Source organism: Neovison vison, chromosome 12 (assembly GCF_020171115.1).
Source record: "Neovison vison isolate M4711 chromosome 12, ASM_NN_V1, whole genome shotgun sequence".
Lineage (NCBI taxonomy): Eukaryota > Metazoa > Chordata > Mammalia > Carnivora > Mustelidae > Neogale > Neogale vison.
The window spans coordinates 143150002-143222090 of NC_058102.1; the positions used below are offsets into that span (position 1 = coordinate 143150002).

Here is a 72089-nt window from a genome sequence, read left to right on the forward strand (position 1 = left end):
GGTTCTCACCCATCTCGTGTGGGATCTGCTGACTCCCCGGGGAGCCGCAAGTTTCTGGGAGAGGACCTCAATTTCACAGTGAGGTCAATTTATGAAATGTGAAAGGAGACCACTGCCAAGAAATGCTTGCTCACCCTCTTTCGGCGGCGGGGGAATCTCCCTTCCCTTCTCTGGGTGAAGCTGAGGAAAGAATTCATACGTGAAGTCCAATCCTCACACACACACCCCCAGCCCACACCTCCCAGCGACTGAACTTGAAAAAAAACCTGGTTAAAACCACTTCCTATATTTGAGACTAGAGAGGGCTAGGCACAATTTCCTGACTGAACAAAGCAGCCTAATGAGAGCGACTCCAGACTGTCCTAGAGACTAGAGAGACCGCAGGGAGGGTGACGGTCCGGACCGACGGACGTCCTTTCATCCATCTCCCATCCTCCCTGCAGGGTGCAAGTCAGAGGCTGATAGGAAACTTGACCTTCTGCCAAGAAACACCTTCTCTCCTCTGCCCTCAAGAAGGCAGCTGATCCCACGTGCCAGGACGATGGAGCCAAGCTTGCTGATGTGGGGAATCTCTACCTTCATCACAGTATCTGGCCACATGACAGGTAAGAGGTCGCGGGGTGCCTTCAGAATCTGGGTAAGGCTAATGGATGTTACCTCTTCCCAGCCACAGAATCAGGAGTGGGGAGTTGCTTAAGTAGAAAATGCAAACAAAGGGGTTGAATCTTGGGGTCTACGCCTTGTCCATGGACCCCCCCCCCGAGCCCCATGCTATGCCTCCGTCATCCCCGATCTAGAAACAGAGCTTGAAGCTGGGGGACCTCCTGCCACTCAGTCTTCGTTATCTCGGAGTGAATGGAGAGGCATGAGGACGGAATGTGAACAGGGCTACTAATGAGCAGGTTCCTCAAGAAATTTCCTCTTATTTTCCAATGGATTTGGTTTTTCACGGCACCAACCAGGTGTAAGATAACAAGAAAAATCTGCTAGGAATCTCTCTAAGACCAAGGTAATGTCCTGAGATGTCAGTAATGTCAGTACCCCGATAGAGGAAATATCAGGGTAATTTTAAGTTTGGCTTCAAGGATGTATATGTTATTTTTAACTGCCTCAGGAAATAATATCGAGGATTTTCCTTACATGTGCAACATTATAGAAATTTTAGAAAGCATAAGTGTACTCACTTTAAGAACTCTACTTTTTCTTATGACTTTATGTGTATGTATCCATATGTGTATATATATATATACACACACATATGCAAATTTTGGATTTCATTCATCCTTTCAAATGGGTTTTGTCAAAGATTTTTTTTAACAAATCAGAAACCGCTAACTTCTACCTCAAACCACCTTCCCTAATTGAGTGTGAATTTTCTAATAACTTCTTCCTTTGCTTACCCAAAAGGACAGATAAGTTATCAAAGTCTACAATTTCATAGCCTTAATTTCTAGATGAATAATAATAATAACCAGCCATAGAAAGGTGTGTTAAGAAGTGAAGCGTTTTGCTTCACTGCTTTTTGCTTACTTGGTGAAGTAGCTAGGTTATGTTGAGCTGTGAGCTGACCCAGGGGTAGGAATTTCTTTATTGTGGAGTTGAAGAAGGCATGATTTCTGGAAGGTTTATGAGATGACTTCTGTTTCATTATGATCTTTGCAAAGTGGGAGGACAGTCCAAGCTAGAACAGAAAAGCCTTTACAACATATCTGGGAAACACATTTCCAGTAAACCTGTGTTATTGCTAGCCACTGGTGACTTATCTGGAGATATGAATGGTCTTGGTGGCCGTGGGGCAAGTGGGAGTATGATGAGAAATCTTCCATTCACTCAGGTCTCCAAAAGTCTATTCAGTACCTCTCAGTCCCCATCTCGACACCATAGGAAATACAAAAATGAACGAGACATAGTCTCAATCCTTGAGAGACTTATAACCTAGCAAGGGAAGGAAAGGCATGGGGATCAGAGCAGTACTGTGGGCTAGAAAGGGACGGAATCTGTGAGCAGGACAAACAGAGAAGCTGCCTGACAGCAGCGCGCAAAGAGAGCCCCGAGAGACCAGTAAAGTTGCCCAAGTGGACATTCCAGAGAGAAAGGCCCTATGACCAAAGACACATCAGACGATGAGGGAACAGCAGGGGGTTTGTTGTGGCCCCCAACACTGGATGAGCATGTGGGGACACTGGGGATCGAGTATGGAAATTTAGGATGGCGTCAAATGGACGATCCAATGACTACTAGACAATAAAAATGACCATGACCATTTACAGAGCGCCTTCCTTGTGCTAGACATGTTAAGTCTCATTTCCATCCTCATAACCACTTCGCAGTGTGGATATCACAACCTCACCGGGTGAAGAACCCAAAACTCAGAAGTCACACAGACAGGGACAGAGTTGGCGTTCCAACCCAGGGCTCCCTGACTTACGATTTTCCCATTCATTGCAGACATGTCTGTGGAGATGGTGGAGGGAGATCAGGTGCACAGAGACAAGTTGCGAGGCCCCTAAAATAGTCCAGTCAAGAGGCTAATGAAGACTTGGTGGCCAAAAAGTGAAATGGGTTGAGTTTCTTGGATTAACCTACAGTTTAGGAACCACCCCAGGATAAGAAAGAACCTCATCTCAGACCTTTTCCTCCAAGAGGAGGAACCCAGTCTTAAAATAAACAAGACTTTTTATTCCTCAGGGGGGAGAGGTCTCTAACGAAATCAAACAGTCAACAGATGCAATTTCTAGCTGATTCATAAGGCAGATTTTCATTCTGAAAATTTCCAAAGCCACCAGTTAAAATTGTAATAGGTTGCAGAGGATGTATTAGTCAACTTCGGTGTTTTTAGTCTCTGTATTACTGGGTCCTGGGATGTGGTTAAAAAGAGAATTCTCCTGATGTTACCAACATGGCACGTTAGCGAAGGCACCTTTCTCAGAATTGTGGAAATTCTGAAAGTTTATCTGTGCTTTCATCATCTTTCTTTCATTCTAGGAATTCTGTGATCAAATCTTCATCCCCTAAATTAAAAAAAAAAAAACCCAAAGTGTGGAAACCCATTAAGATGATATTTTTGTCTAATTATCCCTTCTTGTAAAGACTACTGCCCACACTGGAATTTCCCCTCTTCAAGTTTGTCATTAAAACCCAAAATGCTTCACTCTCCACATCTAATCATTCCATTTCTTCAGATCCCAAAGTGTTGTTACCATGGTTGACTCTGCTCATGTTCAAGACACACCTTGGAGAGACAGGGCTTTGGTAAGCTTAGGGAATACCTTACAGATCAGTTGCTACTTTCTTAAAATAGCATGTCTTACATAGGCAGTGCTGTATGTCACCTGTATGTACGCTCCATTTCAGATTTGACCCAAGCAAGGCACGCAAAAAAGTGACTTCACCCATGGTCAGTTAGAGGGGCTAGTAAAGAACCCTTGTTGATTCCTAGAACTCCAACACTTGGACCCACTCATCTCAAAGAGAAGTATTCTTAAATTTCTTTGGCTAAGTCTTGAGGATTCTGGATACTTCTCTGTTAGGTCTGGTGGAAGTTGTTGCCGTAATAGCTAGAGTCACCCCTGAGGCAGGCTATTCCACAACATGGTAGCTGTTCAAGTGAATTTCCTTGCTTCCCTCCTTGCCCAGGGGTCAGGAGAAACTTCAAAAAAAAAAAAAAAAACTTCGAAACTTTCCTTCAGAAAGTGGGGTCTATCACCTCAGGTCAGGGGAGAGAAGAATTGGGAGAAAATCGAACCTTGAAAGTGAGCCAAGGCCCTTCCTAACAAGCATTGCTGGAGGATAGAAGACGAGACGTGAACAGCAGGACTTTTGACAAACTGCCCCTCCCTCCCTGGGCCTCAGTTTCTCCCTATAAAATGAGAGGGATGAAAGAGAAGATTTTGAGACTCTTGTTGTTCTGTCAAAAATTCTGAAAAGGAACTAAAATAAGCTCCGCTTAAAAGGCATTTTCAAGTGAGGGTATTTTCAGACGAAAAAGTTTCCAGACTGAAGAGATACACACAAGGTCTAGGCTGAAAAGACATTTAAGTGGCAGAGTACCGAAGCCTGGCATGTCACAGCAGGTTATTTCCAACTCTTGAAAGCTACGCCACAGCGCTTAGCCGTGACCCACTGCTTCCGTACATGCCACAGTTGTGAGCGTCAAGACCAAAACACCACTGAGGGCTGCTTGTTTGCTTCCTCAGGGAATCTTCGCCTTCAAACCATTTCCTTGTTCCTCACAGGAGCGGTCCTACACGAGTGGGAATCTGTTTCTCCTCTCTTTATCCCTGGCCATTTCCTGTGAGAAAAGGATAGGTCCTCATTCAATGGACTGCTTCAAAAGTTACAAGCCCTCTGTCCCTGAAAATGTTCCAGTAGAGCTGTCTGGCCACTTCTGGGGCCATCGAGGGGTGCAAGGAAGAGGGACAGGGTGGCCTTCTGGTCTCTTTCCAACCTCCCGTGCCGGTTCTCCTCTGCCTCCTTCCCATATATCTTACCTCCCCTCCTAGAAAATGAAATTAAGGATATGTGATTTTCACATTTTGCAAAGCCAAGATCACAAACAAGTACAGGTTTTCGGCTCTAGGAGAGAAAGCACAATCCAGTCCATTGCCTGCGCCCTGCCCCAAACTCTGGACAGTGGTGAGAAACAGAAAGGCAATGGGCAAGGGGAAGTCTCTGAAAGGGTACAACTTGAACCATAGCTTTATTTGTGTTGGGCAAATTTCCAGTTGGCCAAACATTTGGAGTAAAAATTCCTCTGCTCCTTTCCTCTCCACAAAGGGCTCTCTTTCTCTGGAGGTGGCTGAGCGAAGCTCCAATCAGAGGTTATCAAATAAGGTGGAGAGATTTCCCAAACCAGGCAGGAGGCTGAAGTGAGAGCCTCTGATCCCTTTGGATTTAGAATCTGTGACTGTTTCTTTTCAGGCTGACCATGTGTGCCACCCTGACACCAGCCCACGGCCTACCCAGGGGCCCTCAAAATCTCCTGGAAGACTCTAAACTTCCTGAGATCTTTGTCTCTTGTCCAGCTCTTCCTCGGGGCAGGTATCATGTGAGGAAAGGTTAAGGACAGTTAAGGATCTTCTTCTTCTCTTGGCTTCCTAATGATTTCTTCAGGAATTTCTTCTTTGGTAGAGTCAGCCAATGCCCCAGGTAGCATCAAGGGAGGGAGAAAGCCCAGAGAACCTCATTGCATAAAGATCAACTCATTTGTCACTCCTCCACATAAAGCCTGAACATCTCAACAGGGAGAACATTGTGGTAGCAAGAATCCGTCTGGCTTTTTTTTTTTTTTTTAAAGATTTTATTTATTTATTTGACAAAGAGAGATTACAAGTAGACGGAGAGGCAGGCAGAGAGAGAGAGAGAGAGAGAGAGAGAGGGAAGCAGGCTCCCTGCCGAGCAGAGAGCCCAATGCGGGACTCGATCCCAGGACGCTGAGATCATGACCTGAGCCCAAGGCAGCGGCTTAACCCACTGAGCCACCCAGGCGCCCCCATCTGGCTTTTTTTGGTTCTTAATCTTTTTTGAGTGGTGAGTCCTTGAGAAAACTTGATGAGATCTGTCTCCTTAGAAAAATGTACGTACACACACAAAACCTGGAGTATAATTCTCTGGGTTGTAGCCTCCCTGTAAACCACGGTCACCTGGCAAGATCCTGAACTGGTATTCACCATCTCTATACTGGTAGTCATAAACAGAGAAGATGAGACACAGAAAGTTACCGTCCCTGGAAAGAAAGCTGTAGCTGGCTTGGCAAAGGCAACTTAAGAGGCATGGCTGTATACGGGGAGGACAGCAAGAGATGGGTGCCAACGACAAAACAAAAACACTAGGCAACCAGGGAAAGCAGAGATCCGGGATTAGCATCCAGGTCTCTTAAATTCCAGTCCAATGTTCCTGCACATCTTTACATGCAGTCTCGGTGGTACATAAGCAGCTGTCCACGGGTGGGTTAGGATCACCAAGATGAAAGAGTGTGTGGTCCTTGCCCTCAAGCTGCTCGTGGGGATCAAAGGTCTGCTGAGAAGTTCCTTCTAGAAGATGGCCAAAGGAGAGCCAAGAGTATCTGCTGATGAGTCAGTGCCCATCGCTGAACCCCCACCAGGGTTTCAAATAAGTCACCCGTTTAGGGGCAAGCGATAATGTAGTCATCTCTAGGTATTTTAGGTATTTTCCCCCCTAAGATTACTCAGATAGTTTTTGGCTATTTGACTTGTTCTACGGTTCCGCCCAGATTTGCATCCACCGGTAAGAGAATGCAAGTCTCACTGGGAAATGTATTTAGAGCAGAGGTTCCCAGTGTGCATCTGGAGTGCTTTAACAAAGGATATCCAAGCCCACCCAAGACCAGTGAAGACCAGTTAGGGTAGACTCTCTGGAGATGAGAACTGGACACAATATTTTTTTCCTAAGTTCCTTAAATGATTTAAGACCCATTTAGGATTGAAATCCACAAAATGATGATTCCCATGGTTGTCTGATTCCATTATTTCATTTCTATTCACTAAGATTAGGGGACTTAATGCAGTACTTCCCAAAATTTAATATATTTACAAATCAGCATGGAATATGGTCATGTAGATTCTGATTCAGGATCTCTGGGGTGGGGATTGAGATTCTGGTTTCAAACAGGCTCCCATATGAGGCCCATGCTGTTGGTGCAAAGACCCCATTTTGAGTAGCAAGGCTACCATGTAAGAGAAGGAATACACATTGTATCTATCAGCATAGAACTTGCAACTAAAATGGGAAAACTGATTTGGGAAAGATACAAGATCAAATATTCCAGAGTAGTACATGGCGAGGTCAACGCGTGCCATCGCGATCCAAAGGGTGTGGGTAATCTGCTTCTGGAGAGTCTGGAAAGTCTTCTCAGAGAACATGGCCCTAGGACATAATGACTCTGAAATTGTGCTTGTGACTCTCAGGACATGGGGTGGAGGACAGTATTTTCCAATGGTTTTGCTAAGCTGTATACATGGATCAGGTTCTGTAATGGACTTGAACACTGAGGAGTTGATGAGTGCAGGGAAGTAAAAGGCCCCTATTTCATGTATTAACCAAAGCTTCTGTGTACGTGCTGAGCAACATGAGACTCAAGGTGCTGGTGGTTCTCTGATGAAAACATACCTTTGCTCAGACAAAAAGCACCTGAGTCCTCCCCTCACATTCGTCCTCTAGGCGTCTACACATGTCAGCGGTGTTTGGTTGATTTCCTTCGCACGATGAATCACTGGCCCCGCATCAGCAAGACCATATGACCCCCGATAATGGTCAGAAAGTCCGGGTCTCATTTCCCTACAACCATATTTTGCCCCGACCTGGCTGCAGCTAACCGTGTACCATGAGGCTAGATTCTAGAAGCTTCCCTCCCGACAACCCGTCCCAGGGCCCTCACGCACCCAACCCTTGGGGCTTTTGATCAACAACTCAACTCGGTGCCGGATATCCCGCAAACAGGATGATTTCAGGCAGGAGAAAACTCTAAGGCACACAAGTGAGGGTGACGACCTCACCGGGAAGGGAGAGGGGAGGAGGCACGTGCGGGTCAGAGCTCTGTGCCTCGAGGCAGGCCTGCCCCAGGGTGGAAGGCAGGAGGCTGAATGGTCAGATGTGCTTTTTGGGGTTGTTTTCTCTCCAAGTTCCCCACCGGCCTCTTGCCGTATGCCGTGAGAAAGCAGGCTGGTGGCTGGACACCAGGAGCAGTTGAGAGATTTTCCCACAAGTAGAAGCAAGAGCAGCAGGTTTCTAAGGAATAAAAAGGAAGCTCTGACGAGGCAGCTCGTTCCTTTCCCCTGAAGATCAGGGAGAATGGCCCCAGGAAGCCCGGCCGCCTAGCGGGGGTGAGGGGGGCACGGGGAGTGGGTAGAAACAGGAGCAGGTGAGCGAAATGGTCAGCTGGGACCTGGGAACGCAGGGCCGGGAAAGGCAAGGCGGCCTGGAACCCGCGTCCCCAGGCCTGCTGCCTCCTGCAGGCTGATTCGTTTCCGCCGAGTTCCCAGAACCTTTCAGCAGGAACCCTAACAGGCGCGGAGAGCCACGGCCGGCACCCACTCCTTCAGGAACTATGGGAATGCGGGGCGTCCGTTCAGGTAACGCTCACAGTCAGGAAGGCCTCCTTGTCACCCCACTTTACAGCGGGCACGCTGAGGCTCGCAGAGGCTAAGTAAGCGGCCCAGCGTAACGCAACCAGGCAGAGCTGGGATGTGGGGCTGCGCTCTTCACTCTTCTTCTGAACTGCTGCTAAGGGCATAAATTCATGGGCCGTATGGAGAAAGACGTTGATTCTCACTCTGCGAAAAGTCAAAGGAAGTGTCTCCGAGCTACGGCTCACGGCTCCTGCAGTGCTGTCCCGGGTCCGTGTTCCCATAATGCAGACCCTCGGGCCACACGCCCGCCCCGACCTCTCCAGTCTCCTTGCTTCCTTGGGGTCTTAAACTCTGACTCCTGTTGTTCCCCTCCCATGTTCTTTCCACCACCACTGCCCCCCCCCACCCCCAAGTGCAGCTCGACTCGGGTTTGACTCGGCTTCAAAGAAAGTGCTTCGGTGGAGCCCAGTCTGCCCCAGCCGCCCACAAAACAGAGGAAATTCTGAGCACCTTCAGGCATGAGTCAACCCCGCCAGGTTCAGGAATCTCTGCCCACAGCATCACCCACTCTTTTCTGTTTGGGCCTGAAATAGACACCTTCTTTAGAAGCTTTGCTGCTTTTGGAACTCTCAGCAGTAAAAAAACAAAACAAAACAAAACAAAAAACCCACAAAGGTGAGGATCAAGTGTATGTCCCCGAGGCGTGATAGTGGGAGTTTTCTCTGCTGTGGAGTTTCTCAGAGTTTAGCAAACATTGCCACTAAGGGACAGGGGACAGACAGGTGGAAGAGGGAAGGGGTAGGGTGGCTGAGGACAGTCTCGTCTGTGGCAGGACTCCTGGTTACGAGTTCATTCCTTTGTATATCGATCGGCGAGTTGTTAGTTGAGCAATTACTAGGTGTCAGATACAGGGTCAGAGATGAATGTGGTCGCCCAGTCCTGGGCTGTCGGGAACTCCTCACCCAGGAGGAGAGAAATATCTTGCAGAAATAATGACAACACACGGTAAGGCCCAAGATCTAAGTGTGAAGGAAGAGCGGATGGAACACAGAGACGTTCCTTCGTCTTGCGAGCCCGGTCCTGAGCTGCCTCGCATTTACCCCAACATCTGGGACAGAAGGGAGCACTGGGAGCATTGTGTTGTCATTATTAATTACTAAAGTTATCAAAATCAAACACCACGGACGCCGAATTACAGTAATATTCGAATCATACAGACAGAGGGTTTGCCGAAGCTCTCTCTCTTGCTCAAGAAACTCCGTGATGGAGAAAATGGGAACACTTCGGGTAGAAGCACGGACATTCCTTGGAGAACAGCCTGAGGCTCCCACGGACCCAAATGTTTGCAAAGCCACATGGAGAGACCGCACCGCCGCCCCCGCACCCCGACTGGGTGCGAACAGGTCCCCAGCCCGGGAAGCAGGGGCCTCTCCAAGGAAGAGGGGAAGGGCCCCTCATCACTACTTAAAAGCAAAGCAACTGTGTTGGGTTTTTTTTTTTTTCTTTCTCTTTTTCTTTTTAAATTTTTTTTCATTTCAAAATGAAAGGAGCCGCGTGGAGCCCACTGGCCCATCTCCTCAGAGAAAGGTGGGTCTGTGACGATACCACGTACGGGGCACAGGAATTCCTGCCAGCAGTGTGCGTGGGGGCCCGGAACCGAAGTGACGTCAGCTTCTTCCCGTCTGGGAGCCCGGTGAGTTTCCCGGGAGTTTTGGGGGCGCTGACTTTGCAGGAGGCCGCGTACCTGACAGGTGTCCTGGCCGCCACGGCTTCCCGCCCACGAGGCCGGCCGGGCCCTGAACCCCGCTGAGCGGCCCTGTGGTGTCTTGCTTCCGGCCCCTGCGGTAGCGACACCTCTCTTCAGAGCCTGATTTAGAATAAAAGGACCTTTGTAAAGAGAAAACCTCCTCATTTTAAGTGGAAAGCAAAACAAACAACTGTTAAAAAAAAAAAAAAGAAAGAAAGAAAGAAAGAAAAAGAAAAAGGAAAAGGAAAAAAGAGAAAAAAAAAAAAAAAAAAAAACCAAACCAAACCAAAAAACCCTTTGTCAAATGAAAGGCAGCTTCCTCAGACATCCTGCTGACACCCGGGGGAGCACGGAGACCGCAAAGGGTAAGCGTGTCAGCTCGCCTCCCTCGTTGTGCCCGAGAGTTCACTTCGGGGCTTTCACTGACTGTCACCGCCTTTCACGCCGCAGCCGGGCAGGTTTCACTTTCCCGCTCCCGGGGTCTCTGGCCTGAGCCGGCGATGGCTGCGTGTGACCGGGCTGGGCCGGGCCGCAGGCTCTGCACCCACCGGCCCGGGCACCCTCCCGGCAGCCCTGCCAGACAGGCGCCGTGATTGCTCCCATTCCACAGATGAGGACCCGGACGTGTTGAGGCAGAAACTCGCGTGACCGAGCTGGGCCCTCTGCTCCCTCCCCGGGCGAAGGAAGCAAGCTGACGACAGGCGTCATTGAGTTCCGTGCGCGTCTTGGGCAAGCGTTCAGGCCTCATTTTAAGGCCTCTTTCATCCATCCCCAGATTAAGGCCCCGAAAGTAAGGTTCACGATGATGCCTTGATCCTGACCAAAGAGCCCGAATCCTTCCCGGCTGCCTCAGGGACGCGGCCCATTTCCTCTGCCTGGCGTCCAAGATCCTTTCCACCTGGGACCATCCGTCCATCCATCTCCATGTCCTCTGCTCACGGGAGACCGCAGCCTCGTGCATCCGGTCAGCAGTTCTGTCCTGCAAACACCACTTCCTCGCCTGTGGTTTCCCAGCTCGGCCCCTACGGGCAGCTCCCCTCTTACTGGAATAATCTTCCACAGCTCATTCGCCGGCTTGGCATTCTTCCCGAGTGCAAAGCATCTTGGGAGAGTAGACGAGGCTCATGACTTCGGGAATCTATGGGCTTGAGTTCAAAGACGCGCTCGGACTTGTGTGACTCTATCTCCCTTCACAAGCATGGGTGGGTGCCGTTCTCTGCAGGCACGAGCAAGGGGTGGGCGTCTGACTGACACACCGGGCAAAGAATCAGCAGGGTGTCTGGGAGTACAGAGGAATGCCACAAAACCAGACAGTAGGGTACAGAAAGCCTCCAAGAGAAAACCGTGGAGGGAGCCTGCAGGAGAAGCAGGAGTCCGGAAGATGGGAACTGAGCTATAAGCCCAGCACGAGCAAAGCCAAAGACCAAGGCCACAGTGAGCTCTAGGAGCTGCATGGACTTCCAGCCAAGTGGAGAGTGTGGGCAGGCAGGGGCGGGGGAGATTTCTGAGGCTGGGCATGGGCTATGACACAGAGCCTTGCCAAGTACAGGGCTTTGGACCGCATCCCGCAAGGAACAGGACTACAGGGTGGTCTCAGGCAAGGAAAAGACACGATCTGGGCCTTCGACGGTCTGGGTAGGAGTTGATGGCAGGTTGGTCCTTTAAACCTCCATGGGCCTCAGTTGCTGAGGGTATAAAATGGGAATAACACGGGCGCCTGGCTGACTCAGTCACGGAGTGAGCGACTCTTGATCGTGGGGTTGTAAGTTCAAGCCCCACGGTGGGTGTAGAGATTCCTTTAAAAAATAAAATCCTGAATAAAATGAAATGGGAATATCACACCCCCGTCCTGGGTGGGTCTAAGGCTTGCAGGACAGCCTGCCTATAAAATAGCCAGGATATAGTAGGTGCTCAATAAACATGACTTGCCAGACTTCGAAGCCGCCCAGTCCCCACGGGGAGCTCACAGTCTTCTCCAACTCGACACACATAGGGAAAGAAAGAAAGAAAAGAAAGAAAGAAAAAGAAAAAGAAAGAAAGAAAAAGAAAGGGGCTGCTCGCTCTCCTCTATCTCCTGTTTCAGCGAAAGACACCCCCATCCTCCCTGCCTAATTCCAGCCCTCACCACCTCTCCGTGCTCCCTCTCATCCCTCCCGCCAAGATGCCAGCCATAGCCTTCCCGCCACACGGGTCAGAGGCTAGACGCGGGCAGCAGGGGCCAGAGGCTCCAGGGGCCGCAGGAACAGGGTGCAGCGAGACACGGAGGGAGGAAATGCAGGGGGGGTCATGAGCTCCCAATCCCATCAGGCTGCCGGATCCAAACGCTAGCTTTGCCATCAGCCGGCTGTGCGACTTTGGGCAGGTCAGAGCCGTGTGCCTGACTCCAATAGTCTGTAACATGGAGACGGTAACGAGTAACCTAATAATTAATTAATAAATGGTTTCATTTATAATTGTGTTAATTATACTATACTATATAATTATAATTGTAATATATTATATAATTATATAATTTTAACTATACATTTAAACTATACTCTTAATTATTTATTATATACTTATATATTTGATTATATTTTAATGGCAATTAACTTAAAATAATAGTGATGTTAATTATCACTAATATTGGTAATAGCCTACTTCCCTAGCCGGCTGGAGAGATGAGAGAAGTCCACGGCTGTAAAGTGCCTTGGACAGCGTCCAGCATGCGGTAACTCTGAGACCATGTATGCTGGCGAGGAGATCCATAGAGGGTCTTCAAGCCCCCTCTGAGCCCTGACATTCTGCAGCTTACTAAATATTTGCCCTAGAGCAAAGTGAAAAGCAACAGCCCCTCAATGCTGTGCCGACTGAGCCGCCGGACCCGGGACAGCAAGCTCCCTAGCCGCCTCCTGTCTGTCCGTCCTGAGCAGGACTGAGGCATCGGTTCCAGGCAAGAAAGAAGGTCTATCCAGTTCATGCTGTAATTACCATGTCCTCCAGGAGTCCCACTTGTCGTTCTGTAGCACAAAGCAATTCCCGGGGAATCAAGGTAACAGACTTGAAGTTCCCATGTCCTTGAAAAATGCAGCCACCGCGGGGTTGAGTTCTGTAGGAAGCCGGGCAGGGGCGCCCCGCGGACCACCGCCTGGGGCCACGCCCCCTAGCCTTGAGGTCTCCCTTGAAAGGATCAGAAGCTGCGGCTCTCTGTGTTAGCGAGGAGTTCAGGGAGGCTGCTGAGCCGACCCCTGGGGAGCTCTGAGGTCACGGAAGGCTGCGTCTCCTCCAGGGCTGGTCCAGCCCATACACTAAACTCAACGGAAACCTCTCAGGGGAGTTTGCCTTTCCGAGGCCTGTTGCTCAAGCACAGGCGAGGGCTTTCGGTACAATTCAGCTGATAGTCTTAACCTCCTCCCCGGGCTGCGTGGTCCACCCCGTCATCCCTCCCGCCCGGAAACGTCCTGTGCTGCTTCTGTCTGTGAGGTGGATTTGGGGAAACTTCCCGGCCGCTGCTTGTTTATACTATACCGGACACAGGCAAGGCCCGGTGGGCGAGCAGATCGGGCCGTTGCCAAAGCACCAAGAACCCCAGGACCCGCAGAGGCACTTGCCCTTCAGTTAGGTTGTGAGCTCCGTGTCCAAGTGTGGCTCGTCCTTCTCTGGGAAATGCATCGTGCCCGCGCCGGTCCATCCCCACCCCCTAACACACTCCACACACTGGGCTCCGTCTGTGCCTAGATCAGGGGCCAGCACGGGGGGTTAGGTGAGGACTGGCCCCGGGGCTGCTGGCCACCTCGGATCCAGGGCCCTCCGGGTTTCCGATGGATTCTCTGTGCCCGACACAGTTAGGACCTGTGACAGCACGGCTGGCCCTCGCCTGACACCCAGGCTGGGCTGTGGTTCGCGGGAAGCACGTTGTTCCCGAAAGCTCCCCGGTGTCCCGAGACTTTCTCCTTATTCTTTCTTTCCTATGTTTCCCTTCCGGGCTTGTTTCTCCGGGCATCATACTCAGCCTGTCTGGTGTTCTGTGAAATCTCAGCGGAAACTCTTGCTTTCCAGTTGAAAACTCTCAATTCTGTTTCGCAGAAGAGTCCCTGGGGCAGACTCTGGGTGGGATTCACCGACGGACCGACGGACCATATTTCTTACTAAAAATATGATTCCATCCCAAGAAATCGGTTTCAAAGGTTTGAAGAAAAACTACTTTTAGATTTCAAAGAACAAGAGTATGTTGTTTTTCTTATCTGATACGGCTTTAATTTTCATCAGGTTGACATTCTGTGGTAAGTGTGTGGTTAACTCTTTCATGTGCAGAAGCTTATTGAACCGAGAAGGCTCCCGGGGCAGAAGAGAACCACCCCCTGCCCGTTTCATTCCGGCATTTGAGATCCCCAGACAATGTCCCCGTTGATTCAGAGACGCTGCTGGGAAGACTATTTCTGGTTCCCTGCCCCCTTCCTCCCTTCCAGGGTAAACAGAAAGTAACTGGATTCCCACCCCACCCCCGCTTCTCTTTTTGGCCTTGGTAACAGTGTGCGGGAAGGTGCGAGCTGTCCTCCAAAGGGTCTCACCCCGTAAGTCCCTCATTGCTGGGTGTGGGAACGGACCCTGTGCCTTGCCAGGTCCAGCCAGACATCAGAAATGGTGGATCTGGGGGCGCCTGGGTGGCTCAGTGGGGTAAAGCCTCTGCCTTCAGTTCAGGTCATGATCTCAGGGTCCTGGGATGGAGCCCCGCATCACATCAGGCTCTCTGCCCAGCAGGGAGCCTGCTTCCCCCCCACACCCCCTCCGCCTGCCTCTCCTCCTACTTGTGATCTCTGTCAAATAAATAAAATCTTAAAAAAAAAAAAAGAAAAAAGAAATAGTGGATCTGATAACACACATGAGTCACAGACCATCAGTGCTCCTGACCGCGGTGTGTCCATCTGCTCTGAGATATTTCCCCTCAGAACACACAGCCGCCCCCCTTGGTCCCCCAGGACCCTGCACATTTTCTTTGATGGCACTCACTTCTTTTAACCCTGCGACCCTCGAGTTCCCAGCCCTATGATGCTGAACTTTGCTCCTGCCACGTTCCCCTCTGCATTTATGCCTGCCCAGAGAAGATGGGTATTTGTTTGAATAAATACACAGTATTGCCAATGCCAAGACGCCCACACATTTTTCAGTGCCTCCTGTTGCCCACGTTCATGAAATGATTTTTTTAAATTATTTTTAAAAGATGTTTATTTATTTATTTGGCAGACAGAGATCACAAGTAGGCAGAGAAGCAAGCAGAGAGAGAGGGGGAAGCAGGTTCCCCGCTGAGCAGAGAGTCCGATGCGGGGCTCAATCCCAGGACCCAGGGATCATGACCTGAGCCGAAGGCAGAGGATTTAACACACTGAGCCACCCAGGCGCTCCGCATGAAATAATTTAAATAAATAACGGGTGATGTGGGCAGCCAACAACAACCAGAAACGACTAGGAGTATTCAGACTAAACGGTGGTGATGGGTTGGCAGCGAACAGGAAGTGGACCCTGTTTTAACCTATTTGAAATCCATTATAAGGTCTGCATGTGAACCTAGGTGAGAAGAAGGAAAGTCACAGAGAATGATCATAAACAGTTCTTAGAAGATGAATTCAAAGAAATTCCATTTCCTCATTCTGACACAATCAAGGTTTAAGTAATTAACATTTTAAATATTTTTTTCCAGTTCACAAAGTAACCTGATGTATTTTATCATTTGGTCCTGAAAACAACACTGCCCGAGGGGTAATAAGCAACAGTGAGAATGTGCGGGGCAATTTACAGAGTTCAAGGTCCTTCACTCACACACATGCATGCGTTTCTGTTACTCACAGCCTTGCAAACCACACGCAAGCCACACATTCAACACGTAGTCCCCTGAACACAATCGTCCCTCTGCCAGGGTGACCTCGTCAGCTGAACCTGCCAGGTGAACCCAATACGCCCCTTAAACACGGTACAGTCAAGAGCAGCCTTCCTCCTTACCCGGCTCCCAGAGAGGGAGCAGTTCCCCACCAGGGCACGGCATGTTAGGAGGCCCCGAAGTCCAAAGAGCATGGTGAAAGGCAGTGGCATTGGAGAGACTAAGAAGCTCCTGCGGTCATGTTTAGTCAGTGACCCTGAGGAACCTGCCGCTGCCGATGGATGGGCAGACTCCATCTCCAAACTTGAGCAGTGGAATACCGTAGTACATCCCAACAACTCCGTGCGCGTCCCGCAAACCCATTTTCTGGATCCTCCTGAGGTCCGGAATGCGGCAGGAGCAATGCTGGGAGCCACAGGGCTGGGAACGGGGGGGCACAGGGCTAAAGGCTTCTTGTCGAAATCAGAGGTTAATCATGGGGGCAGAGAACATACTAGAAATCACCTCCAGGCCATTGACTCCACTCCAGGTGCAACTGGTTCTGTAATTTAGGGTGCTTGATTTGGCAACATTTGAAGGACCCGTCGGAGGGGTGGGGAGATGGGAGGCAGAGCAGGGTAGTAAGATACCGCCGCTATGACAGGTGAGCAGAGGGTGAAGGTCATGGACGTGAGAGGAGGCACGTACAGGAGGCACTGAGGCAGCAGAATTCGTGACTCTTGGGAAGTGATTCCGAAGGGGGGCAAGGAAGGGGTGGCATTTAAAGAGAAGCTGGAGTGCCAAGCTTAGGGGGCACAAGTGATGGGAATGGAAAGATCATGAAGACGAACAGGGACAAGAGGAGGAGCAGAGGACTGTCTGTGTTTGCCTTTGTGACTCGTAATTCTGAGATGATTGTAGTCACATGCAGTCGTAAGCGGTACCATAGAGAGATGCACTATGGCCTTCCCGCGCTTCCTTCCGTAACCACAGCGTGACATCACAACCAGGAGACTGACATTGGTACAACCCATCAATCTGATTCAGATTTTGCCAAATTGACATGAAGGGTGTCCGTTGTATTTAGTTCCTGCAACTTTATCACATGTGACCGTCACCGCAGTTAAGACGTACAAGAGTTCCCATCACAAGCGTCTCTCCTCAGCTACCCTTTGTAGCCACAACCATCTGCCTCCTTCCCTCCTAATCCCTGGCACTGTACCATTTCCATCAGTGTATTTTTGTCATTTTAAGAATGCTATGGGATGGAATTATACAAAATTAACTTTTGAAATTGGATTTTTTTTCTTCATTCAACACAATTCCCTTGAGATCCATCTTTCTGCATTACTTAGCTGGAATTTTCCTGTAAAAGACAGCTTTCTCCCCTCCCCATTCCCATCCCACACTCTTATGGTATCTCTATGGATTGCAATCTTTTAAGATAATTTCATCATTTTGTTACTTTAATCATGGGCCCTTTTGGATTTATCAGACCTACTATCATATAACCTACAAGCAGGGATAGTTTGTAGTTCCTTTACTTCCCACTGTTATGCCTTTGCATTCTTTTATCTGATTGCATTGGCTAAAACTTCAATGGCAATGTTAAGCAGAAGAAATAGTACCTTGACCTCGAAACAAAGATTTTCTTTTTTAAGATTTTATTTATTTATTTGACAGACAGAGATCACAAGCAGGCAGAGAGGCAGGAAGAGAAAGAGGGAGAGGGAAGCAGGCTCCCTGCTGATCTGAGAGCCCGATGCGGGACTCGATCCCAGGACCCTGAGATCATGACCCGAGCCAAAGGCAGTGGCTTAACCACTGGAGCCACCCAGGCGCCCCAGAAACAAAGATTTGAAGAGAGTTGAAGCACTGGAGGTGGAAAGGTAAAAGGGCCGTTACGTTGTTACGTTAGGTATGTTACTTTTATGGCCCCACCAGCGCTCAGGGCTGGAGGCAGGAATCTGGATGAGGCAGCACAGCATCCTTGTTAAGAACGTGGGCTCTGAAGCCTGCCTGCGACTCCCAGCTCCTGGGTCCTCTAGGTTAGTGACCGCACTGGGCCACTACAGGCAGTTTATTGAAACCATTCAGTGTCTCATCTGTAAAATGGCAGTAACAATTACAATATTTATTTCACAATAGAATTGAATTAGTTAATACGTGTGAAGATCTTAGAACAGATTTTTGAGCTTGGTAAGAATTCAGTAAGTGGCTAAGTCGTCCTTTATCATGTGGAAGCACTCAGCACAGAGGTAAGACTTGAAGCGATGAGTCTCCCAAGAATAGAATGGTGAGAACATTGGGAAAGCCTCTGCTGAACGCTTCTGGACACTTTTTGGGACTCTGATCAATGCTATCCTCCTCTTAATCCCAGTCTGAACATGCAAAGAACATCAGACAAATTCCAATAGTGGGACATCCTCCAAAATATCCAACCAGGATTCCTCAGAGCTGTGGAGGTCATCAAAAACAAGGAAAGTGGGGGAAACTGTCACATAATCCTCATAGCCAAGAGGAGCTTGAGGGGATATGACAACTCAGTGAAATGTGGAATCCTGGATAGGATCCTGGAACAGGGAAAGAACAGTGGGGGAAAACAGAGGGAATCCGGGTAATGTATAAACTGTAGCTAATAACAAAGTTACTGGTTACTAGTGGTGACAAAGGTACCACACTAAGACATCCATAATAGGAAAAGCTCGGGTCAGAGGATGTATAAAACAAGAGGGAAGTGAGCATTCAGGGAAAGAAAGCCAAAGAGATGAAGAACCAGGGGGTCATGGTGTCTTACAATATCATGAGTGAAGTTTCCAGAAGGAAGGGCTAAAGGAACCAGATGCTCAATGAACGAACTTTGAGGCAAACGAGCGTCACTGGGTTGTTGACTCATAGCTTTCTTGGTGTGTTCTGAGAAAAGAACATCATCCCAGTGCAAGCAGTAGGCATACTAAACAGTTCTGGAGTGAGCGGGGCAGGGACCATGTAGGAACCACGAATGCGCGACTCCCGTGAGATAACGGGGTTCCGGGGGAAGGACACGAAGAGTCATTCCTGGAGGGGCTGTAGGCACCTGGGATGCTTCCAGGCTCAGGAGGTGATGGTGAGACCGGGGATGCCAGAGAGGGGCGGCGGGTAGGGCACAGCTCCAGAGGCAGCGGAGGGGCTGTGACCCGAGCCACACCATGTTGGCTTGGCGAAACCAGGAACGTGTTTTACATGGAGAGACAGAAGGAAGAGGCTATGCTGACTTAAAGGGGGTGTGATGGGGAAATGGGGAGAAACATGGAGAAAGCTGGGGAAGTTCAGAGATGAGAAGACAAATAAAGAGTAAGTGAGAAAGGGCGATCGAGCAAACACTCATGTGGACCAACTCTTCAGTGTCGCTAAGGTCGGGCGACGGTAGGACTGCAGAATCTTTCGATTTCTACTTCTCTCTTAACCTACGCCGTTCACTCTTAACCCCCTTTTCCTTATCTATGAGTGAGATGCCATTCTCTTCAAAGGGATGGTATGAAAAATCTTGGGTAAACTTAAAAAAAAAGTGTGCCTAAAGATAACTATAGTAAATTTTCAAGCTAGTAAACCCCAACCCAAGGATCCCCATATTCTCATAATCTTCACCCAACTATCAGAGCGAGACTCTGGTTCCAGCATCTTCCTTCTAGCCTCCCACTGGAGGTAAACGAGCTTAAGGCAGTGTGAAATTTGACCAGCGATCTGGGAGGAATGCTTCCCACTCCCTCTTCCAGAAAGACCATCGCAGGGGACGAGGGGACAGAGTGAACGGTCGGTGGAACAGGAAGAGGACTCAGGTCTGTGACGCCCAGAGCTGACTTGCTTTCCCTCAACATTAGGGGGTAGACACAAATAGGACAGAAAACTCTCAACTCAAGATCATCATGCTCAATATCTGACATTTTAAAATGAGGACAAAAATTTCTCTTCTAGAAGATGGTCGCATCTTAGCCTACCGACACTCATTTCTGTTGACTGCAGCAGTTCTCTTGTCCCCGCTGGGTTCCTGCACGTCTTTGATCCCTTCTCTTCCATTCCCGACCTCTGCAAATCGATGTCCAGTGCTACTGATCTTCCCACCCCGCCAGCTACCTACCGCCTCTGCTCCTTCCCGTTCCCAGATTCCTCTTGGCTCCGACCCAGCCTATTGTAGTGAATTTCCCAACTCCTTACTCAAACTGTGACTGGAACAGCAGCAGAAAACCCGGAAATGAGGATTCTAAGGCCCTTCCCCAGGCCTTTTGGATCAGTATTTGCATTTTAATAAAGTCCCCCCACCCCGCCGTGACTCAGATGTGCACAGAAGTTTGAGAAGCACTAGCTTAATTGGTCACCCTGCCTCCCACCTGTCTGCCCCCCAGCTGCCCCCAGCTAACCGCATGTTGTTATAGACCCATGAGTCTACAAAAAGCCACACTTTTTTTTTTTTAGATGGTGGGAGGCATAGAGGGAGAGGGAGAGAAAATCTCAAGCAGACTCCATGCCCAATGCAGAGCCTGATGTGGGGATCAATCTCACGACCTTGAGATCACGACCTAAGCTGAAATCATGAGTCGGACACTTAACCAATAGAACCATGCAGGCCCACCACCATGGGCCCACTTGTTCTTCCCAAAGAATGGGTCCAAGCACAGTTATCACTTTCTACTTTGTGTTAGAACCATATATCTGTCCTACCTTCTTTACTAAATTATAAAAATTGCCAAGGAAGGGACCACGGCTTAATTTTTTTAGCTATCCTCCAGGGTCATAAACATACTCAGAAGCCATTCACCAGAGGGAAAGTCCACAAGGGACCAAAGTTAATTCACATTATTCATCGTACACAGAATGTCATTACCAAACAAAACAAAAGGGAAAAGAGTCAATTATCAATATGCTCTGATAGTCGCTTATACTACATCTTTCTGGTACCTACTAATCTGTAATATTTATTTAATATCTGCTTTAACACGATATCTATCTAGAATATAAGTTCCATGAGAGAAAAGGCCCGCCTTCACCACTCACTCTGCTCTCCAGGCCTCAGCAAGAGCTCAGCACGTGGTGGGTGTCATGTATGGTCTATTACGCCACATGATCCGTCGTAGAGCAGACGAGTCCTATCGATAACGCCCTTGGAAGCTGGGAACAGAAATGCCCTGTGATCCAGCAAGGGCACTACTGGGTACTGACCCAAGGAGTACAAAAATGCCACTGCAAAGGGATGCGCCCAGATAGTTACAGCAGCAGCATCTACCACAGTCAAACCATGGAAGCTTCCCAAGTGCCCACCACTCGATGCGTGTGTAAAGAAGACGTGGTGTGCACACGGAGCTGCAGAAATACTGAAATCTTGCCATTTGGAACATGTAGCTCGAACCCTCCCGGATCTTACGGCAGCTCCTCCCGCTGGTTCCTGCTATCCTGCCTCTTGAACACTTGGAGCCCTGCTCCCGCGGAGAAACCAACAGTGCTGTCCTCGGGGCGCTCTTTTCTCTACAATTCTGTCCTCTTCCTTCTTGTTCTTTCCCGACACATTTCAGTTTGTTATTTGATAGCATTTTCTGAAAGTAAAAGTGAGGTTTTTTTTTTTTTTTTAAATGCAGAAATGAAAGCCTCAGTACTGGACTTTCTCGTGATTCCTGTCTTACCACCTTGAGCTGGGCGCTTTGGACAATTAGCTAAAGTCCTCTGAACCTTAGTCTCCTGCTCTGTGTAAGGTGGGGATGAGAATATCTACCTTTCAGGGCTGTTGCGAGCTTTAAAAGTAAACTAAACAAAGAAGCAGCACACAGGCAAGGCTCAGATATCATATATCATATATATACTAAATATATATATACATATATCTCAAAATGGAAGATCTGAGCTCTCTGACTTCTTCAAAGATAATGATCCAGTGGTAGAGCATTTGACTGCAAAGATAATGATCTCAATTAAACCACAACATTTTGCAAACGCTTCCCAGTGACCCAGATAGCTTAGACGTAGCTCTACCCCTCAGCAAGAGAAAGCCTTCCACCGCTGGGCTGAAAGCACCCACATTCCTGAAGATTCTGATTGTACGTGATGGGAAAGCACTGACCTAGGAATCAGGGGTCCTGCTCTCTTGCCAGGCTTGCCACAACCTGAAGAATAACACACAGCCTCAGTTTCCTGACTTACAAAATGTGTGGATGGACCTAAATCATCTCAGGGTCTCTCTCGGCTCTCAGATCCTAGGATCCTATTATGAGGGAAATTTGACATGTCCTATGGTGTTTTGTTTTGTACCAAACACGTCCTTTCTATAAGGCCCAAACTGCTGGATGGGTTTGCCAAGCAAGTTGGAGACTATCTTTGACATTAGGTACAATTTGGGGGATTTTTCTTAGATCTGACGTAGGAAATGAATGACGTTAGGTCAAGAACCAGATTCTTTATCAGGTACCCCGAGCTCTCGATGTACTTCTGTGTCCTTTGTGTAAGCTTAGTAAACCATGATCTAGAAGTTTCTGTGCCTAGTCTCTTGTTCTGCTGGAGAAAACGAAGGCACAAAGATGAAGCCATCTACTCAGTGCTGGCTGGGCTGTGGGTAAACATCGCTTGACCTTGATTCGCCCACTGAGAAAAGAATCTTATCTCAGACTCTGTCCACATCCTTTTGAATCCCCTTTATTTTCCTTGTCTTTCATGTTGCTCACATTGGCCACAAGGGCCAGAAGGGTTCTCTTTCATTTTGAACAACATCAGAGAAGAAAAACAAATCACCTAGCCCACAACCGTTTTTCACCCACCCACCTTTCCTCCTGCCGAGTATGTTTTCACTGCGTCTTCTTAGATACTGAGGAAGCCCCTGGTCGTAAACAGGATCACCAGCGCCTGAGCCCTCTCCGGGTCCACCAGGGGCAGGTGCATGCCTCGGAAAGGGGCAGAAGGAGAGGGGAGACGTGGCAGCTGCCGGTACTGTGTGGTTGTGGACCCCACAGCATCTGCGAGTGTGTCAGAAATCATCTTAGCCTTCCTGTTTGCCTTATTGAACCCAAATGCACATTTTAATAAGACACCCCCCCCCCGCGACTTGTATGCACAGTAACATTTGAGAACCACGCCCAAGGAGGACAGAAGCACAGTCCCATGTCTGTACAGGATCCGCCGTGGACGGGACTCTCTCAGATCAGAGGACCGATGGCCAAGCAAGTGTTAGTATTTCTGGTTCACTCGAGGGACCCAAAAATATCGGCAGAAGACTCGTTTTGATTCTATTCCCCTTTCCAAAACGAAAGGGGGAAAGATAAAGGAGCGGACTGGGGGACTGGGGCTGAAGGCGCGTGGGGAAGCGAAATAAAGGGGGGTCGGCATTCCGCACCCAAGCAGGAACCCCCGTCTGCTCCCACCGTTCTCACTGTGTGCTGGCCCCTGACAGGAAGAAAGCGCCTCGCTCCACCACGTTTCTTATCTCTTACCTGAAACCCAAGCACTAGAAGCGGCACCCGGTGTCCTCCTGGGAACAGGGGTGCGTGGTTGATGGGAGGGCCTAGTGCTTGAGAGACCAGATGCCTGAGAGACAGAAAAGCTGGTCTGATCCTGATTCTGTCACTGTGCGACCTTGGTTGTCATTCTTGTCCCCAATGACCCGAGAATCACAAATGCCTACTCTTTCCCCGCCTGGCAGGGGGGCAGGGGCCCGGGCGAGATGGGGAAGTTGAGCCTCCGGCAATCTGCTGGAGGGAAAACAAAACCCAAGATAACAACAGTGAAAAGAGAAGAGTGTCTTACGGCTCCTCACTCTCACCCAGACCTGTCCGGCTGTACTGGGCAGAGCAAGGAAGCTCTAGTTGCCGTCACCAAGGTCCCAAAAGCACCCAAGGGGGGGCGTCGCACTTCAGTTGAGCAGGAAGTGCCTGGAGGCAACAGATCTGCAGATACCCCAGGGGGAGATGCCCCCGATTCTGCTTCGGGGACAGTGACGAAGGCAAAGTGTGGGAAGGAGGAGAAACACATGGCATCCGGCCTGTGTCTTTCAAATCACCATTCAGAGCAAAACTCCAAAACAAGATGTGGAACACTTTCAGGGTCAGAAAAGCTTAATTTGACTCCCTCTTAGTACACGACAAAGCCCTTGGGATTTTCAGGATTAATAACAGGCATTGTCTCTTTTCCCCTCTGCGTACACAGAAGTACAAGAGCTAAAAGGCAAGGCCACATGGATAACACACCCCTGAGCCTGCCCAGGACTCTCATCCTCGGAGCCCCATTTTTCAAGCTCTGAGCATTTCCCGCCACATTCCAATGTCAAGTTAGTAATCTGACATTTTCCTCCACTCCACAGGAAGCAGACACTCGACTCTCAGGAGAGAAAATGACATCTAATTCCAGAATGAGACCAATACTAAAAAATTACAAAGAGGAAACTTCCCCTATCCACATTCTAAAGAAAATTCTGGAAAGGAAAAAAAAAGAAAGAAAGAAAGAAAAGGAGAGGAGAGGAGAGGAAAAAGAGAAAAGAGATTTTTTTAAAAAGAGAGAAAAGAGAAAAGGACAGTTGTGTTTGCTTCCTAAGCTTCCAGGCCCACTGTGGTGTGAGCCAGAACGGGTGCAACTGAGACCACAGAACAGTATCTTTGTTTTAAAAAGTCAGAGCTGCCGGTAGAAGCAAGAAATGTATCTGGAAAGGGAAAAGCCCGTTAGCTGAATTTCAAGAAAGGATATTCCAAATATTTAGTGAGCAAACGTAGGGAATGGCTGTGGCTGCCATGCTGTGGGGGGAGAAGGTCTGTAAGTGATCGTTCGGGGAAAGTATTTAAAGACATTGGGTCGCATCGTATACCCGGAGCTCCCCTTCATTACTCCTGTGCACGACTTCAGAGTAGACAGTGTTTTTTATTCTCCTTCTGTTTTCTAGATGTTTTACTGCTGCTGTTTTTGTTTTATTTTTTCTTTACTGATACCTAGGAGGGCTAAAAATACCCCAGACTTACTCCTGTTAGACTAAAAAGAAGGAGTGTTTCAGGGTCCTCTTTCCCACCTGCTCATACCTCCCACTTTCCTCAGATGCCGTCTGCAACACCCTTGGCAAGGCATTCTAGGGGAAAGGATTATAGCCAAGCTCTTCACCTGTTCTTAGCTATAGATCAGAGCATTTCAGTGTTTCTAAATTCCAGGAAAGGTGCTTCTTTGAAAATGAAGTCTGTGGGAGAAAGAAATTCTGGAACTTCCCTTGTCCCCACATGATGGATGTCCTCAGTCAAGCGAATTGTGATGACTCTGGGAATTTCCATTGTCTTATTTAGAAGAGCACATCATTGTGTAATTCAACAGTTTTTAAGGACACAAAGTTGCTTCAAAGGCAATTTGCCCTAAAAAAAAGACTTAGGTGTTTAGAAGCATTCTTGGTTCCTGATTAACCCACTGAGCCACTCAGGCTGCTCTTGGTTCCTGATTACGTCATCAGAATCCAAATGCATCTGAGGTCAGTCCTTGATTACTTGTGCTAATGAGTCATTACAAGAGTTGCTAAGTATACTTCTTACTGATTTTCCTGCAGCCAAACTATAGAGAAATGCCATCTCAAGTGCACAACTTGATGAGTTTTCCAATGCACACACCCACATAACCGACATTTCCATCACCGCCAGCTTCCCGCCGACCCCACGCGGGTCGGCCTCTGATTTCTTTCTGTATCTAGTCCTGTCTTTTCTCGAACTTCCTACAGACGGAATCAAACCGTGTGTATGATTTTGTGCATGCCCTCCTTCATTCAACACAGTATTTTTGAGATTATTTAAAGCCACTATAAATATTGTGTGTAAGTTTCTCGTAAACCTGCGCTTTCACTCCGCTGAGATAAATACCTCGGAGCGGAGTGGCTGGATCCTACGATGGGCAGATACCCAGTTACCTTCCCTAAAAAAAACAAAAACCAAACAACTCTCCGCTCTCCGAGGAACGGTATCATTTCACACTCCCACCGTCCCGCGAGAGCGCTCCGGTACCTCTACCTCCTCTCTTCTGTCATTGTCAGTCTTACCTGTTCTAATGGAATATTCCGTGCTCGACTCCCACGTGATTTTCTTGCTGTCTACCGACGTGAGGCGTCCTTCCTCGAGTTCACGGATAATCCTCTTCTGCTTCGGAAGAGTGACTTGTTCCGGTCTTTGCCCATCTGTTTATTGGGTTGTTTGCCTTTTAGGATTGATTTGTAGTTCTTTCGAGAATGTCGACACGGTTTCTTTGTCCAAGGTGTGTGTTGCAAACATATGCTCCCGGTCTGTCACTTATTTTTTCATTTTCTTAGTGTCTTGGGATGACCAGAAGTTTCTGATTGACTTTTTGTTTACAGTCTGTACGTTGTGGGTCCTCTCTAGGAAATCTTGGCCTATCCCTAGTTTGCAAAGCTGTTTGCCTTCATGGACCCTTAGAAGCTTGATAGTTTCAACTTTTATGTGTATACCTAACCTGGATAAATCCAGGGTATGGATTTTTTATGTTTAGATACATAATAAAATTAATTTTTGTATGTGAAATAAGCTTCTTTTCCCCCATAAATTTATCCATTTGTCCCAGAGCATTTGCTGAGATTTCCTGCCCTTGTTGATCTGTCCTAACATATTTATAAAACAATTAGCTGAATGTACATGCATTTCTGGCCTTTATCTTATGTCCCATTGTCTTATCTTTCTACCACAATATACTGTCTTGGTTACTGCAGCTTTATAGAAAATCTTGGTATCAGATTATGTGAACTCTCCAAATTTGTGCATTCTTTTAAAGATAGGCTTAGAAATTCTGGTCTGTTGTATTTCCAAAGAGGTTTTAGAATCAACTTGCCAAATTTCTACCAAAAAGTGTATTGGATTTTTTTAACATTGTAACTGCATTGAATCTGTCAATCAATGTAAGGTGAACTGATGTCCTTTTTAAAAAAATGAATCCGCCAATCCGTAAACATTGTACATTTTTCTATTTATGTAGTTCTTTAATTTATGTTGGTATGTTTCAGAGTTTTCAGTTCAGAGGTCTTGCAAGTTTTTGGTAAATTTATTGATGAGTATTTTATTTTTTGATGCTATCATAATTGAAATTGTTTATAAATATTTAGTTTTCTAATTGTTCGCTTCCAATATACAGAAGTAACTGCCAGTGATTTTTTTTTAAGATTTTATTTACTCGCCAGACAGAGATCACAAGTAGGCAGGCAGAGAGAGAGGGGGAAGCAGGCTTCCCACTGAGCAGAGAGCCCGATGCAGGGCTCGATCCCAGGACCCTGAGATCATGACCTGAGCCGAAGGCAGAGGCTTAACCCACTGAGCCACCCAGGCGCCCCACTGCAAGAGATTTTTGTATACTAAGACTGCTAAATTTATCAAGTTGTAATAGTTATTTTTCATATTTCTTAGTAATTTTATATAAACAATCAAGTCATCTGTGAATACTATTTATTTTGAAATCTACTTTCTGATATTAATGTAGCCGTACCTATTTTCCTATGCAGATCTCTGCATAATATATCTTTATATATACTTTATTTTCAATCTATTAGTGCCTTTGTATTTAAAGTATGCTCTCTTGTAGACAGCACGGGGTTGTGGCCTGCTGTTTTATCCAGTCTGAAAGTGCCTATCTTTTAATTTATGTGTTTGGAGTATGTTTCATACAATTACCGATATAGTTGGCTTTAGGTCTCCCCTTTTGCTACCCTGTTTCCCAGGTGTCCCATTTGGTTTTATATTCTTCCATTCTTCCTTTTCTCTCTTAATTTTGGCTAACCAAGGGGTGCCTGGGGGCCTCACTCATTAAGTGTCTGCCTTCAGCTCAGGTCATGACCCCAGGGTCCCGGGATCGAGCCCCGCATCGGGCTCCCCCCTCAGCAAGAACCCTGCTTCTCCCTCTCCCTCTCCCCCTGCTTGTGTTCCCCTCTCTTGCCGTGTCTCTCTCTGCCAAATAATAAATAAAATCTTTTTAAAAAAAATTTTGGCTAACGAAAAACGTATTTTAATACTCTATTTTGTGTCTCCTAGTGCCATTTTAGCTACACTCTCTGTGTTGTTACTCGCCAGCTTCCCTGAGCTTTCCGGGAGGCATTCCTAACCCACCACGCTCTCCTTGGATTTAGTATCATACCGTTCCGCATACGAGAACTATAGGATAGAAACATTTACTCACCCCAACTTCTACACTGCACTTGTTGCATATTTTACATTGACATATGCAATAACACTGGCCATGCATTCTTATTATTTTTAAGTCCTTCTTTTTCAAAGAAATTAAAAGATGATCTTTCCACTAGCCTAAATATCTACCAGCACACCACTCTTCCCTGCGGATCTGTGTTTCTAACTGTGGTAATACCCACATACCTGAAGAATTTCCTTTCAGCGTTCTCTTTGAGAACACAGGGGTGCTGGTAATACATTCTCTACGCTTCCATTTATCTGAAAATACACTAATTTCATCTTCATTTTCAAAAGATTTTTTTTTCTAGGTAGAATTCCAGGTTGAGAGGCTTTTTTTTTTTCCTTCTTTATAACTTTGGATATGTTCTACCATTATTTTCTAACTTGCGTTGGTTCCTTATTTCAGTGAAATAATGTCAGCCATTAGTCACTATTGTTCCCTGTATGTGGTGTGTCCTTTTCCTCTGGCTACTTTCAAGATGTTTCCACTAGCTTTAGTTTTCAACAGCGTGGCTACGATGTATCTAGGTTGGGTTTTTTTATATTTATCCTGCTTGGAATTCATTGCTTGAAGCATCTTAGACCCGTAAGTCAACATTTGTCCTCAAATTTCAGACATTTTGGCCATTATATCTTCAAATATTTGTTCTGCTCTCCCATTGCTATGGGACTTCAATTAAATATGATAGGCTATCTGATATTATCCCATAGGTCACTGAAGGTCTAGTCAAATTTTTTTCTTTGTGCTCATCAGTTCAATAATTTCTATTGCTCTGTCTTCAAGGTCTGGTGAAGCTCTTTTCAGATATTGCAATTTTCAGTTCTAGAATTTTTATTTGGTTTTTTTCTTATAATTTTCATTTATCTCCTGAGATCTCTTATTGATTCACGCATTATGGCCGTGTTTCCTTGGAATTGGTAGTTGACAATTTTTTTTCTTAAAGGGTCAGAGAGTAAATATTCTCAGCCAGCTAGACATCTAGTCTCTGTTGCAAACACTTAACTCTGTCTTTACCACACAAAAGCAGCCACAGACCAAATGTAAACAATTAAGTGTGGGTTTGTCCCCATAAAACTTTCTTTATAAAAATGAATGGTGGCCGATTGTCTGCTAATTCCAAAATCTGGGCCATTTTAGATTCTAATTGACTCCTTTTAAAAAAAAATGGGTCACATTTTCCTATTTCTTCACATGTCCAGAATTTTTTAAAAACTTGCTGGACGTTATAAATTACACATTTTAGAAGGTCTGGAATAGGTCGTCTTCCTTTCAGAGGCGTTACATTTTGTTCTTACAGGCACCTCAGTCCCAGGTGCATCCTCCTGTCAGCTTTGGTCTTAGACTTCATAAGGATGGGTCAGTGTGGGGGAGTGTCCAAAGTCCAGCCATGCCAGCAGCCTAGAACTTTGATTTCTTCCCTCCTCAGGTCCGTGAGACCACGGCTCTGCTTGGGTTCCACTTTGGTGCCATTTGGCGGGAAAGTGGCCGTGGGGGACTCCACAGCAATGGTGGGGTTCACGTCACAGTTCCCTCTTCTTGAATGATACAGGGCTGCCCTGCCTCTTACTCGATGCCTGGAAACACTTTTTTTGCACATTCTGTCTGGTTTTAAAGTTGTTTTCAGCAGGAGGATAAGTTTGGGTACCAAAATTTTGCCATGGCTGGAAGCAGAAGTCATCACTGATTCCTCCCCCCTTCAATTATTTCATCTCGCTTAGGGCATAGTCATTGCTTCTAAGTTGTTGTTGTTGTTGTTAATTGACTTTATGATTTAAAACAGTGTTAGGCTCACAACAAAACCAAATAAAGGGTACAGAGATTCTTCACGTACTCCGGACCTCATTCATGCATTGCCCCCCACGTGATCATATTGTCAGCCCCCACCAGGTGGTACCTGTCTTTCAGTGGATGAACCCGCACGGACACGCCATCATCACCAGGTCCACAGCAGACATCGGGCTTCACTATTGGTGTCGCACATTCTGTGGGTTTGGGCAAGTGTATAATGATACGCACCCACCAGTAAAGTATCCTACAGAGTATTTTCACTGCCTTGAAATCCTTCGTATGCTGCCTATTCACCTCTCCCTCCTCCCTAACACCTAGCCTCCAGGATCTTCTTACCGTCTCCATAGTTTTGTCTTTTACACAGTGTCGTATAGTTGGAACAACACAGAATGTAGCATTTGAAGTTGGCTTCTTTCACTTAGGAATATGCATTTAGGCTTCCTCTATGTCTTTTCATGGCTTGATAGCTCACTTCTTTTTAGCACTGAATACTATTTTATTGTCTGGATGGACCAGAGTTCATGTATCCCTTCACCTACTGAAGGACAGCTACACGTAGCTTCCAAGTTTTGGCAATCACGAGTAAAGCTGCTAGAAGCATCCATGTGCGGATTTTTGTGTGGACGTAACTTCTCAATTCCTTGGGTGAATACCAAAAAGTGTGCTTGCTGGTATATGGCAAAGCAATTCACTTTCATACATTAGCTTTGTATCCTGCAACCCTGCTGAAGTTGCTTATTGGTACCACAAGGGTTTTGTCTATTTTTCTAAATTGTCTACAGAGGCAGTCATGTCATCTGCAAGAGAAAGTTTTACTCCTTCCCAACAACTTTTAATTCCTTTTCTTTTCTAATTGCATTAGCTAGGATTTCCAGCACCATATTGAAAAGTGGTGATGAGAGGGCACATCCTTGCCTTGTTCTTTCATTTTTTTAAAATTATTATTGTGCATATCTTATCTTAGCAATAGATTTACCTTCTGATACTCAAAACATGGGTTGGGACTGATATACAGCAGGTACCAGTGACTGGTCCTAGGGATACAGGCTGTGAAGAAAGATGACCTCTTGCAGGAGATAAGGGTTAAGGTGAACATCAGTCCCGCCTCTATCTGAATTACCATTCTCCTTTCCTGGACAGAGGTGAAAAGGAAGGAAGAAGAACGGGCATGTGTTCTATGTCCCTCGTGTGTGGGGCGGTCTCCAAGTTACCTTTGCACGTCATTTCATGCAATCTTTAAAACAAACAGTAAAACGGTGATGATGATTATACTACCCAGTTTATAGAAAAAGTGGCCAAGCCTTTGAAAAGTAAAAACAAGGACACTCTATAGCTAGTAAGCTGGTAGGGCTGGGATCTAGAAGCTCAGTTTTCTCCCCTTTCTACCATGCTCCCTTTCTTGCCTTATTATGGTGATTTTATGATGACCACTATCTTTCAGTGTGGATGTTACATGTCCCATTCCCATCGCTGGCTCTCTGAGCCTTTCATATTATTTCCACTTAGACCCTTCTTGGAGAGACGTGGGTGAGGGTCCTCCCTCTCCTTGCCCTCTGTGATTCAGGAGATCAGGGGTATCCTGAGTCATGGGTGTGGCAAGATCTGGGGCACAGTGGAAGGACAGAGAGAAGACGCACTCCAGTGGAGGGATGATGAATGAGCCATTGGCCGACCGTGGTCTGCCAGCAATGTGTGCAGCAACCCGCCAGGATTTGTGCCTGTGCTGGCGAGGGGCAAGGCGGTCAGTGCTGTCTCGCCTGTTCCTGTCTCCTGGGATCCTTCCTAGCCACGATCTCCATCCAGCCTGGGGCTTTTCTCTAAACATCTAATCTCTCGAAGCAGGACTTGTTGTAAGATACACAATGGAATCATTTTTCTGATTTGAACAGCACATTTTTTCCCCTTACTACTTGGGCATTTGGCTACTATTTCAGGTGTCCTTGGTGAGAAACCAGTGTCCTTTTTTGAAGGGGGGTGAGAAAGGGTCAAGTCCTTGTGATATGAGAAGGGATTTGGAAAACTCAGAGGTGGGGAGATGGGTGAAAAATACACATTTCCTACTCGCCAGACTTTGGGTGGAGCCCTTTACATATATTTCTCAAAAAAAAAAAAAAAGGCAAGAAAGAAAGAGAGAGAGAGAGAGAGAGAATCACTAATTATAGAAATTCTGACAATCCTTATTTCCTGAAAAGTATTTCTTGCCCACACGTGTCCCTCAATTAAATTTATATGACTTTCCTCCCTTCCTTTCCTCATATCCTTTAGTCCCCTTCTCTCTCTCTATACTTGCTCAGCATGAGGCATATTCAGAATAAAACCTCATTTGCTTCTATTCATTTAGTTTGAAATAAATTGTAATTTGGAGGGCAGCTCTGTTGAGGTCACAGTCTGAACCATCTGATACAAAGGTTTCTAAAGGACAGTGGCGACAGCCTTTGTTCCTTTCTGGGAAGAGGTGGGGTACCCAGAAATCCTTTAAAGAGAGCCAAGAAATGTGTGATGGGCTCGTCCGAGGGTCCGGACGTGACTGTGAGAGCGGAGCCTCCCTAACCCGAAACAGGCCTCTTTTTCTCGGCAGACCTTTGTGATGACAACCCGCCGAGCCTCAAGCACGCCGCGTACAAAGCCCTCGAGTACAGGACGGGCACGATGCTAAATTGTGGATGTGAGAGAGGCTTCCGCAGGCTAAACAGCGTCATGCGTTGTGCAGGAAACTCTAGCCACGCTTCCTGGGAAAACCAATGCCAGTGCGTCCGCACATGTAAGTGTTTCCTTCTGTAACGTGGAGGGAAGGAGAACAACTCCAGCAGGAGCACAGAGCGTCAGCCCTACAGACGAAAACCCGCCTGCCCAAACCCTGCAATAACGCACCTCAGCGGTTCCTCCAAAATCATTCACTCAGCAAATATTTAAGGCGTGCCTCCTGGTTCCCAGGACTGATCTAGGCCCTCGGGATACCCAACGCTCAAAGAATTTATATTTTGCAGGGGGAGAGGGAACAGACGTTATACTAATCGTGACTGAACAATTTGAAAATAAGTCGAATTCATGGCAATATAAATGTACTTCATGCCACCTAATTACACATTAAAAATGATTCACAGGGTACGTTTTATGCTATGTATATCTCATCGCAATTTTTTAGACATAAAAATTTAAAAAGACTGGTCAGAATGAGCCCATATAAAGAATCAGAAAAATAATAACCATCCCGGTGAGTATCTACCCATAAGGCTGCACCAACTCTTTTGCATTTTGCTTTCGGAAGCTCCTACCTCATGCCACCCACAGGCTGCCTGGTGCCAGCAACCCACCCTAGCTCCACCCCCAGCAATATGGCAACCTGAATTCCCAACAACTTCCCAAGATGCCTCCGTGCCCTTGCCTCTCAGGGTCCATCCCCACAACCCTAAGGAGGAAGCTCTGGCTAGAAAAGTGGAGGCAGTGGGCAAGGCATTTCCTTCCCTGATGAGAGTAAAGAGGGAAGAGAAGCTCACATTACTGACTTGGAGAGTCTTATCTATTACGGATATTTTCTATTTTTTTTTTAAGATTTTATTTATGTATTTGAGAGAGAGAGAGCATAAGCGGGGAAGCAGGGTGAAGGGCAGAGGGAGAAGCAGGCTTCCCACTGAGCAGAGAGCCCGATGCGGGGCTCAATCCCAGGACCCAGGGATCATGACCTGAGCCGAAGGCAGACCTTAACCGACTGAGCCCCCAGGTGCCCCGATTATGGGAATTTTCAATGTGGCTGCCGTGAAGTCTTCGAGACCTTTCTTCAGAGGACAAATCCATGGTCAAGCAGAAAGGACTGTCGGCCCAGGGTCTTCCTAGCCCAGCGTCAGGAGCTGGCATTCCAGAGTGTGAGAAATATTCCCCCAAAGACCCCCCAGGTGCCCCCTGCCCCCCACACCCGTTCCACTACCCCAAGACCCTGGCTGCGCTGGGGGAGCGAGGAGAGGATCAAGCCCAGAGGCGGGTCAGGCTGGTGTGCAGGCCGGGCTCCGAGTCGGTGGGCGGCGGGTGCTGCGGGGCGGGGAGGAAGAGGAGGAAGAGGAAGCTGTTCCCTTGGAATGGCTTATTTCTGGACTTGATGAGCTGGCTTGAGAGCCTTACAGTCCTCACTGCCGGACGGGTTGGAACCAGCAGTGGACGAAGGGTCCCGAACCCCATCACTGCTGGCGAGGGCGAGCACGGAACCCTGAGCACCCCTTATCCTCGCCGACCCACCCCGAGACGGTAGGTGGGGCGCCTTCCCGGAGTGGAATGCGGAGGGCATGACCCCCTGAGGGGCTTTCAAGACCTAAGTTGGGCTGACTTAGCTCTTCGTGTTCTCCACGGAGTCCTGAAAGCTCTCTCACGAGCCCAGTTTCTCGACCGGGTCTCTTGTCTCTGTGATACTGGAACACGGTGAAGAGTGGTGGGTCCATTCGTCCTTTGATGCTTCAGCCCCTGGGACGGGGTCTGTGAGCAACAGCGACAGTGAGCTCTGTGTCGGCCGCCCAGGCACGGACCGCAGAGTCTGGAGTCCTCTGCTGACCCCGTCGCCTCTTCCCCCAGCAGACCCTCCCCAGACCCTCGGCTGGAATCCCGAGCCCGTCTCGGCGGTGCCCGCACTCAGCTCCTTTGCCGAGTCTTCGCAGCAGAGAGGAGAGTGATAGGAGGCTTCCCTCGTCCTTGCTCTACCACTGGATCCCTTTACCTTTCAAGTGAACCGCTGTAGGGCAACAAGGAATTCCTCACGGCCATCGTGCCCACGCCCGCGTGCAAGGCTGGCAGGTGGATGGGCAGAATGGGGTCCCTTTTGGGGAGACCCACACGCACCAGGCAACCTCTCAGTTCCTTCAGAAACACGTTCTGGGGGCACCTGGGTGGCTCAGTCAGTGAAGTGTCTACCTTAAGCTCAGATCATGATCCCAGGGTCCTGGGCTGGAGCCCCATGTAGGGCTCCCTGCTCAGCGGGGAGTCTGCTTCTCCCTCTGCCTGCCTCTCTGCCTGCTTGGGCTCTCTCCCTCCTTCTCTCTAAATAAATAAAATCTTAAAAAAAAAAAAAGAAAGAAAGAAAGAAAAAGAAAAGAAACACATTGTGAGTCACTGATGCTCATGGCGAGGTCCCACCGGGAGCACCCCAAGGGCAGGGGGTGTGTGTGGCTCCTCTTTGTAACCCGTGCACCCCCATACTGCCTGGCGGTGGAAAGACACACGTCGAACAAATGAATACCAAAGAGCATCTTCTATTTTAAGCCTCTGTGAAGTTATTTGCTTCTGTCTCTACCCTCTAGCCTCCAAGAGCACAGAAGGACAAGTCACTCCCAAACCCGAGGAAGAGAAGGCAATGCAGAGCCTAACGCCGTCCGGGGACCAAGGGAAGCTTCCAGGTAAGAGGCGGGTCTGCACAGCGGTCTGGCCGCCTTCCAGGCCGACCCTGCTCCTGCGGGCGCACCCTGTGCCCCCCGAGGGAGGGACGTCTGGCCCACCACCCTCTTCTTACAGGATGTCAGGGAAGCGAAAACGGCTGTGCAGTGTTTGCAGGCTCTAGAGCCACGAGCCTTTCCAGCCCGCGCAGGCTCTGGGCTTCCTCCCGCTCTGGGAGCTGCGCCCAGCAGCCCTGGGCTCGGGTCGGCTCAGCCAGTGCAACTGAACAGAGTTCAGAAGCAGGTATGATCCGACTCACGGGGCCCGGCCCTGCAGACCGTGGAGTCTGCACTCGAGGAAATGCTCCCGTTTTCCCTTCAGTACAAGACAAGGTGCCAGCCAAGCACCTTACCTCAACATGTTGCTTATAAACAGGGGTGTGAGGCCTGCTGGGCTATGCTGGGGAGCACAGAGCATATAGGGGAGCTTAAGGCCGCAGACAGACAACTCCACGCTAATGGGATACGGGGAGCGCGACTCCAGACGAGCCTCGCTCAGGTCAGGTCCTCAGGTCACGAGGACACAGAGCCCGTTAGGAAAACCTGAGTTTTGGGGGGATCTACCAACTTTTACAAGACCCTCTCGTCCTGTGCTAATTTTATTATTTTAAGTTAAACAGAAGTTAAAAGACGACTACACTCACATTTAGGAGTAAGGTCTTACTCAGGATCCTTCTACTGATCACTTGTTTTAAATTAATTTTAATTTATTTGCAGCTTCCTATATATATATATATATATATATATATATATTTTTTTTTTTTTTAAAAGACAAATTGAGGGGGCACTTTGCAATATGGTAGTTCTATCTTGGACCTTCAACTTTGGGCTGACTGGCATTTCAAAACACATTTAATTGTTGGCTTTTTTCTTTCTCTCATATTACCCTCAAAAGTTCTTTCGAGGTTTCTAGGCAAGTCAAAGTCTATTGTCCTTATTCAGGAGATGACCCACTACTGGTTCTGGACACAGACCCTCTAAATGGGATGTTTTCATTAGAGAGAAGCAAATGTCATTTAAACAGGTTCCGACCATTATGGATTTTATTGGCTGTAAAAGAAATTTTATTCTGAGACTAAACCGAAGTTCAGCCATGATCTGGAAGGTGCTACACTAGAGCCGATCCCATGGGACAGGACCATTTTCCACTTGCTGCCATGGGCTTCCCTCTGGGCCAGGGGGTTTATGTGTAAGACACTTTTAAAGGTCATATTGGGTATTCGGACCATGGAAGTTCTGGAAGGCCAGAACCCACGTCTGGGGAGAGAGGGTACATGTGCTTCCGTACATGCAGATGCGGGGCTGGGTAGGGCATCCTGAGAATAAATCAGAGCAGGACATGATCCCTGGGGTTAAAGACCAGTGAGGCTTGGTTTTTACCTGGGCGAGTGGAAGGTTTGAGGGCATGGAGAATTTCAGAGGCCTTGGCAGGGCTCACATAGAGCGGGCTTTAGGCACGGTTTGATCAGAGATCAGGTTCCATTTCCCAGAGCTTCTCTCAGCCCTCCCCTCCCTCTGGCGTTGGCTCCATCTCCAGTGCTCCCACCACAGCCCCAACAGGACCAGCAGCCACCCCCTGAGGAAGGACCTCCTCGCTTAGAATGGACACCTGGGGTGGGCTTCACCTTCCCTTGGCCGCAGTGGGCTTGAGCCTACGTTTATCCCTCAGCTGAGACTGCCCCCCGCCCCGCACTCCTGTGCACTTTCGAGAACCCTCGCCATCACAAGGAGCCGCTCATTCCCCTGGGCTCCTCAGTGACAACACTCAGGACATTGTGTCTCCAGACGTCGGCTCCATTCAATGGCTCGCCCCCTCCTGCGGGAGGGACAGGGTCTGGGTGCCTTCCCTTGCTCAAAGTGCCCGGCAACGTTCCTGACACACAGACTTCTCAGCGCATATTGGTGCAATAAAAGAAAGGATAAACAGTAAGAACCGAGGTCCGGTCTCCAGCAAGAGGCGACTCGGGTTCGCGGGACGCCTCCCGAACTTCCTGTCCCTGTTCCAGGTCACTGCAGGGAGCCTCCTTCCTGGGACCACGAAGATTCAGAGAGAATCTACCACTTTGTGGTGGGGCAGACGGTTCACTACCAGTGCGCGCCGGGATTCAGGGCCCTGCGGAGAGGTTCTGCCGAGAGCGTCTGCAAAACCGTCTCAGGGAAGACGCAGTGGACGCGGCCCCAGCTCAAGTGCATAAGTGACAGGGAGGACGGTCGGTTCCCAGGTACGGAGGGACCCGCGTGGGCCCGTCCCCCCGATTTTCGCACAGGGCTGCGCGGAGTGCAGTTCCTGGCCCGCCAGCTCCGTGACTACGGGAAAACCACTCCATCTCCTCGGGCCTCTGTTTTCTCTCATTCTAGAAAAGACACCAGATACACTAGGGTCCCTCTCACCCCAGGCTCCCTGCACCCTGAGTGTGGATAAACGGTAGAAGGTGGAAGGGGAGGGAGATCTCTCAAGTGTTCACTGGAGGCGGTGCTGCCCCCTCCTAGCCGATCCTGAAATCTGGCCTCTTCTAAGCTATCAGAACTTTCTATCATTCAAAAGGGCAAGGTCAGCCTGCCACGTATGCACTTCTGATTACGGATACGTAACGTGAACTCATTACGTGCCGCGGTCCACCGTTAGCAGGCTCCTTCTCCTCGTGCAATGCCCCTCCGAGCTTTGGTAAAAGTGCCAGCGTGCAGGGAAGGGGCTGAGTCAAGCGGGGACATGATCATGTGTGTGTGTACGCACGCACGCGCGCACACACACACACACACACACTCATTCAGACATGCATGCAACCCGCCTCTGCGGAGGTCTACTATTTTCATTCTGAAAGCGTACTACTATTTTTACAACCCAAAGCCGCTCAGATTTAAACATCCGTGCTACGGGTTTCTCAGCTCACGCCCGTAGGTTCAGAACTCTCCCCGGATGGGGGTATAGCTCAGTGGTAGAGCATTTGACTGCAGAACTCTCCCCGGAGTTTCCCTGGGTGACATCTGAAACCGCCCCCATACACGGAGAGCGCAGGGACAGACCAGAGAAAGAGGCGGGCCACCGCTGGCAGGTGGCGGTTTGAATAAGCAGAGGAACTTACACAGGGGCTAGTGGGGGGCAGCAGAAAGAGGCATGGACACCCGAGCTCGGCCACGGATCTTACAGGTTTATAACGAAGCCTTAATGGGGTTAGTCACCGACACTCTGCAGGTGTTCTCCACGGCCAGTCGCCAGTCGCTAGCTCCAGGCTGTGTCCTTGGAGCAGACTCTGGGACGGGGGTGGGGGTCAGCTGGCACTTGCATCCTTCTGATGACATTCCCCACCCGTGTGCTGGCAGGGAGCCACGTGGCTGGCCAGGACACCAGTTGCACGGGTCCCTTCCCATGTCAGAGGATGGCAGGGCAGGGTCCCGGGTAACTGGAAACATCCACAAGGGGCAGGGAACCTGTCCCCGAGAGAAGCTATCCTTTTGCGCGTTTCTACTTCATTTGCTGTTTCGGGGCACTTGGGCACGGACGACCTGTCTCCAAGCCCCTGGTGGAAACCAGGGCTAATGAGGAAGCTGGGGAAGGAGGCTGCTCGGGGTCCCACAGAGCCAGGATCAGGGTCAAAATTTCCTCTCGCCCGGGGGTGCTGGGGCCGTTTACCCGTGTGCCTGCGACCTGCTGTAGAGGGCTGGGACCCCCAGACCACGCCGGAGAAGGGAGATCCACACCCCGCCGAGTGTGTCAGGGTCGGCTGAGGACCCCGCGGGCCCCACGTTCACCGCTCCCTGTCTCCAGCAGAGGACGAAGAGGAGCCTGAAGCAAGCACCCTCGCAGCCCCTGGGAGAGACGCTTCCCGCCCCTGGACGATGGCAGGTACTACAGGTAAGGCTGCTGGGACGGCGAGGAGAGCTCGGCCCCGAAGCCACCAGGCAGGAGACGGAAGACAGGGTGCCTGGGGCAGCCCCTCCCAGAGCCGGGTCAGCGAGGCCACCCGCCCCTCTGACCCCCCAACCCTCAAACAAGTCCAAAGCAGGGCCCCTGGGTGTCTCCGTCAGCAGGGCTTCTGACTCTTGGCTTCGGCTCAGGCCGTGATCTCAGGGTTACGCGATCGAGCCCCATGTCCGGGTCTGTGCTGGACACAGTGTGTTTAAGTTTCTCTCTCTCCCTCTGCCCTCCCCTCTGCTCTGTCTCTCTTTCTCTCTCCAATAACCAAATAAATCTTTATACCAAACAAACATGTCGAAAGCAAGGGTCAGGGCCAGGAGCAGCCAGGCTGAGGTTGGCACGTCCAGGCAGAAGGCGGCCTGCTTGTCCGCCCCCGCCCGCCCCCAGGCTCCGAGGCTCTAGCTGGAGAGGCCCGGCGCTCCCCAGCGAGCGCGGCCTGATCCGCCGCACAACCGAGCGCCTTCTCCTCTCTCGTGCGCAGACTTCCACGAGCACACAGAAGTGGCTGCCACGGTGGAGTCCTTCCTGTTCATCTCCGAGTACCAGATAGCAGGTGGGTCGGGGGCTCGTGGCTCCCGTGGACAAAACGCAGCCCAGAGCCTGTGGGATATGTTGCTTGGTGGTCTGGGGCGACAGTCGGCCGGTCGGTTGGCTTAAAACGCCCCCCTCCTGGCCCTGTAGAGTGGTCCTACGTACAAGTAAAAGACTAACCCAGATCCGGAGGGCACAAACTCACCGCCGACGGTCACGGTGAGTGCGGTGGGAGGGCTCAAAGCACCACCGAGAGCTGCTCCAGGACGGACCCGAAATGACCAAAGATCCCATAAGCCTCACAGTGGTTTCCTGGTAGGAGAGAAAAACGGGCTTTGAGAGGGGGAAAAAACCGAGCGCACAGAAACGGAGAGCAGAGCGGGGCTGGCGGGGGCTGTGGCTGGGGAAGCTGGGAGACGCCGCGGAAGGACAGAGACTCTGGATAAAGGACGACTCGGTCCCGGGGCGCTGGTGGACAGCGTGGGGACTCTGGTTAACCGTGGGGGGTCGCAGACCCCGAAACTGGCTAAAGGAGCAATTGTGCAGTGTTCTCACCGCGAAAAGGACCCGGCAGACAGGAGGGCTGGTGGGAGGTGTGAGGGCTCCAGCCCCAGCGAGGTGGGATGCGTCCTCACGCCCGATTAGTGCCGCGCACGCCGTGGGCGTCTGCAGTGCCACACGACCGCGCATCCGGAGAGCTTGGGGCAGAAAAGGGAAAACGCGCTGTGAAGAGCATCCAGGACGGCTGGTTGGCCGGGCAGGGGGCAGCGGAGCAGGGGGGCAGGGGCTCCCACCCGGGGAAGGCAACATTTGGGGAACAGGAACACTTTCAAGAGAGGCTCGTTGCCCCTTGTGTTTCGAGCTTTCCTTCACCCATCGTAGGCCTCCCCAGTGGCCTTCTTTACCGAGGCCCCTGACCCATGGTGGAGAGCGTGCTGGTCGGTTAGCTCAGCCTTCCAGAAAGAGCCAAGTCCCTCGTGGAAAGGTGCCAAGACCTCTCCCACCTCCCTGGGCTCCAGCCCCGGGCCGGAGCCTCCCAGGAAACCATGTCCGGGCGGGAGCTGCACTCTGAGAAGGGAAGGCGGAAACGCCCGCGCTCTGGTCTTCAGGAAACCCCTGCTCTGGGGGGATTTTCTCAGGCTGCTCGGCCAAGCCAGCCCAGCAGGAGCCTTAATGAACGGCTTCTCTGTTACAGTGGCCGGCTGCGTTCTCCTCCTGATCAGCGTCCTCCTTCTGAGCGGGCTCACCTGGCAGCGGAGACGGTGAGTTCCGTAGGGTCAGGGTCACGAAGCCCTGGCCGGAGCTGGCAGGCGGAGCCCGGTGTGCGAAGAGCTCAGGCAGAGAAACCCTCACCCTGTCCTCCTGCTAACCAGCAGCGGTTTGGGGAGTCACAGAAAACTGGTCAACCCACACATCCCCAGAGTGGCTGGCAAGAACCCAAGCAGGAGGAAATGGGAAAGGAAAGGAAACTAGCATTGGCTGAGCCCCTACTGTATGCCAGGCTCCGTGCGCATCTAAGGAACATTCCCACAACTTAACTTCTCAGGACATTTGAAAGAGCTGCAGGTTCCCCGATCGAGCAACGCAAACGGGGTGCATGGCAGAGGCCGAAATAACAGCCCAAATCTAGAGCCCAAGGCCTTTCTGTCCCGTCATGTGGCTGGAAGGAAACCAAGGGCAGCATCCCCCTGTTTTCCTCTCCTGTGCTTCCCGCTCCACCTACTGCAGACACTCAGACCAGCACGCCCTTGGCTGGGACGTGACCCATGTGTGGCCTTAATTGCATTAACTCGTATTTTCAACAGTGATTGCCAATTAGAACAACCAGGAGAGAGTTGTTCTTTTTTTTTTTTTTTAATACCAATACTTGCCCTCCAGCCAGGATCCCTAGGACATCAGTGCTTTTTTTTTTTCCAGCTGGGATAGAATTCATCATTCTGACCATTTTATTTTAAGATTTTATTTATTTATTTAACAGACAGAGATCACAGGTAGGCAGAGAGGCAGGCGGAGAGAGAGAGAGAGAGAGAGAGAGAGAGATAGGAGGAAGCAAGTCTCCCTGCTGAGCAGAGAGCCAATGTAGGGCTCGATGCCAGGACCCTGGGATCATGACCTGAGCCGAAGGCAGAGGCTTTAACCCACTGAGCCACCCAGGAACCCCATTCTGACCATTTTAAAGTGCATAATTCAGTGGTTTTGGGCTATGTTGTATATATGCCACCACTGTCTCATTAGACATCAGAACATTTCCATCATCCCAAAAGGAAACCCTGTACTCCCACTTCCGCATTGCCCCCAGTCCCTGGAAAGCACAAGTCCACTTCCCATCCCTGTGGGTTTGCCCGTTTGGGACATTTCCCATAAATGGAACCATACAGTGTATGACCTTGTGTGACCGAGACACCAGTATTTCCTTAAAGCCCCTCAGGGGCACCAAACACACACAGGTCCAGTTTTGACAGCTCTGTGCTAGGCCGGCAGTTCCCAAACTTGAGTGGGCTTGCTCCTCAGAAGCTGCTGGAGGGCTTGTTAAAACACGGACTGCCAGGCCCTGCCTCCGGAGCTTCTGATTCAGCAGGTCTGGGGTGGGGCCGGAGAATCTCCATTTCTAACCCGTTCCCAGGACAATTTGATGCCGCTGTTCCGGGCACCTGACTTTGAGAACCGCTGCACTAGACAGAGAGTATGAAGGTCAAGAGAGTGAATTCGTTTCACACACACACACACACACACACACACACACGGGCCGCTTTCTCCCTCCCTTTAGGCAGACCTCCTATGTCCCTCTCCTGACTCTCTGGGACATTCCTAAAGCACCACCCCCTTGCCCCTCACCAGTGTGCCATCTAACCAACCTTGACATGAGCTCCCCAGGAAGACCCTGAGAAGACACAGGCTCAACTCCTCCCTCAAATCCCGGAGCTCTTAGATCCTACAGTTAGCCCAGACGGGGGAAACCGGCAGATGTCTTTGATCATTCTATGGGTCATCAGGCCCACAAATACTCCTGACTTCCCGCATGTGAATCGAAGAGCACCGATTACCGATTACCGAGAGGCGGGGGTAAGGCCCCTGGGGTTATTCTATCAGGAATTACTCAGATAGAGACCTGACCATCTACCAGCTTCTCCATTAGCAGATTCCTGAGGCGTTGTTTTAGGATTATGTGCGATGGGGTGTGTCAGGTGCTCAGGGCCTTGTGGGAACTCAACGTGCTCTCCCCTCCCTTTGCTGACAAGACTTAATACCTCCTCAAGGAAGTTCTCACTTGGGAGCTTCAAGATGAAGAGCCTTCAGACACAAAGGCAGGAAGCTATTTGGGAGTGGCCAACATTTGGGATTTGTGTTGTGACACAAGGAACAACCTAAAACCAGATGAGTTCCTGCAAGCTCTCCCAGAATGACCGTCTTCCAGGAGACCCACACTCCTTCTCCAAACAGCCTTCTCCCATCACGTCTAGCCAGCCCAGAAGCCTCCCCCGAATCTAATTTCGTCTGATGGTGCCCTCTTGTGGCTACACAGAAATCCTACATGTGACTTTTTTGTTTTCCGTTTTTTGATTTTTGGACCAATTACTAGGGATAAACAGCTGTTGGCTTCCCCTGACTCCTAACAACCAAAAGCCAAAAGCTGAATTTTCATGAATCTTGTGAACCGTTTTTAAGCACAGCCATTATCGAAAATTCAGTATGTCAACATAGTTACATAGATCATATTGAAAACAAAGTTAATACATACTGGAAAGTAGCCACTCTCTAATTACTTAACTGCTTTATTTGTTCTCAGGGTTATTTCAATCTATTGTCTCTATATTATCGAGGCATTGCCGCACAATGGTCTGCTACTACACACCTCTTCCCAATTCTGTGTGCGGTTGTGTCGCGTTGGTAGCCAGAAACTGGGCTTGGTGGGCGTCCTGGCACCGTGGAAACAAGCCAGCTTTTTCAAGCAGCGGGTTGTTAATCATTTACCAGCACGCTGTTCTCACAGCCTTACCCCTTGTGAGCTCCCAGGATGCAGGAAGGGATCAGACATTCCTGTGGACTCAGTAAGGGCTGGGGAAGGTCTAGGACTACGCTGTCCAACACACTAGCCACTGGGCACACGGGGTGGATATTTAAGCCTAAACTTAAATAAATGAAACAAGATTAAAAATTCAGTTCATCAGTGACACTAGCCGCATGTCCAGTGTTCAGTAGCCACAGATGGCGACCTCATTGGACAACGCAGATACAAAACATTTCCGTCATCAGAAAGTTCTTACAGTACAGAGCTGGCTAGAAACGGTGCTATCAATTCATGAAAGTCACTTAGCACAGTTACTATTATTCCTTTTCTGCACCTACTGCCCCCCCACATAACTCAAAAAAATGTATAGAATATCTCTTGTATAGATGTTGATCAAAGACCACAAGCTTGCAGTTAGCACGAATGAGTTCTGGGGATCGAATACACAGCATAGAGATCATGGGCAATAATCCTGCATTCTATATTTCAAAGTTGCTAAGAGACTAGATCTTAAATGTTCTCCCCGCAAAAAAGAAATGATGGTTCTATGACACAGTGGAGGTGTTTGCTACTGCTATGGTGATAACTGTGTTGCAATATAGTGATACAGTGTGTTAAAAATACACAAACATGTTGTAGGCCACAAACTTATACCATGTTACTGTCAATCGTATCTTAATTTAAAAAACAAACACTATCGCAAGAACATCTGCTATGTGCCAAGCACTTGCTAGGCCTAAAGATGAGTAGGAAGAGGAAAAAGAGAGCTCAAGTACAAGTTTTTAAAGCCCAGGATTGAGGGGTGATAGGAGCAAAAAGAAAGGACCCTTGATCCTACGCGGGGGTGTCAACAAGAGTAGCCGGTGCCTACAGCCAGACACAGGAAGTTGCGAGATGTCTGCTCAGCAGCAGGGAGCACCGGGAGAGGTAACTCGGTGTGGATGGACGTGACAATGTCCGGGAGAAGCCAGGCAGCTCTGAACCTCAGGTTGTGAGGTGCTGTGGGGACGGACGGTGACCACATCATGGAAGACCAGGTCAGCCAGAGGGGCTCAGACCCCATCTGAGGAAAACAGCCACAGAAACTTGACCTGGGGACAAATGGTAGCACTGGCCCTTCGGACAGTCTGGCTGCGACAGAGGCGAGATGGAGAGGACCTAGGAATCATGGTGGCAGTTATGGCGGAATATTTAGAGACACAAGGTGAGCATGAGCTAGGTCAGTGGGCGCACATTAAAAAGGAGGAAGAGAATCATGAAATACATAAAGGGGGTCAAATGAGCGGGATTTGCCAGCGGATGGGCAGTAAGGGTTAGGGAAGATGGATGCAGCGCAGATGACCCCAGATTTTGAAGTATGATGGGGGACCCCTTAGCCTCTTGGTGAAATGAATGCAAACAGCAGGACACCCCTTGGGGCATCAGTCCCAAAGCAGAAGTCGGTTCCCTGAGACCCACCCAGCCCTGGAGCAGACAAGGAAACTGAAGATCTGCTCCCCGCACAATGGTTGAATCTTCGTGCTGTAGGAACCAGGGGCAGGCAGTCGGGACCTCTGGAGGCACGGAGAGGCCTTGGGGTCAGATTTCAGGCTGTGGGAAGGTAACAGGACCCCGGGATGGAATTTTAAGTTAGCAGGTCACTGGGGGTTTATGTTGAAGGCTCTCCCCACAGCAGGGTACGGTAGAGATCACGTTTTTTTCTCCGTGCAGTAGTACACCCACAACTGACTTAGCTGTCTCCCTGCAGGAGGAAGAGCAGAAGAACAATCTAGAAAACTGGGAGGGGTAAGAAGCCAAGGACAGCTCACAGCAGTCGTGGAGCCCAAGCAAATTCAAAGAAGTCAAACGCTCAGCCAGGAGGCATCTCCCGGGACCTCTTGGGTTTTGGAAAACTCTTGACGTCGCCTGCTGACCCACCAGACCACTGCAAGCTCAGGACACAGCCAGCTCCGTAGTACCAAGAGTGGACCTGACCGGCTCTGGGCAGCAGATCCAGGGTCACTGGAGGAACAGGAAGCAGCAGCCGGAACTGTGGGTCTTATTTTCGCGGCGGCGATGTTATTCAAGCTTGAACAGCACGGGACCCTCCACGCCACACGCGGTGCAGGGAGAAGGAGCTTCGTGTCAATTTCACCCGGAACTTCCCAGTTTAGGAAAACCCTGGCACGAATGTAAATAGTCACACACACACACACACACACACAGAGTCCCCTCCCTACGGAACTGGGGGATGGACGCAGATCCTTCCCTGGCCGCTGGTTGATGAGCCCGTTCTCGGGGCCACATCCTGTAATGAACTCGGAATCTTTCTGTCCTTGGCTCAGTCCTCCAAACTAGCCCCCTTCCACGGACCCTTCAATCTGAATTTCTAAACAGAAGCCACAGCAGCACTCTTTGGGTAACACCGACAGAGGGCAACCCTCTGGGGATCCCAGAGCTTCGGCGTTTAGGATTATTTACTGGAGGTACGCTGGGAAAAGACGGGAAAACGAAGTCCCAGGTAATGAACTGTGCCTAATAAAAAGCTCTCTGTGTACCTTACTAATGTTAGGGTACAGAGTCAACCACCCCTCAATTAGACAGAGAACACTCTCGATAATGCAAGTCACACAGGGAGATTTATTTCCAGCCAGCTGGGGTCCAAGTATCCGCCCGGCACAGCGGGTTTCAACAAGGACCCCGAGCACTCAAAGCCAAGGGTTTCTATAGCATTTTCAAGGCACTTTTTCATAGCTACATACATATCTTGAGCCCCACTTTGACAGTTTAACTTTGTTTAACCTTTTGCCACCCCTGCATCACCCTGGCGCCATCCTGGCGGTTAAGTGAGATTTAGGTTTAGAAGAAATTTAACTTTATTTACATTTCCTTCTGCCTCCGCCTCCTTCAGTTTTAGGATGGGGAGGGCGACCTTAGGCCTTGAGGAACTGAGCCACTTGTCTCTGGAAATTGGGCCATTAAAGAGAAAGCCTTTGTATTGTAAATCACCAGGACATTAAACTGTTAGCCACACAGTTAGCAAATCAGATTTACCTGGAGGCCAGGTTGAGGGTGGGCAGGGGGGTGCATCTGCGGGTCTGAGTCAGCAGGTGCCGGCCGAGGACTTGCACTGGTTAAAAAGTTCAGGTGATGCCGCTGAGGCTGTCTCGAGACCACACTTTGAGAACCTCTGGGTTTGAGAACCTCCCTGCCCATCCACTCACAAAAAACCACGTGATTAAGGAGACTAATGAAAGGTTAAAACCAGCCCGTTTGCATTTCTGAATTCAGGCCAGAAAAGTGTTATTTTAAAAATGGACAGGCATCAGCAGGTCCATATCCAGATTAAAGAACCATTTTCTGCCCCGTCTATGACTAACCAGGTACAATGCCCATTCCAGTGTCCACTTCCCCATGCCCCCAAGTACATGTTTTCTGGGTTGAGAGGAATCTCAGACCAGAAAAAAAAAATTTTTTTTTAGTGTTACTTCTCTTGAGTAAAATTGAACTGAATTATCATGACTTACTGGGGGGGGTGCATGAGAGCAAATGTCTTAAATAATAATTAAGATGTTATTTACCTTCTTCATGCTCATTCTGAGTGTATGGTGGAGTTTCCAAAAACTACATGTTATGTGATGATGTCATCTCTCGGATGTTAACACGTAATGAGTTTATTACTGTTGTTTATGAGAGAACTAATAAATAATATTAATAAATAATATTTTTAAACTTTCTTGGTTTTAGTGTCTAAATGTGGTAAGTATCCCTGACTGTAACTACACAGATGAAAGCAGATAAAAGCTCTTTGGGATTCTCAATAGTCTTCTTTTTCTTTCTTTCTTAGGAAAGTAGAGCCCAGGAAGGGGCAGAGGGAGAGGGAGAGAGAGAGAGAGAGAGAGAATCCTAAGCAGGCTCCATGCTGGGCGTAGAGCTCAACGCCATGACCAGAGCTCCATCCCATGACCCTGAGATCGTAACCCGAGTGAAAATCGAGAGCTGGGCGCTCACCCAACTGGGCCACCCAGGCGCCTCGATACTTTTTAATAATGTACAGAGGTCCTGACAAATAGGTAACAAACACATCGTCATTGGTCATTCCAGAAATCCAAATCAAAACCACAATGCGATACCCCTCCATAGCCATTAAGATGACTCCCGGCCAAAAGGAGAATAACAAACGTGGGCAAGGATATAAAGAAATGGGAATTCTCGTACATTCCTGGTGGAAATGTAATAGGTGCGGACACTGTGGAGAACAGTCTGGGGATTCCTCAAAACATTAAACACACAATTACCACATGACCTGGCAATTCCAAGGGATACCCAAGAGAGATGAAAACCTACGTCCACACAGAAACGTGGACGTGACTATTTCTAACAGCATGACAGCCAGACAGCCAAGAGCTGACAACAGCCTAGGTGCCCATCAGTGAAGAAATGGACTGGTAATTTGTGGTCTCTCCACACACTGCAATGTTATTCAGCCATGAAAAGGAATACTGATACAGTATGGATACGTGGTGCAATGTGGACGAGTTTCAGAAACATCGTGCTAAGGGAAAGAAGCCAGGCACAAAGGGTCCCATGTTACGGGATTCCTTTTATATGATACACCCAGAGTAGGCAGATCCCATTGAGGCAGAAAGTAAATGAGAGGTTGGGAACCTGGGTGGCTCAGTGGGTTAAACCGCTGCCTTCGGCTCAGGTCATGATCTCAGGGTCCTGGGATCGAGCCCCACATCGGGCTCTCTGCTCAGCAGGGAGCCTGCTTCCTCCTCTCACTCTGCCTGCCTCTCTGCCTACTTGTCACCTCTGTCTGTCAAATAAATAAATGAAATCTTTAAAAAAAAAAAAAAAGAATAAAAAACAAACGGAGAGTTGATGGAGGGAGGTGGGTAGAAGATGGGTATTAAGGAGGGCGCCTGTTATGATGAGCACTGGGTGTCGTATGTAAGTGATGAAGCACTGTATTCTACTGAAACCACTATTATATGTTAACTAACCAGAATTTAAATAAAAATTACAAAAGAAAAAAAAGATTTCTATAATAACATTAAAAAAATAAAGTAACTTAAGACACCTGGGTGGCTCAGTGGGTTAAGCCTCTGCCTTCAGTTCAGATCCTGATCCCAGGGTCCTGGGATCGAGCCCCGCATAAGGGTCTCTGCTCAGCAGGGAGCCTGCTTCCCTTCCTCTCTGTCTGCCTCTCTGCCTACTTGTGATCTCTGTCTGTCAAATAAGTAAAAAAAATCTTTAGTTTAAAAAAAAAAATGAGAGGTTAACCGGGGCTGTAGAGTGATTATTTCACATTTTACACAACACCCTTGTGAATGCACCAAATGCCACTGAAGTCCACACTTTTTATGGTTATGTGAATTTCACTTCAATTAAAAGAAACAACAAAAAAAAGAGATCCTGAAACCCAACTCTTTGAGCATAGCGGGTCCCAACCATGGTTCTCAAAGAATGGTCCTCAGTTCACAATAGAGGGCCCCCAAGGGGTGCAGGCAAAGGAGCACCCCTCAAGATTTCTCCAGTCTGAGGGGTTCAGATGAGGGCTCCTGTCTACACTGTGGCCGGAGGCTGGAAGGCCGGAGCCTTGACCCTACCTCTGGACCCAAGAGTAGAACCAACTTCCCTCATTGGTTGCTTGAGGTGGACAGAAGAGTGAGCAGTGAAAGAAAAGGAGGTCATTGCCCAGAGAAGGGAGCACGGATGAAGGGGAAGTAGCCACACCTTTCTCTGTGCCTTTGCTTCCAGGCAGGATTATTCTATTATGGGAGAGCCTCGATTTTCAAATCAGTCATACCCTTAGAAAGCTTAGGAGGATCTAGCTCAAAGCTCTGTCATGGGAGCAGGAGAGAAAAAAAATGTGGACAAGTAGATTTGTAGCGCCAGCATTTGGGAGTTCTTAAGGATGTCGAAAGGCCTCCTGAGATTCTGGGTGACCACATGCTGGGCTGGCCAGGCTGTCCAGGCGGAACGGGGACACACACTTGGACTGGAAGGGAATTAGAGCAGGAGTGTTGAGCGGGGGCTGGGCGAAGGCATCAAGCTGTGATTGTCAGTTGACTTGTGAGCCGGACCCAAGGGACTGGAGGCTCCTCACCCCTCCTCTGTCCTTGGAATGTGAGTTCCGCGTGCCTCTCCCCTGAGAGGCTGCTCCAAGGACACAGCCTCAGATAGGGATGTGGAGTGAGGACATCTGCTCAGTATCCCGGACTGACCCAGTTAAGGTTTCTCTCTGAACTTCCAAGACGCCCCGGGTGGGTGGGCGTGGCATCCACTAGGCGTGCTGTCCCCACCCCCAGTCACATCTGGTATGTAAACTCCCTTGTTTATTAAAACTGCCACCCACCAGCCTGGGGCCGCCTGCCTTCTTCTCAGTCGCTCCTGCCCTCCTCCAACAGACGCTGGTTTCAGATTTCCTTGGAGAAGCTCCAGAAGAGGTTGCAAACCAGCGACGTTCAGGAACCGGAGCAATGAGCCCTGGGAAGGAGACATCGCAGGGAAATCCTGCGTTGGCCAGGGACCTGTGTGGGGAGGGGTGGCCCACATGTCAGATGCTTGTTTGTAGGACTACGGGACCCCCTACTCTCCCTTCCGAACATACCAGCTGTTCTCGGGGGCTTGTTTGAGGAAGTGCATGCAGTTCTCCGTGGCAGAGAAGGGAAGCAAGCCGGGAAGCCCAGCTCGAGGCTGAAGCTGGAGTCAGGAAGCTAGAGCTACCAGGGCAGGACCCGCCGGCGTCCCCCACTCTGCTGGCTTCGGGGGCAGAGGAGGCGGGAGGGCAGGGTGATTAGAGAGGGCTTCGGCACCCCTGGGAGGTGAGCCAGGAAGTGTCTGGCTCTTGATCTCATCTCAGGTTTTGATCTTAGGGTTGTGAGTTCAAGCCCTGCCTTGGGCTCCATGCTGGGTGTGGAGCCTACTTTAAAAAAAGGGGGGAGGGGCACCTGGGTGGCTCAGTGGGTTAAGCCGCTGCCTTCGGCTCAGGTCATGATCTCAGAGTCCTGGGATCGAGCCCCGCGTCCGGCGCTCTGCTCAGCGGGGAGCCTGCTTCCTCCTCTCTCTCTGCCTGCCTCTCTGCCTGCTTGTGATCTCTCTTTGTCAAATAAATAAATAAAATCTTTAAAAAAAAAAAAAAAGTTAGAGGTCTTAGCATACCCTTTGTAAAAAGCTTGGAGGGTTCCAGATGTTTTGGATTAAGATCTGGGCACCTGTGACAAAGCCTGAGTAGGAGTTAAGAGATGTAATCCCTGAAAATGTGATAAGAATGAGGACAAGGATGTTGTGGTAACTGAGGAGAAAACAGATAACATGTGCTTTGCCTTCTAACCAGTAATATGGAAACATTTTAAATTGCAATGATCCAAGTGCCTGGGTGGCTTGGTGGGTTAAGCCCGTCTTCAGCTCAGGTCCTGGTCTCAGGGTCCAGGGATCCAGCCTGCTTCCATTTCTCTGCTTGCCTCTCTGCCTACTTGTGATCTCTCTCTCTCTCTCTCTCTCTGTCAAATAAATAAATAAAATATTTAAAAAATAATTTTTAAAAATTTAAAATAAAATGTTAAAAAAAAACCAACAACAAAGATCCCAATGCAATGATCCCAAAACTCCTAGGGGGAAAAATTGCATTCTTTCTTTCCCTTGGTGTTGTAAATCTTATCATGTCTTTGAAATGTATACAGCCAAGAGATAAACAAATTACAGCTCACAAAGACTGAAGGAAAGAAGGGGGAGGAGGAGGGCGGCTTTTTAAAATACACACTGCTTACTGTAGGAGCTCCCTTCCCCAGAATCCAGTCCACAGAAGCCAAAAGATTACAACAATCAACCAGAAGCTTTAGCCGTGGGAGTGGGTACCTGATTCCCAGGTAGAGATTGGGAATGAACGCTCAATAGATACAGAAAGCTGGAGAAGGTCTGTGGAAAAGAAATATTGATAAAGGAATTTAATATGTAGCCAAGCAATGATTAAAGTAGACTTATGTAAGAGTTCTACTATCAAAAGTACACTGGTACAAAATTAGAATTTACTTTTCTCTGTGTGAAAGGGAAAAGTTTTTCTTAGATGATTGGTTTGCTCTTAATGAGACATTGTAGACAAAGGCTTTTCTTTGCCTTTCTGTACCTGGGAAACTAAGATTCTGTGTTTTGTCTTTATCAGGTCTTTGATTTCTTAAGAAAGTCCGTCTTCTCTGTTAAAGCTAAGTTGTTCACAACTTTGCAACTTGTGTTAATATGTTAAACTTCATGGGCAGCACTGTCAAATAAGAAGCAATGCTAAACTTTCTTTAGGCTATACTTGCAAGGAATTCCCCAAAACTCTGGAATGTCCTAGTAAAATGTTATCAGTCATAACTTTTGAGTGTATGTCAGAGAAACAAGTAAGCCCCTGGTCCGTTGCATCAGATGAACTCTCATCAGATCTGTAGCCACGGCCACTTCCAAGTCTTTGGTCATTTGCAGACAGTAACTGTTTTATCTACTCCTTGGCAAAAAGTGTTCCTGCAAAAGTGACTCATCTTCAGGGAGATTTGTAGAAAAAACTCTGACAGGTTTCTAGTAGATAAGATCAATTTGCCTTCATGTGGGAGGGATAATAATAAACCTTTCCAGAATCCACCTCCCCCTCCCAAGGCTATCTGCACAGTCCAACCATGTGCTTTAGAACAGAATGGGGGACCCATCCCTGTTCTTTTTCCCACATCAGTGAAACAGGCCCATTACATGGATGATACAAGGTGAACATGTGAAGATTTGACCCTGTGGCAGGATACCCTGCCGGCTTTGCTGGAGCATGTGTGAGAGGATGGGCAGCAGATCCACGGAAAATTCAAGACCCAGATACTACAGTAAGCTTTTGGGTGTCAGCTGGCCAGGTGAGACACCTGCTGTCCCAAAAGCTGTGACTACTAAGGTGCAAGCATATCCAGCCCCTAAGGACATGAGCATGGTGTGGGGCTTTGTAGGGGTTTGGGGACTTTGGAGGACTTTGACCCAGTGTTCCTGTCCCTTACGCTGCGTGGCAGAGAGAGGGCACATGTGAGGCTCGGGGTCGGAGTAGCAGCCACCTTCAAGAGGAAGAAGTACTAGGAAAACGGATGAAAGTTCTGGGCATCTCCTAAGCAGGGCTAACATTTGTGCTGGACCCGTCTAGGACTCGGGAAGGCAGGAGTCGGGCACTGGGGCCGAGACAGCAGAAGGAGGGCGTGCCCCTGGGACTTGGGTCCCAGCTCTGGAAGGGGACGGAAAGCTGATCTAGCCCGACAGCGCACCGGCTCCTAGTGGCTCCACAGCACCCCTCCGGGTAGGTTCTCTCCCACGGCAGCCAGCACAGCAACCGGGGGGCTGAGTTCGGAGTGGGCTGGCTGCTGATCGCCCACGAGCCCTGGCTGCCGGCCCCTTGCACAGCGGGACAGCAGGGCTGCTGGAAAGGGATGAACCCTATGTCCTGGACAGTGGGACGCAGAGGAGTGGGTGATTGTGAATCAGCCCTTGTGGGACCAGAATGTGTGTGGAAAGACCTCTGGGTCCATCTGCAAGAGCCTGAGGCATCCTGACTGCTTTTCATTCCCCAGTTCATAAAGCCCTAAGGCTGCAGGGCCCTTCCATAGTGGACTAGACCTGTGAGGACCTTGCTGGTGCCACACGCCCCACCTCCATATTTTTCAGTGGCTCCACCCTCTCCAACATGCTCTTAGAAAGAGTCCATCCAAAGTGGCACCCCAAGCCTGGCCGAGTGCAGGCATCCCTGACAGGGGCCAGCACACTCCAGAGTGATCCCTGCCCCAGGGAGAGGGGAAGACACCCACACCCACCAATCCAACTGCAGCCCCAACAGTGGGCTGGGGGAAGACATCTGGTCTGACTACAAGCCCCATGCACCAAGGAAAGCTCAGGAGACAACACAGGTAGAATGCCCTGTGGCTCTGTGCCACCACGGCTCTGGCAAATGACTGGTCTGACGAAACTCAAGCCCAGGGCGGCTGCTGACTGCCCCACTAACAACACAGGGACCAAATCCTGCTCACAAAAAGGAAAGAAAGCCATTGTAGACAATCGGACTAAAGGCAAATGTGGCTCAGCCCCGTGCACACAACACACATAGGAGGCACCCCTGAAGTTCCAGGTTCTGGTGAACGAGGGACATTGCACTACAGGACATTGAAGGACCTCTTCTTCATTAGGCCACTACTTTCAAGAGCAGGAGACATGACTGACTTTCTAGCAGAAACAGACACAAAGGGTTATGCAAAATGAGGAGACAGGAAAATACGTCCCAAATGAAAGAACAGGACAAAGTCACAGCAAAAGAGCTAAATGAAACACAGGTAATTAATATGTTTGGTAGATGATTTAAAGTAATGGTCATAAAGATACTCACTAGACTTGAGAAAAGAGTGGAGGACCTCAGTGAGACCCTTAACAGAGAGATAAAAAAGAACCAATTGGAAATGAAAAACACAATAACTGAAATGAAAAATACACTAGAGGGAAGAAATAGTAGATGAGAGGAAGCAGAAGAAAGGATCAACAACCTGAAGGAAAAAGTAAGGGAAAGCCATAAAGCTGAACAGGAGAGAGAAAAAAATAACAATAATAAATGAAAAGAGATTCAGGGAACTTGGCAACACCATCAAGTATAAAAACATTCACATTATAGCATTCCAGAAGAAGAAGAAGAGAGAAAAGGAGGCAGATAATTTATTTGAAGAAATAACAGCTGAAAAATTCCTAAATCTGGAGAAGGAAACAGAAATCCAGATCCAGGGAGCACAGAGAGCCCCCAGCAAAATCCACCCAATGAAGTTCACACCAGGACACATAGTATTTAAAATGGCAAAAAGTAGTTGATAAATAGAGAATTTTAAAAAACAGCAAGAGAAAAGGAAACAGTTACTTACAAGGAAAAACCCATGAGGTTATGAGCAGATTTCTCAGCAGAAACTTTGCAGTCCAGAAGAAAGTGGCATGGTAAGTTCAAAGTGCTGAAAGGGAAAAAAAAAAAATCCTGAAACTAAGAATACTCCATCCACTAAGTCCACCATTCAGAATAGAAGGAGAGATAAAAAGAGTTTCCCAGACAAACGAAAGTTAAAGACATTCATCACCACTAAACCAGCCTCACATGAAATGTTAAAGGGGATTCTTTAAGTGGTAAGGAAAGACCATAGCAGGAGTAAGAAAAGTTGGTGGTACAAAAGTGGTAAAATTAAATGTATCTATAAAAAAATCAGTCAAAAACCATTAGAGACTCTTAATCTCACAAAACAAACTGAGGGTTGCTGGGGGTAGAAGAATAGGGAGAGGGTGGTTGGGTAATGGACATTGCAGAGGGTATGTGCTATGGTGAGTGCTGTGAGGTTTATAAACCTGGCAATTCACAGACCTGTACCCCCGGGGCTATTAATACATTATATGTTAATTAAAAAATTAAAAAAAATAAAAATAAAATAATTTTAAAAATCAGTCAAAAGATTCACAAAATAAAAGCATATAAAGTGTAACACCATATATCTAAAATGGGGGGGGTAAAAATTTAGTGTTTTTAGAATGGATTCAAGCTTAACCAACCAACTTTATATAGATTGGTATATGCATAAAATGTTGTATATAAACCTAATGGTAATCATGAATCAAAAACCAGTAACAGATATGCAAAAATAAAGAGAAAGGAATCCAAGTGTGTCAGGAAGCCAGCAAACTATGAGAGAAGAGAGCAAGAGAAGAAAGGAACAGCAAAGAACTCCAAAAACAAACTTCAAACAAGCAGAACAAAATGGCAATAAATACATATCTAACAATGTAACTTTGAATGTACACGGCATATATGCTCCAATCAAAAGACATAGGGTAATGGAAAGGATAAAAAAGCAAGACCATCTATATGTTACCTACAAGAGACTATTTTTCAGACCTAAGGATACATGCAGATTGAAAGCAGAGGGACAGAAAAGCATTTATCATGCAAACAGAAGTGAAAAGAAACCTGGGGTACCAACACTTATATAAGACAAATGGATTTCAAAACAAAGACTGCAACAAGAGACAAGAGTGACACTATATAATTATAAAGGGAACAGTCCAACACGAAGATGGAACAATTATATTTACGTTCCCAACAGGAAGCATCCAAGTACATAAAGCAGCTAATAACAAACATAAAGGAAGCAACTGATACTAATACAGTAATAGTAGGGGACTTTAACACTATTTATATCAATGGATAGATAGATCATCCAAACAGGAAATTACCAAGGAAACAGTGGCTTTGAATGACTCATTGAACCAGATGGATCTAACAGGTATATTCAGAACACTCCATCCTAAAACAGCAGAAGGCACATACTTTTCAAGCGTCCATGGACCATTCTTCAGAATAGATCATATGTTAGGCCACAAAACAAGCCTCCACAAATTGGGAAACAGTAAAGTCATACACCTTTTCTGATCACAACACTATGAAACTAGAAATCAACCACACACGTGTTCACACGTGCAGGTGTGCACACGTGCACACACACACACACACACACACACATCTGGAAAGAACACAAATACATGGAGGTGAAAAAACGTGCTACTAAACAATGAATGGGTCAACCAAGAGATAAAAAAGGAAATTAAAAAATACACAGTGACAGGGGCGCCTGGGTGGCTCAGTGGGTTAAGCCTCTGCCTTCAGCTCAGGTCATGAGCCCAGCATCCTGGGATCCAGCTCCACATCAGGCTCTCTGCTCAGCAGGGAGTCAGCGCCCCCATCTCTGCCTACTTGTGATCTCTGTCAAATGAAAAAATAAAATCTTTTAAAAAAATACAGAGACAAATGAAAATGAAAATACAATGGTCCAAAATCGTAGGGATGCAGCAAAAGCTGTTCTATGTGGGAACTTTATAGCAATCCAGCCCTGTCTCAAAACCCAAAACCAGAAAAAGGGAGGAAATAGTAAAGATTAGAGCAGATATAAATGAAATAGAAACTAAAAATACAATAGAACAGATTGGTTAGAAGAGCTGGTTTTTGGAAATATCAACCAAATTGGTAAACCTTTAGCCAGACTTATAGAAAGTGGGGGAGGGAGGAAGAGCGAGAACTCAAATAAGCCAAGTCAGAAATAAAAGAAGAGAAATAAGAACTGACACCACGGAAATACAAGGGATTAGAAGAGAATATCATAAAAGATTACATGCCACAAACCGGACAACCTAGAAGAAATGGATAAATTCTAAAAACATATAACCTCCCTACATGGAATCAGGAAGAAATAGAAAATTTAAACATACCAATGATCAGTGATGAAATTGAATCAATAATCAAAAAACCCCTAATAAGCCCCTAAAAAACAAAAGCCAGATGGCTTCACGGGTGAATTCTATCAAACATTCAAAGAAGAGTTAATAGTTATTCTCAAGCTATTCCAGAAATAGAAGAGGAAGGAAACCTTCCAAATTCATTCTGGGAGGCCAGCGTTATCCTGATACCAAAACCTGATAAAGACACTCAAGAGAAAAAGAGAACTACAGGCTGATATTTTGGGGATGCAGAAGTCCTTGACATATATTAGCAAACTGAATCCAACCATACAATAAAAGTATCATTCACCAGGGGCGCCTGAGTGGCTCACTGGGTTAAAGCCTCCACCTTCAGCTCAGGTCATGATCCCAGGGTCCTGGGATCAAGCCTCACATCGGGTTCTCTGCTTGCCAGGGAGCCTGCTTCTACCTCTCTCTCTGCCTGCATCTCTGCCTGCTTGTGATCTCTGTCTGTCAAATAAATAAAATCTTTTTAAAAAAAACTATCATTCACCAAATATATGTGTGTGTGTGTGTGTGTGTGTGTGTATGTGAATATATATATATATATATATATATATATAAAATTCACCATGATCAAGTGGGATTTATTCCTGGGATGCAAGGGTAGTTCAACATTTGCAACGCCATCAATGTGATTTAACACATCAAAAGAAAAAAAAAGGTTAAAAAAACATATGATCATCTCCATAGATGCCAAAAAACAACATCTGACAAAGTAAAACATCCAGTCAGGAAAAAAAAAAAAAAAATCCAGACACCCAAAAAAGTCAGTTTAGAGGGAACATACCTCAACATACTAAAGGCCATATATAAAATCCCACAGCTATCATCAGATACTCAGTGGAGAAAAACTGAGAACTTTTCCCCTAAGGTCGGAAACAAAACAAGGATGTCCACTCTTAACATTTTTATCCTTCATAATACTGGAAGTCCTAACCACAACAATCAAACAAACAAAAAAAAAGGAAATAAAAGACATCTAAATTGGTAAAGAAGAAGTAAAACTTCCACTATTTGCACAGGACATGATATTATAAATAGGAAACCTTAAAGACTCCACCAAAAAAACTACTAGTGCCAATAAATGGATTCATTTAGGGAATAGGATATAAAATCATTATACAAAAATCTGTTGCATTCCTATACACTAATACCAAAGTAGCAGAAAGAGAAATGAAGAAAATAGTCTCATTTACAATGCACCAAAAAAATAAAAATACCTAGGAATAAACCCAACAAAGGAGGTGAGGGACTTGCACTCTGAAAACTACACAACACTGATGAAATAAATTGAAAATGACACAAACAAATTAAAATATATTCCATGCTGGGCGTGATCCTGGAGTCCCGGGATCGAGTCCCACATCGGGCTCCCAGCTCCATGGGGAGTCTGCTTCGCTCTCTGACCTTCTCCTCGCTCATTCTCTCTCTCACTGTCTCTCTCTCTCAAATAAATAAAATAAAATCTTAAAAAAAAAATAAAATAAAATATATTCCATGCTTATGGACTGGAAGAACAATGATTGTTAAAATGTCTATACTAACCAAAGCAATGAGCTTAATTTAATGAGATCTTTATCAAAATTCCAACAGCATCTTTCTTTCTTTTTTTTTTTTTTAAGAGAGAAAAAGAGACACCACCAGGGGAGGAGCAGAAGGAGAGGACAGAGAGAATCCTTAAGCAGGCTCCATGCATCCAGCATGGAGCCCAACACAGGGCTCAATGTCATGACCCGAAATAATGACCTGAACTGAAATCAAGAGCTGGACACTTCACTGACCAACCCACACAGGCACCACCAAGAGCACTTTTCATGGAACTAGAACATATAATCCTAAAATGTGTATGGAACCGCCAAAGACCAAATAGTCAAAGCAATCTTGTAAAAGAAAAATGGAAAGTGGAGGTATCCCAATATATTTCAAGATATGCTACAAATCTGTGGCAATCAAAACAGTATGGTGTTGGCATGAAAACAGACACATATATCAACAGAACTGAATAGAAAGTCCAGAAAAAAACCCATGATTATCTGGTCAATTAATCTTCAACAAAGGAAGCAAGAATATGCAAAAGGAAAAGGATGGTCTCTTCAACAAATGGTGTGAGAAAACTGGACAGCTACATGCAGAAGAATGACACTGGACCACTTTCTTACACCACACACAGAAGTGAACTCAAAACGGATTAAGAACTTAAATGTAAGACCTGAAACCATAAAAATCCTAGAAAAGGGCACAGATAGTCATTTATCTGACGTTGGCCATAGCAACATTTTCTAGAGATGTCTCCTGAAGCGAGGTAAACAAAAGCAGAAATAAACTATTGGGGGGACGCCTGGGTGGCGCAGTTGGTTGGACGACTGACTTCGGCTCAGGGCGTGATCCTTGAGTCCCTGGATCGAGTCCCACATCAGGCTCCCAGCTCCATGGGGAGTCTGCTTCGCTCTCTGACCTTCTCCTCGCTCATGCTCTCTCTCACACTCTCTCTCTCTCAAATAAATAAATAAAATCTTTAAAAAAAAAAAAAAAGAAATAAACTATTGGGACTATATCAAAATAAAAAGCTTCTGCACAGCAAAGGAAACAATCAACAAAACTAAAAGACAAACTACTGAATAGGAAAAGATATTTGCAAATGACATATCCCAAAAAGGGTTAGTATCTAAAACATATAAAAGAATTTATACACCTCAACATCAATAAAACAAATAATCCAACTTAAAAATGGGAAGAAGAGGGGCGCCTGGGTGGCTCAGTGGGTTAAAGCCTCTGCCTTCGGCTCAGGTCATGATCCCAGATCCTGGGATTGAGCCCCACATCGGGCTCTCTGCTCCGCAGGGAGCCTGCTTCCTCCCCCCTCTCTCTCTGCCTCCCTCTCTGCCTACTTGTGGTTTCTCTCTCTCTGTCAAATAAATAAAATCTTTTTTTAAAAAAATGGGAAGAAGATATAAATAGACATTTCTCCAAAAAAGACATACACGTGGCCAAGAGACACAAGAAAAGATGTTCAACATCACTAATCATCAGGGAAATGCAGACTGAACCACAATGAGATCTTACCTCACACCTGTCAGAATGGCTAAAATCAAAATTACAAGAAACAAAAAGTACTGATGAGCATCTGGGGCAAAAGGAACCCTCATGCGCTGTTGGTGGGAATGCAAACAGTGCAGACCAGGGAAGCCACAGTGCAGCTTCCTCAAAAAATGAAGGATTTCTTCAAAAAATATAGGATTACCCTACAATCCAGTAATTCCACTACTGGGAATTTACCCCCCCAAATATGAAAACACTAATTAGGAAAGATATATGCACTCCTATGTTTATTGTAGTGTTATTTACAATAGCTGGATTATGGAAGTCACCCAGTGTCTATTGATAGATGAATGGACAAAGAAGGAAAGAAGGGGTGGTATAGACAGATAGTTAGATAGATCAAATAGGTTGCAGGGATTAAGAAGATACTGATCATGATGAATACTGATAATGTAGAGAACTGCTGAATCACTATATGGTACACCTGAAACTAATATCACACTATAAGTCAACTATATTGGAATTTTTAAAAAGGGGGTGTGGTTCCTGGGTGGCTCAGTTAAGTGTCTGACTCTTGATCTCAGCTCACATCTTCATCTCAGGGTCGTGAGTTCAAGCCCCACATTGGGCTTCACACTAGGCATAGAGCCTACTTTAAAAAAGAAAGAAGAAGAAGTAACATGTATCATGTGTCATCTCCATGCTGAATGAAACTTTAAGAGAGAGCACATGCCTTACCACAGAAAATTTCCAGACAGAAGTTTCTCTGTTGGCCTGGATTGCGTTGTGAAATCCCAGAACAGAGTCTTGGGCAAACCGTGATTAATGTAGCATGAAAAAGAAACAAACTTGTGTTGTTACAAGATACTACTATGTAAGGGCTGTTTGTCACTGAAGCCTGACCTGTCTGATTCTGACTGATACACTACCATTCGAAGATGCACAGAAATTGTAGCTTTGTATTTAATCGATAACAAATCAGGTCTTACCCACCAGTTGGCAGGAAAATTAAAATGAAGGAAACAAAATATCCTCTCCAATTTGAACAATTCCTGTAGGCAATGTTCAGCCTCTCTTTAATAAAAATGCTCAGTGTCTCAAATATCCTCGTTCTCTCTCTGCTTCCTGCCCAAAGATGGCAGTGTGGAGAGGGCTGGGGAGAAGTAAAGCTCATTCAGCTTCACAGCCATGGGAAAGAATCAGGGACCCCAAAATCCATCCTCTGCTTTCTCCAGATACTGAACTGATTGTCCAGCTGGAATTTTCAGCAGCAGCTATAACAGTAACAAGTTGTACCCCTAACTTTTTTAGGTCTGACCACCATCCCTGATAGCCCTTCCCTACTGACCCAGATTTATTTGTTCCAACAGGCTTCCAAGATCATTCTGCGGGTTCTGAGACCCACTCAAGCTACCTAGGCTTCCCTCACTACACTCAGCCAGATGGAAAGTTTCCCAGCCAGGCTTCCAATGATTTTCTGTGTCCCAATGACAGAGTCTCTTCCCTCCTGAACACACGGCAGCCTAGGGGGCTACACGGCTGTGCCTCATGGTGGTGTGGGGACAGATTAAGAGGTGTATCCTATGTAAGTCCCAACAGATCTGCAGAAAGCAGTCATCCATCTTTCCACAGAGCCCCGCACATCTGACCCCATCATGCACCTGCCTCTTTCTCTGTCTTTCTCACCATCTCCTGGGACAAGAAAAGGGCAAACATTCCCCTCAGATCATGGTGTCTGGACTCCATATATAAAACCCTAAAAAGCTAGCAATCAAACCTAGCAAGGTGCTAGACCAGATGATAATTCTTTCTCAAGAACATAACCTGGGGCACCTGGGTGGCTTATGTGGTTAAGTGTCTGCCTTTGGCTGAAGTCATGATCCTGGAGTCCTGGGATCAAGCCCCGCATTGGGCTCCCTGCATACTCTCTCTCTCTCTCTCTCTCTCTTTCAAATAAATAAATAAAATCTTAAAAAGAAAAAAAAAAGAACATAACCTACCCAAAAACCTATGTAATCTTTTGCTCCAAAATCTTAAACTTTGGGATAGTTTGTGAAGCACATGAGAAAAAGCATTTAATGTCATGTTGGGAAGCTCAAACCTACTCTGTCACTAACTAGCTAATGACCTTGGAAAATTTATGTAGCCTCCCCCATGTTCCATGTCGTCATTGGTAAAGTGTGGTTATTAATTTCTTTGATGCCTGAACAAAATGTTCATAGGCAAAAAAAACATGGATATCTTTGCTATCCAGAAAGTATTCAATAAATGTTGGCTAAAAATTATCATCAGCATTAGTGACAATAATAATGAATCAAGATCAGCCATTTAAAAGCTTGAATACATTCCTGCCACATAACTCAGCAATTTTACTCCTAGAACAATTTTAAAAGAAAAATATACACATGTGCTATATATATACAAATTTATAGAGAGAGACATATACATATGTATGTACACACATATGTTAATATATAGGTATGCACACATAATTTATATAAAGATATGTATATCAACATACACAACACACTTACATGTGTACATACATATACGTATATTTATACACACACAAAATGTCCATACAAAAATGTTGATAGCAGCTTTATTCATAGTTGCCCAAAACTGGAAACAACTTCATGTCCATCAGCAAACAGGAGAAAGATGAGCAGATTTGCATATTACAAAGTCTATCTCAGCTAAAAATGTTAATCTTATGCTGGATATCAGGAACTATCACTGTTTTTCATTCAATCCAAGATGCTCTCAGTTGTAAGCCTCATCATTATTTTATGTGCAAGAAAGAAAGAGAGAGAGAGAAAAAGAAAAAGAGAGAGGAAGAGAGGAAGAAAGAGCAAGATCACTAAAACTATGTAAATGTTAGGGGACACCTGGGTGGCTCAGTAAATTAAGCCTGTGCCTTTGGCTCAGGTCTTGATCTCAGGGTCCTGGGACTGAGTCCTGCATCAGGAGCAGGGAGCCTGCTTCTTTCTCTCTCCCTGTGCCGCCCCCTACTTGTGCTTTCTATCACACACATTCACTTGCTCTCTCTCTCAAATAAATAAATTATTTTTAAAAATATTTAAAATGTGGGGCAAAATGTATATTTTAGAATCAGTGACCTTTGGTTGCTTAGTCTTTTCTTTGCATTTCTCCTATAACAATCCTAAACTCTCCTCTCCCCACTCCCCACGAAGCGTGTGGATACACCAGGCCAACAACAGTAAAGATCGTGGTTTCAAAAGACAAAATCGAAAAGCACATTAATTATTTTCCAAATATTATTCTTGTCAAACAGGCATTCTGACCCATGTTCTTAACTTGTCTAAGTTCAAAGTCCTTAATTAATGGCTAAATGATATGGGGTGTTTTTTTTCCTTCTTTTTCCTTTTTCTTTTGTTTAAAAAGGCAAGGTCAAAGTTGTTGTCCTCACTGCAAACTGAATTCCACAATGATGACATTTAGATTCTACTTGTGGAAATCTCTTTAAATGTGTTTCCTTCCCAGAATAGAAGTCTTCCAGTTAGCGTGGCTTGTAAATCAACAGTTTATCTGGAAGGAAGTTGGCATTTGGAACTCAAAATTCATGTTTCCCCATACTTAGGTTTAAATTTATTTAATTTTATTTAAAATTATTAAATAACATTTATTTAAATGTAATAAGGTGGGGTTTAAATTTATTTAAGCTTTGGACTCAATCTCTTCCCTGGATGGATATTGCTGGTTGTCTGGGAACAGAGCTCCTCTTCCCCATTTTGAGCCGTTGCCCCCTTTGCTGTACAAAGATGAGGCAAAGCCTCAACTCTGACCCTGGGAAAGTCTATGACAAGACCTCTAATCAATTGGTAAAGGCTTCCCTCCCGACCCATTCAGCTTGTAGAACTGCTAGATAGATGGAACGTATATTTCTAAAGGAGCTTTCTGGAAAGAGGAAGCTGGATGTTTTCTCTTGTGGAGTTCAGTGTGTATAGAAAACTTCTCTACTATGTTAAGATGATCCAAACGAAGTATGCGTATGGGAATAGACAGCACAAGCTTCCACACACCAATGAGGGAATCTGTACCAGGGACCCATGCCCCAAGCTGGGCGTCAGATATTTATGGCAATGGCTGGACCTAGCACAGCAAACAAGGCAGTTAGCTTTGCAATTTGCATCAATCAGTATCCAGCCTGGAGAACAGAAAACTCTCTATGGATTTCAGACACAGGAGATTTAATATAGGGACTTGTTTGCAAGAGTTTTAGAATGCTTAGCACAGCAGAAGGTGGCTTACCCATGGTTCAGTTACTGTCCCCAGGACTGGAGTTACAGAAGGTATTACCCAGAGCCCATGCGCACATGCTTGCCACTACTCCACTACTCCTGCTGTCAGGGCCATGACTGCTGATGGTGGGGGTGCCTGGAATTCTATATTCCTTCTGAATTGGTTTCCACGAGCAAAACGACTCGTGCATTCCTCCTATTTACAATCTTGTACCACTGGGCAGAACCTAACTGGACTCAGTGGGCAAGGGAGGTGAAGAAATGTAATACCCAGGCTTCTAGCCCAAACAGTACAAGAGAGTGTACGGACGGGTGAGGACGGAGCTTCGTCCCAGCAGTCATCATCATGATAGTAATGACAGAGATGGCCATGGGCAGATCAGACCATGTTGAAATTATTTTCAACCGTGACCTTATATGATAACATCAGAAGCAACAGAAGTAGGGAACTAATTATCCTCTCAAATTCTCTGCCTCTGCTGCATAAGAAGTAAGTCAGCGGTATTACAATAACAATGCATGGTGACAGCAGCTACACTTGCTATGAGCCGCACAGCCACTAAGGCACAGACTTGTCCAATCACTATGTTGTTCATCTGAAGCTATGTGCCAACGATCCAAAAAAAAAATTTTTTTTTTTTAATTCTCTGCCTCTGTTTTTTGTACGCAAAACCCACTGCCTTTGAATTAAGCCCCTGATGGTCTTGGGAAATTTGCAGGAAGCAGGAAGTAGGGAAGTCTCAAGAAATGGTTACTTGATTTCCTCCAGGGATGGGCAGTGGAAACTTAGATGATGACATTAGAAAAGTAAATCAAGGGCGCCTGGGTGGCTCAGTGGGTTAAGCCGCTGCCTTCGGCTCAGGTCATGATTTCAGGGTCCTGGGATCAAGTTCCTCCTCTCTCTCTCTCTCTGCCTGCCTCTCTGCCTGCTTGTGATCTCTCTCTGTCAAATAAATAAATAAAATCTTAAAAAAAAAAAAAAGAAAAGTAAAGTAAATCAAAGTGCATCACACACTCAGATAAAATCCTAGTTAGATTTCTAGCCCACTAATTTTAACCTACTTCATAGCAAAAATGTTGTATATCTCAATTTCAAAAGGATTTAAATAAAAATAAACTAATACTGGTATATTAACAAATTGTATAATTAACCCTACCCCCCAAAATGTCTTTGCTTATCTACAGTGTTGCTACGTAAGGAAAAACAGACTTTAATAAAGAAAAATGAGGTGGTAGTACATATTTTTAGGGAGATTCTTTTCTTTTTTTAAAGATTTTGTTTATTTATTTGAGAGAGAGACAGTGCTCTCTCAAAGAAGGTCAGAGGGAGAAGCAGACTCCCCATGGAGCTGGGAGCCCGATGTGGGACTCGATCCTGGGACTCCGGGATCATGACCTGAGCCGAAGGCAGTCGTCCAACCAACTGAGCCACCCAGGCGTCCCTTTATGGAGATTCTAAAGGGGAATTCTGGAAACTTCTAAGGATATTGGCAGTTGGAAAAAATCTTTATTATGTCAATTATCAGTACAAATTACCTTGCTATCATTTCAATGTGTGTGCCTAAGTTCTAGCTGTAATAGACAGGATAATGGTTTCCCCCCCAAAAAACATCTGCATCCTAATTGCTGAAACGTATAAGTAAATATGTTACCATACAAGGCAAAAGAGAACTGGGTTTGTAGATGCAAAGAGAGTCATGAATTAGCTGACCTTACAACGGCAAGATTATCCAGTGGACCCAATGTAATCATGAGAGTCTTGAAAGTGGAGTCGGAAAGAAGAGTCATAGGGGAGAATGAAAGACAGTGGAAGAAGGACCAGAGAGACACAGTGTTGCTGGCTTTGAAGATGAAGCAGTTGGACCATCAGCCAAAGAACACAGGCAGCCTCTATAAGCTGGAAAAGATAAGCAAACAGGTTCTCCCCTGGAGTTCTATCAACACCTTGATTTTAAGCCAGTGAGACCTGTGTCTGACTTCTTACCTCCAGAACAATAAGATAATAATTTTGTGTTAGTTTAAAGCCACTAAGTTTGTTGTCAAATATTATGGCAACAAGAGAAAATGAATACACCAGTTCTCCCAGATGTTCTTCGCTTCCTCTCTCCTCTACTAAGGTACTATGTTGTGGCTACTAAATGTATGCACAGGATAAACACTTTGTGTCAAAATGAATGTACTAGAGGGCACCGGGGTGGCTCAGTCTGTTGAGCTTCTGAATCTTGATTTCAGCTCAGGTCATGATCTCGGGGTCATGAGATTGAGCCCCACACTGGGCTCTGTGCTCAGCATGGAGTCTGCTTGAGATTCTCTCTCCCTCTGCCCCACCCCTCCTCATGTTCTCTCCTCTCTCTCTCTCTCTCTCTCTCCTCTCTTTCAAAAAAAGGAAGAATAAACAAAGAAAGAGAGTGAGAAAGAAAGAAAACTATGATTAAACAAATGGAACTAGAGGAAGCTTCTGGTCTGTAAAGTGGAGGTTTAGATGGCCTCTGAAGAATAGATCAATCTGTGAACTGCCCTACAATCTGAAATAGATTTCTTTAAAAGATTAAGTTCTAATGAACAATGAAAAGTAACATGAAAATCAGGGGCACCTGGATGGCGCAGTCGTTGGAGTATCCAACTTGGCTTTTGGCTCCCGAGAAATAGAAGCAGTAGGATATTATGAAGCCCCAAGATCTCCAGTCGGGAAGCTGGACACCCAGGAGAGCCAATGGTGTAGTCCCAGCTCCGGTTAGTGTTGAAGGTATAAGACTGATGTCCCTGATCAAACATAGGCAGGAAGAGTTCCTCCTTACTCAGTCTTCTTATTCCATTCAGGTCGCTCTGATTGGATGAGGTTCACCCACATCAGGGAGGACCACCTGCTTTTCTCAGTCTATGGGATTCAAATGCTAATCTCATCCAAAAACACCCTCACAGACACACAAGAATAATGTTTGACCACATGTCTGAGCACCCTATGGAGCAGTCAAGTTGATACATAAAATTAACCATCACATCTACAATAATTTTTTTTTTTTTTTTTTTTAAAGATTTTATTTATTTATTTGAGAGAGAGAGAGAGACAGTGAGAGAGAGCACGAGCGAGGAGAAGGTCAGAGAGGGAAGCAGACTCCCCATGGAGCTGGGAGCCTGATGCGGGACTCGATCCCGGGACTCCAGGATCACGCCCTGAGCCGAAGGCAGTCGTCCAACCAACTGAGCCACCCAGGCGTCCCACATCTACAATAATTTTTTAAAGAACTTGTAGATTCCTTAGGATTTTCTACATGGACAATGTCTCCATGAAAAAAGACGCTTTGCTATTTTCTTTCCAAACCCTATGCCTTCCACTCATTTATTTTTACCTCATTGCATTGGCTAGGACCACCAGGATAATGCTTCACAGTGGTCATGTGAGCATCTATTTATCCATTGCTCCTGAACTTCAGTGGGAAAGCACCAAAACTTTCACCATCAAGTATGAGGTCAGGGGAAGGTTTCCCATACACGCCCTTCATCAGATTGAGGAACTTCCTCTCTATCTATTCCTAGATACTGAGTAAAAGAAGAAGGAAAGTTTGAAGCTCATGGAGGTTGGCTCATGCATTTCAAAGAAAGAAGCCATCTCCATAACATAAGAGTGCAAACTGAAACAGTTGTCCAGAAGATGTGGAAAAGATAATTGCTGAAAGTTGCTACACTAAACAACAGGTCCTCAATGTAGACAAAACAGCCTTAGTGTGGAAGAAGAGCCCATCTAGGACTTTCCCAGATGGAGAAGAGAAGTCAGTGTCTGACTCAGAGGACTCAAAAAAAGAGCTGACTGTCTTGTTAGGGACTAATGCAGCTGATGACTTTAAGCTAAAGCCAGGGCTCACTGACCATTCAGAAAAATCCCAGGAACCTTAAGAATGATTCCAAATCTACTCTGCCTGTGCCCTATAAAGGGGACAGCCTGGATGACAGCATATCTGTTTATAACATGGTATACTGAATATTTTAAGTCCACTATTGAGAACCACTGCTCAGAAAAAAGGGTTCCTTTCAAAATATGGCTGCTCATTGACAATGCACCTGGTCACCCAAGAACTCTCATAGAGATGAAAACGAAATTAATATTGTTCTCATGCTCGCTAATAGAATATCCCTTCTGCAGTCCCTGGATCAAGGAGTCATTCCAACTTTCAAGTCTTCGTATTTAAGAAATACATCCCATAAGGCTATGGTTGCCAGAGAGAGTGATTCTTCTGATGGATCTGATGGATCTGATTCTTCTGATGGCAAAATAAATGAAGAACCTTCTGGAAAGGAGTCACCATTCCAGATGCCATTAAGAGCATTCATGATTCATGGGAAGACGTCAAAATACACACCTGCACAGGAACTTTGGAGAAGCTGATTCCAGCCCTCATGGATGACTTTGAGGGGCTCAAGGCTTCCGTGGAGCAAGTCACTGCAGAGGAGGCGGAAACAGCCAGAGACCCAGAATTAGAAGTGGAGCCAGAGGATGGGACTGAACCGCTGTGATCTCATGATCAAACTGAAGCAGATGAGGAGTTGCTTCTTACAGACAAGCAAAGAAAGTGGGTTCTTGAGATGGAATCTACTCCTGGTTAAGTTAACAACAAAGGATTTAGGATATTACATGAACTCAGTTGATAAAGCAGAGTTGAGAAGGCAGACTCCAATTTTGAAAGAAGTCCTGCTGTGGATGAAATGCTATCAAACAGCACCACCTGCTACAGAGAACTCCTTTGTGAAAGGAAGAGTCCATCACGGAAGCAAATCTCATTGTTGTAGGAGTGTACCTGAGTTATGGGGTACAGACAATTGGGTGAGCAACTTTATCCAGCTGACAAGAGAGTAGCCTTCAGAATCTACTAAGATCTGATCTAGAAATGGTATGTTATTGACCACTAATAGAACCAGAGGTTGCCTCAAAGACCTAAATCATGAAATATTATAAATCAGGTTAGGTAGGTAACATGACCAGTCAGAATTTTTCCCTAAACTTGAACTCACCAGGTTAAATGAAGAAATGACCAGTGTTAATATGCCTTTTTAGACAGACTAACTAGAATAATCTTATAAACCTTATAACCTTAAATTGTTCTTGCAATTATACCATAAATTCAATTATTTAGTTTATATATAATAATAATAGGCTTCTTGGGGAGGAAGCAAGATGGCAGAGTACCAGACTGAAATAGCATTAGGTCGCAGGAGTTCAGCTAGACGGTTATCAAACCATTCTGGGGGCACCTGGGTGGCTCAGTGTGTTAAAGCCTCTGCCTTCAGCTCAGGTCACGATCCCAAGGCCCTGGGATCGAGCCCCGCATCGGGCTCTCTGCTCAGCAGGAAGCCTGCTTCCTCCTCTCTCTCTCTCTCTCTCTGCCTGCCTCTCTGCCTACTTGTGATTTCTCTCTCTCTGTCAAATAAATAAAATCTTAAAAAAAATTAAAAAAAAAAAAAACCATTCTGAACACCTACAAACTCAACAGGAGATGAAAGAGAGGAAGAGCAGCAATTCTAGGAACAAAGAATTGACCACTTTCGGGAAGGAAGGACGTGCAGGGAAGTGAATCCAAAGCCATGGGAAGATAAAGCACGGGGGGAGGGGCCGCCTCCTGGCAAGGGCAGAGCAATGGAGCACAAAATCGGGAACTTCTAGAAGTCTGCTCCACTGAGGGATGTCACTCCAGACATCCAGAGGCTAAGCAGGGGTGGAACCCACGTGGGGACAGTGTGGTCTCAGGACATGCAGGGTCACAGAAAGACCGGGGGTGTCTGAGTGTGGCAGAGCTCGCAGGTATCGGAGCAGGGAAGACAGTTACACAGACGGAGCCAAGTGGGGGCCTCTCAGCCCAGGCTTACCTTAAACTGTGATCTGAGGCACACTTGGGCCACTGCTCTTCGAGGAGGGACCCCACGTGGCAGATCCGGGGAGACCCCCCCCCCATTCCTCCTCTGGGAGGAGTAGCAAAGGAGCATGCGGCAGGAATCTGATGGGCTTGGAGACTCCAAACGGGGCTGAGCACCAGAGATAGAAACACTGGGTCACAGGTCCGGTGAGCTCGGAGCGGGGATGGAGACCAGGGAGAGGGGAGGGACTGACTGCTTTTCTTTGAGGGCGCACTGAGCAGTGGGGCCTGAGCTCTCGGCTCCTCCCGCCAGAGACTGGGCGCCGCCATCTTCATTCCCATCGTCCAAAGCTCTACGGAAAGCGATCAGGGAACAAAAGCTCCCAGCGCGAACCTGAGCAGATGACTTAGCCCGGCCCCTGGCAAGGGTGGTGCGGTTCTGCCTCCAGCAAAGACATTTGAGAATCACTGCAATATGTCCCTCCCCCAGAAGATCATCAAGAACATCCAGCCTAGACCAAGTTCACAGATGAACGAGAACAGCAGGACTCCAGAGATAGGGGAAAGCAAGGCATAGAATTCATGGCTTTTTTCCCATGATCCTTTAAGTCTTGCAAAGTTAAATTTTTTTAATTTTATTTTTTCTTATTCTTTTTTTTTTTACTTTTCCTCTTTCCTCTTTTAACATTTTTAACTATTTTATCTTATCAATACCTTTTTAAAAAATCTTTTTAAGTTTTCATTGTTATAGTCATATTTTATCCCTTCATTGTATTTAATCTTATTTTTGTATATAGTTTTTTTTTCTTTAAAATATTGGGATATAATTTCTTTTAACAGATCAACATATATCCTAAATCTAGCTCCAGCCTGATCACATTCTCTCCTCTTTTTTTTCTCCACCAACTTATCAACTCCTTTTTTAGAATCTTTTTAAATTTTCATCTTTACAGTCATATTCCATTCCTTCATCATGTTTACCCTTGTTTTGGTATATACATAAGTTTTTCTTTCTTCTTTAATATTTTGGGATGTAGTTTATTCTAAGAGACCAGAATACACCCAAAACAAGTGGGTGTCTCTATTTTATTCACCAGTTTAATTATATATATATATATATATATATATATGTAATTTTTTAAGAAGAGGGGGACCAGAATACACCCAAAATCAAGTGGGTGGCTCTGTTTTATTCACCAGTTTAATTACATATACATATATGTAATTAAAATATATATATATATTTTTTTTCTTATTCCTCCTTTCTCCATCTGGATGTCTTCTTTGAAGAAATATCTGTTCATGTCTCCTGCCCATTTCTTGATTGGATTATTTGTTCTTTGGGTGTTGAGTTGAAAATAGAGCTATCCTATGACCCAGCAATCACACTACTAGGTATTTGCCCTAAACATACAAATGTAGGGATCTGAAGGGGCACATGCACCCAATGTTTATAGAAGCAATGTCTACAATAGCCAAACTATGCAAAGAACCTAGATGTCCATCAACAGATGAATGGATAAAGAGGAGGTGGTATAGGGGCACCTGGGTGGCTCAGTAGGTTAAAGCCTCTGCCTTCGGCTCAGGTCATGATCCCAGGGTACTGGGATTAAGCCCCACATTGGGCTCTCTGCTAGGCAGGGAGCCTGCTTCCCTTCCTCTGTCTCTGCCTCTCTCTCTGCCTACTCGTGATCTCTCTCTCTCTGTGTCAAATAAATAAATAAAAAATCTTTAAAAAAAAGAAGATGTGGTATATATACATAGATAGACACACACACACACACACTCACACACAATGGAATACTATGCAGCCATCAAAAGAAATGAAATCTTGCCATTTGCAACGACTTGGATGGAACTAGAAGGTGTTATGCTGAGCGAAATAAGTCAATCAGTGAAAGACAATTATCATATGATCTCCCTGATATGAGGAATTTGAGAGGCAGGGCAGGGGCCTGTGAGGGAGCCAAACCATAAGACTCTTAATCTCACAAAACAAACTGAGGGTTGCTGGGGGTTAGGGGATTAGAGAGATAGGGTGGCTGGGTGATGGGCATTGGGGAGGGTATGTGCTATGGTGAGTGCTGTGATTCACAGACCTGTACTCCTGGGGCAAATAATACATTATCTGTTAATAAAAATAATTTTAAAAAATAATA

General features: G+C 46.9%; 1 protein-coding gene across 1 annotated transcript; it reads left to right on the forward strand.

Moving 5' to 3' along the window:
* Positions 1-351: 351 nt before the first annotated feature.
* On the forward strand, positions 352-45877 carry IL2RA (interleukin 2 receptor subunit alpha). Its single transcript, XM_044226733.1, has 8 exons — positions 352-605; positions 32175-32375; positions 34897-34992; positions 37035-37250; positions 38795-38881; positions 39426-39497; positions 40671-40737; positions 45232-45877. The coding sequence occupies exons 1-8, from the start codon at positions 542-544 to the stop codon at positions 45254-45256; spliced, it is 828 nt and encodes a 275-aa protein (XP_044082668.1). The 5' UTR covers positions 352-541; the 3' UTR covers positions 45257-45877.
* Positions 45878-72089: the final 26212 nt, after the last annotated feature.

Bases quoted from the DNA above. Each gene is read 5' to 3' on its own strand.
- IL2RA (XM_044226733.1), top strand. From the start codon at position 542: ATGGAGCCAAGCTTGCTGATGTGGGGAATCTCTACCTTCATCACAGTA. The intron at 606-32,174 runs GTAAGAGGTCGC...AACCCGAAACAG, and splicing joins AGTATCTGGCCACATGACAG to GCCTCTTTTTCTCGGCAGAC. The intron at 39,498-40,670 runs GTGGGTCGGGGG...TCTCTGTTACAG, and splicing joins CTCCGAGTACCAGATAGCAG to TGGCCGGCTGCGTTCTCCTC.